This window comes from Chrysemys picta, chromosome 3, assembly GCF_011386835.1.
Source record: "Chrysemys picta bellii isolate R12L10 chromosome 3, ASM1138683v2, whole genome shotgun sequence".
Classification (NCBI taxonomy): Eukaryota; Metazoa; Chordata; order Testudines; family Emydidae; genus Chrysemys; species Chrysemys picta.
This window is the reverse complement of record NC_088793.1, coordinates 150,299,264-150,370,897: the sequence shown is the minus strand read 5'-3', so window position 1 is coordinate 150,370,897 and position 71,634 is coordinate 150,299,264. Positions and strand designations below refer to the sequence as shown.

Below are 71,634 nucleotides of genomic sequence, written 5' to 3'. Positions count from 1 at the left end.
GGCAGCTGCATATGCCTAAGGATGGCCCTGCAAGTAAACACTGTGAATGACAGAGCCAGGTTAAAGATTTACTTGGTGATGAGATTATCCAACAATTTCCTCCCCCCGCAAAAAGTAAAAACAATTACAAATATTTCTGAGGGAAGAGGGAAAAATAACATAGTTGAATGATCCATTTTAGGGGCTCTGCAGTTCAGCCAACAACTTCTCACCCTTCAGAAGTAGCATTTCCAATATCCTCTGCTTCTGGAAAAGCTGCTTCATTCAGGTACCCTGGAGGGAAGCAACCAGAGTATTGACATCAGCCCATAATGGATTCATCTAGTATATCTTTTCGTCTCTCCTGGGAATATTTCTAGTTTGATGGGGACATTGGCTCCCATACCCAAGAGAAGTCTTCAATTCTTCATAGAATCCTAAGACTAAGATAAGGTTCTTGGAACTATGGATTCAGCTTTGAGTCTCTTTCATAGATGCTCGCTAGCTCTTTATCAGATTTTGGATGCAGTTTGCAAAGTATTAGGAGGAAGCGACTGTCAGAGAGAGCGAGAGCGCTAATGGGAGAGTGTCTGATGTGCTGAGGCTTTGTCTTCACTGCATCCTAGCCTTATGCTCAATCCTGATGTTCCCCTTTAACACAGCACATATTCAGACATCTACATGCTGCTGTCAGTGCCACATGGTGAGGCAGCTGCCATGCTCTGAGCTACAGTGCAGAACCATGAGGGGTTTTTTTTAATTGTGTGTCACTCCCATAAGGTTAATGTGGTGAACATGTGCAGCCAGGAGTACACTCAACCGAGATATCATGGTCCCTTAAGACCACTAGATTGCCAGTCCTTTGCACTACCTTCCCATCTACTTGTGCTTCCTGCGCTGTGACCTCTGACCAAGTGGTTATATCCCTCTGCTTGATGTCACAATCCCACCCTGCCTGCAGTTTCTCCAGGCTTGGCCATCTCTAGTAATGGAAGCAGCAGAACAATGGCCCCTGATAAGACTATCATTGTGCATCCACCTGACTATAAGAACACCAGAAAGTTGGGGCAACTTTGAGCCAAAGTGAGCACAATCTATGACTTTAACAATACAAAGAATTGTGGGAAGGTATATCTAAAAAGCTGCAGGAAGAACATGGGATCAAGTGGACATGTACAGCATCGCAGGGAGAGGCTAAAAGGGCTGAAGGCGAACTAGTAGAAGTCCAAGGATAAGCATAAGAGAACCAGGGGTGCTCCAACAACCCGTTTCTTATATGATGAATTGGACTGTGTTCCGAGCACCCATGAGCACAGAGTATCATTTCAGTATGGACTCATCTGCGGAGCTGAGACAAGTGTGGATTAAGAACCTGGATGTCTGCAAAGACCCAACCCAGGCTGCTCTGGACAACCAGCAGGGAGAGGGAGAAGGAGAAGAAAGGTGGAAGAGGCTGGGGGAGAGGGGAGTGACACTAGTCACAGAGAAGAGCTCGTCCCCAATTCATAGGAACTGTTCCCCTTTATGACCCAGGCAGAGCATGGTGTGGTGGAGGTTTCCCAAACTGAAGAAGCAGGGGAGGACAGCAACTCAGGCTGGTAAGATGGAGGCTGCTATCACTGTTATTATGAAGGATATTACAAAATATTTGGTCGGGCTCTTGCCCTATAGCCCTAGCTGCTGGTTCAGCTCAGGGTGGAGGCAGCACCATTACAGCCCTCACTGCTATTCCCCATCTCCCAAGTGATCAGTTCAAAATGGCGGACAAGGGGAGGGGCAAAAAATTAAAGCGGCACTTTACAGCAGCTTTAATTAAAAATCATTAATGAGAAAGGTAACTATAACCCACATTCCAGCCAAAATATAAATGACCATGAAATTATGCTTGAAGGCACTCATTACCATTGCAAGCCACCAGCATGTTAAGACACCCTGCCACTAGCATAGTTTCAAGTGTAGACCTATCCGCACGTGCGTGACCTATCCCAAGTTAAAATCACAGTGAAGACAAGGCACTTTTATCGTGAGATAAAGTCACCTAGGTCAACTCCAGCCTGACTGCTAATAAAGTAAGCTAGCTAATGTTATGCGCAGAGACAGGCCTGAGCCAAAACACCGGTTCCTAAACCCCTTCCCTTCAAAGTTTGATTTGGATGAGTTAAAATCTGGATAATAACTTTTCACTCGACACCTATCTCTATGACAGGATGAACCAACCCCCAGATCCAACCCCCCGAAACACTGGACTATTTGAAATCCAGATCTGAATTTTGCAACTTGGGTTCACTTGTGGCACTTCTAAGGCAACTAGTCAGAGAGCTATCTGACCGGCAGCTTGAGTGACTCCCCTCCTCCCCACAACCCCTGCAGTCAAAAACAGTTGCCACCAGGAAAAATATAATTTTTACTGATGTTTTTTTCCTAAGCTTTACAAAAATAACAGTTCAGTGTTTTAATGGAAAAAGTTTTTGCATTGGAAAATGATGCAATGGAAGGACCAAGAAGATGTATGTGAGAAGTTTCCATTTGTTTTGCTAGAGATGAGAGAAGCAATATGTGTTTTGCAGGGTAGACGGTACCTCTAATGTGCTTCTCCCCTGCCCCTTCTGTGACTGCTTTGGAAGAAGTTAGAGCATAACTACCGCTGTAATCTTAGTAATGCAATGACAATAGATAAATATCATGTATGCAATATACCTTCTTTCCTCAATATAGAATAGCCTCCTTCAACTCACTAATTACTGTAGAGAAACTTGGGACACACACACCTCACTCCCTTCCAAGGAATATATTATTTACACCCAAATGGAAAGGGTGGTTGTTCTGTGGTGAGGGTAATTCACAGCATGTTGACAGCGCAATGTGCCTTTTGATCACTAGTTTAAACAAAGAAAAGCCTGGAAGTGGGAATACTGATATTTTGCACTGCAGTGGAGAATGTCTATGGTTAACACAGTGTTACCAGACACTTACACAAAGTTTTCAACTCACAGATGTAATAGATTTATGCAGGGTGCAGGCATTTTTGCAGAAGAGAGAGAAGATGCAAAGTTCTTGACTGCTTTGACTCTCTCTATCACCTTTCATCTAAGGATGGACAAGTGTTTTACGAACATTCATTAATGAAGCTTCAGAACACCCTTATAAGTAAGCATTATCAGTCCCATTTTAGAGTAATAGAGACACAGGCAGGTTTCCCAAGGTTAGACAGCGCTTCAGTGCCAGACCCAGGAGTAGAACACAGGAGTGACACCTCCCTCTCCCGCACAACCCCGATCTAACAACTAGCCAGCTCAAAAAAATGGGGCAAATTCATCCCTAGTGTAACTCCAGTGACTTCAGTGGAGTTGTCCAAGGGACTAAGTTCTGTCAGCCAAAAATATCGCTATCAAGCTTTTTAAACAAAGACCAGATTTGTATCTATTTGGAAGAAAAGCCATTTAAACCTGGAATAAAACTTAACTAAAAGATGGAATTACTGGAACTAGCTTCAAATTAGAGGAGGGTGAAAAATAGTTTTCCAATCCTATGTAAATTTTTGTGATATCAAAAAAATGTCCTGTCCTAATTCGGGATGAAAAGTCAATCTCAAAAATACTCACACACTGAAAATCTGGGGGGAAAATTAGTAGAGGCCAAATGAAACATTTCATTTCAATAATTTCAAAATGTGTACTTGTAATTTCATTTTTAAAAATAAACTATTTTAGCTTAAATTCAAAACAAAGTTATTTTGAACCAGAAAAATGGATTTTTTTTCATTTTGAAAACTTAGAAACAAAACACTTTGAAACTTTTATGAGTTGAAATATTTGTTGAAACTGATCATTTCCCATGAAAAGTTTTGATTTTGACAAATTGGCATTTTCTGATGGAAAAACACTTTGCCAAATTCCCAACTGGTTCTATTTGAAATGTGGTTTTACTGTGTTAACATCCACATGGAATGAAGAGCTCATAGAAAATATTGCTGTCAAGTTCTGTAATAATTAGGGAATGAATGTAGTTTGCTGGACCCATACCAAATAATTAGGCCAGACTGGAAACAGAATAAGACAGAAACTGAAATGGTCTCTTTTAATTGATTATTCCTAATCTGTTACAAGAAAAGCTTTCAGTCATAAAAAGCTCAAAAAGAGTAAGTGCTCCATCTTTAGATGACTCTTAAAACTTAAAAGAACAGTTGTATAACAGTATGAAAAGGCTAAGGAATCCGAAGGCAGGATATGTCAACTCTTCCATGAGAGACAAGGTAGATAAGATAATATCTTTTATTGCACCAACTGAAGAAGAGCCCTGGGTAAGCTCAAAAGCTCGTCTCTCCAAAAAATTCAGTCCAATAAAACGTATTATTTCATTCACCTTGTCTTTCTAATATCCTGGAGCCAGCCCAGCTACAACAAGACTGCATGCAACTCTTCCATGTGTCACCTTCAGCAGACGAGCTCCCTCTCCACCATTAAGAACTTGAGAAAGAAACTTTTATTATCTTTTCAAAATATCTAGGAAATTGAAGTCTAATTCACCCAGAAGACTATTCCTTTAAGAACGGCGAGTCTGAAAACTCATCTCACAGGAAGTTACACAGGGTTTTCATTCAAAGCGTCTATTTCTGAAGGAGGCTAAATGCGCAGAATGATGGTTGTGCACTGTGAAGAAGTTGGATTATACTTTGCACTGAAGTGATCCAAGCAAGCCCACTGTTAAAGAAACGCAATGGCTGAAAAGAAAATGTCAATGCTACTTAGTGATGGGGATGATTCAACCTTTACAGTAAGAGTGAGTGGTCCAGGAATAGTCTATGCTAGCACTTCACCTTTTGGGACACCAGTGCCAGTTCATTATACTAAGAAAGCCAGTGCCCACCATTCCCTATTTAATTGTGTATGCTTTGTCCCACATCCTCCAACCCTCAATCTTGTGATCAAACATCACTGAATGGAGGTGGGCAGCAACTGAGTACCACTAAACATCATTAGGGGCCTGACTCATGAGGAATAGTACTCAGTCATGAGGCCGGGAGTAAGGATGGTAGTGTGGGGTGCCCCAAACCCTGAAAGATCAGTCCCCAAACCCTAAAATATTAGTGTAAATATGCATACACTGTACTTGTAGCTCATGGAGTTAATGAGACTTCCTCTATTGTTCTTCATTGCTAGTTTGTGTTTTTTATTGGGCAGTTATAGATTTGGTCCAAAATATTGGGGATCCCTTCCAGGGTCCTGTCCTGTTAGGTGCTTAGTGTCCTCCAGCACTATTGACTTTAGTGGGAGTTGAGTGCATTCAATAGCTTAGAGAACTGGGTCCCTAAGTGAGAGGCATCTGATGCGGGAATGACTGAAGCACTGGTTCTGTCTCAGATCTGTAAACACTGACTGTTTCTGAGTGATTTAATGGTTGTCTTTTACCAATGTTGCACCAAATGCATTAAAGAGACAGACCAAAACATAGTGGAAAAAATGAGCTAATAACAATTCATCACTGCATCCCTAGCATTGAAATGGCAAGGATATTAGGTTAAAATTCAAGCATACAAGTTTCTGGCTGAACAATATGTTCCCAATGAACGCTGCTATTCATGAGTTATAGTTGCATAGCAGCAATATACAGTGAGGATCCAGCATAATACAGATACATATTTCTTTAAAATTAGAGAGATTTGGTACGGTGCCCTATAGGAGCTATAACCCAGGGAGTGGGGAACAAAGATGTTTTATGACCTCAGTCTGTCTTGGGCTGTTGCACAGAATCTTCATAACACTCAGCACTATGAACACTCTGTGATTCTGTCTCTGCCATGCTCCCTACAGTGGGGTTGTGAGAGGACAGCACAGGACTGCAAATAGCAACTCTACATTTCCCCTGCATAGAGGAGAATTTCTATATTCACCGCCAGAACAGGATAGAGGTACAAGGGCCAGAATGGCCCCTTTAACGTTTATTCAGGCAACTCAGAGATTAGTAATGTGGGAATGGGTTTGATCAATGTTCTTTAGAGTTTTGCATGCATGGAAAGTAAAATAATAAAATGAGATCTCCTTGGTATATTTTGAGAATAGTCTATGCACAATATGGTAGTATAAATGCTTTTTCCTCATCTGTTCAAATGTCCCCTCCTCCCTTTCAGTAATAAACCAATTCTGATTAAACTTTCTTTTCTGAGGAGTTTTAGAGGAGTTCCATCTTTTTGTAATGAATGCATTATTATTGTTTGCAGTTTTGTTGTAGTCGTGCTGGTCCCAGAATATTTGAGAGACAGGGTGGGTGAGGTAATATCTTTTACTGGACGAACTTCCGTTGGTGAAAGAGACCCTTTCAAGCTACACAGAGCTTCTCTCTTTCACTAACAGAAGTTGGTCCAGTAAAAGATATTACCTCACCCACCTTGTCTTTCTGCATTATTAGTGGCAGTGTACCATATAATTGGATCTTCAAATCAGATCAGAACAGCCCTGTGAGGCCAAGATATCCAAGATCTCAACTCTCTGTTAATGTCTCTTACATTACTGAGTCAATAACTTCTCTATGTGCTCTAACCTTCCCTAGTCTGGGCCCAACTACACAATGGGGTATTCTATGGAACTTAATGACCCACAATCTCTTAAACATCTGAGATATTTTCTTTTCAATAGTAGGCAATTTTAACGGTGGGAGATTAATCTTTACTCTATCTGTTTGAAGCTGGCACTAGTGCCACTGTGGCCAATATGTAGGTCAGAGAGATGCAAATACTTCTCTGAAGTCCCAGTTTTCAACTCTGGATCCCCTCTAGCTTTGCATGGGGCTTGTCTACTGAAGTGGCACAAACCCAAGCTGCGCAGTTCAGAGAAAACAGGACATCAGCTTTGTTAGATTCTCTTGCAAATAAGAGAGAGCTAGGAGCTAGAGCTGGTTGGAAAACAGGAGTTTTTTCCAGTGAGAATTTGTAAAAAAAAGTTTTTGTTGACAATCATTTTTAGCAAAATTAATATTTCAGCTTTTCATTTAAAAAATAATTAAAACTTTAGTTCAAAATCTGAATGTTTTTTGGTCTGGAGTTTTTGAAAACTCAAAATTTTCCATGGAAACCAGACACTTCTCACACACACTTTTTTTTGCTTTTGTTTAATCAACAATCCAATTTTCCAACAAAATGTTTGACGGGCCCTACCACTATCCCCATTTACTAGAAACAGAGCCAATTCCTCTCCTAGGCCTTGGCTACACTTGCAAGTTACAGCGCTGTAATGCCTCGCCCACCCACTCACTCCCCGTCCACACTGGCAGGGCACTTGCAGCGCTGTATCTCCCTGGGTACACCGCTGCAGGTACTCCACATCTCCGAGAGGAATAACAGCTGCAGCGGAGTGGCTACGACTCACAAGTGTGAGGCCTTGGCTACACTTGCAGATGTACAGCGCTGTGAGTTAAACCTGACTTCGTGCAGCTGAGTAGGGAAAGCGCTGCAGTCTGTCCACACTGACAGCTGCCCAGCGCACTCTCGTGGCCACATTTGTGGCAATTGCAGCGCTATTGAGAGCGGTGCATTATGGGCAGCTATCCCACAGAGCACCTTTTCCCATTCTGGCACCGTGGGTTGTGGGAAGGGGGCGTGGGTGCGGGGGATTCTGGGTCCTGTCCCAATGCCCCATGATGCATCACTTCGCATCCCAGAAGTCCCTTTGTTTCCATCCACCTTTGGTGCCATCTTTCAACGGTTTCTGTGCAGCGCGATCTTTCTGCGGGAAATGGAGTCCAAACTGCTGAGGCGTATGCTGATGAGTCTCGCCAGCACGTCATGTTTGGCTGTCGAACTATTCCTTAAGATCCAAAGTGACAGTGAGGGTGAGGGGTCCGACGATGCTATCGAGCCGCATAACGCGTACGACACGAAATTGCTTGTGGCATTCACGGACATGCTCAGCACCATGGAACGCCGCTTTTGGGCTCGGGAAACAAGCACCGAGTGATGGGATCACATCGTCATGAAAGTCTGGGATGACGAGCAGTGGCTGCAGAACTTTCGGATGAGAAAAGCCACTTTCATGGGACTGTGTGAGGAGCTCGCCCCAACCCTGCGGCGCAAGGACACAAGATTGAGAGCTGCCCTGCCAGTGGAGAAGCGGGTGGCTATTGCAATCTGGAAGCTGGCAACTCCAGACAGCTACCGGTCAGTCGCAAACGAGTTTGGAGTGGGAAAGTCGACCGCTGGAATCGTGTTGATGCAAGTTTGCAAGGCCATTAATCGCATCCTACTCAGAAGAACCGTGACTCTGGGTAACGTGCAGGAAATAGTGGATGGCTTTGCACAAATGGGGTTCCCTAACTGTGGAGGGGCAATAGATGGGATGCACATTCCTATTCTGGCACCACCCCACCTAGGATGCGAGTACATTAATCGGAAGGGGTATTTCTCTATGGTTCTCCAGGCGCTTGTGGATCACTGTGGGCGTTTCATTGACATTAACACAGGCTGGCCCGGAAAGGTGCATGACGCACGCATCTTTTGGAACACTTGGCTGTTCAGGAAAATGCAGGCCGGGACTTTTTTCCCAGAGCGGAAGATCACGGTAGGAGAAGTTGAAATGCCCATTGTGATCCTTGGAGATCCCGCTTACCCGTTAATGCCGTGGCTCATGAAACCCTACACAGGGAGCCTTGACAGCAGCAAGGAACGGTTCAACTACAGGCTGAGCCGGTGCCGAATGACTGTGGAGTGTGCCTTTGGCCGTTTAAAGGGCCGCTGGCGATCTCTGTATGGGAAGCTGGACTTGGCCGAAAACAGCATCCCCGCAGTTATATCCGCGTGCTGTGCCCTCCATAATATTTGTGAAGGGAAGGGTGAAAGCTTCAGTCAGGCATGGACCTCCAAGGTTCAACACCCGGAGGCTGAATTTGCACAGCCAGAGAGCAGGGCTATTACAGGGGCCCAGCGCGGGGCTGCAAGGATTAGGGATGCCTTGAGGGAGCAATTTGAGGCTGAAAACCAGCAGTGATATCTGGTGCCCTGCACGGGAGTGAAGTGCAGTCGTTCCAATCTTTAGGAATCAGTGTCTGCTTAGCAGACAAGCAGACTTGCAGTGCCTGTTTATTTCCTGAAGAATGTTTTTTACATCCTAAAGAATGTTTTCAAAGCCAAAGACTCCATTTATTGAAAAGAAAAAAAAATTATTTCTTGAAAAGAAACAAGGGGGTGGAGTGGGGAACAGTACACTCACAGATTCGCATATGTCCTGTCTGGTGTGCTGTGCAGTGAGTGCTGCACTTCAGGACAGCTATACTGCATGGTGATGGGGGTTGAGTGCAGAGGGTAAGGGTCATGGTTTTCAGGGCTGGGTGGTGAAGATGCTGGTGTTGGAGGCAGCGGGTGGCGTGAAGAACACGGAAGTTGGGGAAAGTGGGTTGGAGGTGACAGTGGGGCACAACGGAAAGAGTTTTGGGACAAGGGCTGTAGGGGGGGGTGGCGTTTGCGGTATTGCTCCTCTTTCTGCATGGCTACCAGCTCCTGGATAGCGTCTGCTTGGTGCTCCAGGATGCTTATGAGCCTATCAGTGCTTTGCTGCCGGTGCACGATGCTTTGGCGCCGGTGCGCTGCGTTTTCCTGGCAGATCCTGCTTTCTCTCTCCCTCCAGTCCTGTGCTTTCTCATTCTCTTTAATAGATTGCCGCATCACTTCTTGCAGCATGTCTTCTTTGCTTTTTCACGGTCTCTTCCTGAGTCTTTGCAGTCTCTGAGCAGGCGATAAGAGGGACGGCTGAGGTCTCAAGGTTGATGCAGCTGTATAGGCAAAATGCAACATTTAACATTGTTTATACCAGACAGAGTAATGATTCCCCCCGCACTTAAGGAGTAGAAAACATACAGGGTCTACACAATAGCATAATTTTCCCATCCGAAACAGAGCACACATATCCCATGGGAGCCTCAAAATGGTGAGTAAGGGGGACTGATTGTTTCAGGGCTGCACTGTCCTCTGGGTTTCTGTGCCTTGGGGAGAGCCAACAGCTTCAGGGGGCACCTACACTGAACATTGTCCCAACATTTTCCACAGGAGTTCGTCCTGGACGATATCTCGCTGCTGAGGGTGACCTGGGAAGCAAGGGAGGGTCTTCTACTGCAATGCGGCTTCCGCCCTGGCCCATATGCAGCTTGCCTGTGTGCAGCAATGGTCCCCCCACCCCTCACAGCACAGTGGTGCTGACATGTTAGCCTGGCTGGGACAAGGACCACAGTGGCTCTCCTGATAAACCTGCGCAAGCGCATTGCACACGTTCTGGATGAGACATTCGAGGAGATTACCGAGGCCGATTACCGCAATGTGATAAACCACATCAATGCACTATTCTGCATCTAGGCATGCATGCCTAACCCTCCTCTCCCAAAGAGCCCGCACCGAAAAAATTCCTTCCTCCCCCCAAAAAACCGCTTATCGGGAATGTGCTCTTCTGTTTGTCCTCCACCAAGTACCGGCTGCTGTGACTGGCTACCTTCCTCCTGGCTCGAGAAGAGCTCCTGGCTGCATGGCTCCAGGGATTCCGGGGTGTCTCCATTCGGCCCACCACCCTCACTCCCGTTTTCCTCCTCCTCCTCCTCCTCCCCCACCGGCTCTGAAGTGTCCATGGTGGTGCTCGGAGTGGAGGTGGGGTTAACCCCAAGTATCGCATCCAGCTCTTTATAGAATCGGCAGGTTGCGGGGGGAGCACCCGAGCGGCCGTTTGCGTCGCGGGCTTTGTGGTAGGCACTCTGCAGCTCCTTCACTTTAATCCTGCACTGCAGGGCGTCCCGGTCATGGCCCCTTTCCATCATGTCCTTTGATACCTTCCCAAAGGTATCGTAATTCCTACGGCTGGAGTGCAGCTGGGACTGTACAGCTTCCTCCCCCCAAACACTGATGAGGTCCAGCAACTCGCCATTGCTCCATGCTGGGGCTCGCTTGGCGCGTGGAGGCATGATCACCTGGAAAGATTCACTGATAGCACTCCACGCCACGCTGGGCTGAGCAAAGAGGAAGGGGATTTTTAAAATTCCCGGGGAATGTAAAGGGTGGGTCACATGGTTGGTTACCTGAGGCCAGGGCAGTAGAGTTTGAACTGATGACCAGAGTGGCTAGAACAGGCATTGTGGGATACTATCGAATAATTCTGGAGGCCATTCACAGCGCATTGGGCGGCCACACTGGCGCCACAGCACTGCAGCGGCAGCGCAATACTCGCTATTCCTCTCGGAGAGGTCGAGTACATGCAGCGCTGCAATCACGGAGATACAGCGCTGCAAATGCCTTGCCAGTGTGGACGGGGAGTGAGTTACAGCGGTGGGGGAGCCTTTACAGCGCTGTAACTCGCAAGTATAGCCAAGGCCTGAGTGTAAACGCTTGCAGCGCTGTACTAATCACCTTGTCAAGTGGCCAATCCTCTCCATTGTTGTGACTGGCTGCAGGAATGCGGAAGTGCCGGTTTCAAAGCTCGTACCACAGAGAAAAGCAAACAGTTTGCAGCTTGTTTTGAGTGAGTAAATGAATGAGCAGGGGGCCGGGAGTTCGGAACTTGCAAAATGGAAAGCTGACATGTTCCAAAAAGCACTCTCTCCCCCCCCCCCCCCCCACACTCCCTGTCACAATCCACCCTACCCCCCCGTTTTGAAAAGCACGTTTCAGCCACATGAATGCTGGGATAGCTGCCCATAATGCACTGCTCCCAACACAGCTGCAAATGTTGCAAGTTTGGCCACACCACTGCGCTGGCAGCTGTCAGTGTGGACAGACTGCAGCGCTTTCCCTACTCAGCTGTACGAAGACAGGTTTACCTCACAGCGCTGTACAGCTGCAAGCATAGCCAAGGCCCTAGTAGCCATTGTCTTAGGATCCCAATCCTACATAAGACGAATGAGCTCTCATTAGAGATTAATGCCACAATCCCCATTGAGATCTCGGCCCTGCAAATCCTTGCATGGTGCACAGCGGGGTTGTACCCTGGTATAGATGTGAATGGAGGAGATGTGTGGAAACATAAAACTAGAGAGTGCTACTCATAGTCCTCCAACTGCTTAAGAGGTCTGGCCCTGGCATGCTTGCCCCTTTACTTACAAGTGCCCAAGGTAAAAATCTGAGGAAGAAGGGAAAAAACCTCAAACCATTGAAACAGTCTCAGGTTTCTATGATTAAAAACTGCTCCTTGTGTTGACTTTGGCCTCGACTCCTGTTGGTCCTTGCAGTTAAAAATAAACTCCATCTACTTTGTGTTTACCTGCCCTTCTCCTCAACATTTCTGTGTAATTTGCAGGGCTTTGCAAAGTGACAGCAGGTAAAGCAAACAAGCATCCCCACTCCAGGCAGTTTCCTGCTCTGTTCCCCTGTGATCCTAAATAGAAAGTGTTTGCAGCAACAGTTCCTGTTTATTGTGGGGAATCAGACAAGCTCCTGACTGAGAGGGAATTTGCCCGATTCCGTTACACACCAGAATAAGTTCTCACATAACGCAAGTGACTACTTCATATGCAAACTTTATGTCATTGCCGAATTCTTCAGGACAAGATGGCTTTACGGTCTCCAGCATGCCCACCCTTGAGGATTTAATTGCCTGAATATTATTTCCTGACATTGTGCATGTCTCCACATTTTCGCAGGGGCTTTTTCCTCTGTTGAAATGATAGGCTCATTTCGGAAGCAGATTGTAGCTTTTCTCTGCTTTGTAGGAGAACAAAGTGTGAAATACAGCACGTTTTGGAAACTGGGCAGTAACATGGTATAAATGCTGTCTACCGTGATTCTGATACTTCTGGGACCAAGATCAATTTTAGCCCCTCAGGCCCATTGAGGCAGAATCCATTCATGAAACACATTTAGCTTTCATGTGACTTCATTTCAAACTCCATGAAGGTGGAGGTTCACAGAGCCCAGGCTCCACCCTGAGCCCAAATGTCTGCACCAAAATTTTACAGCCCTGTGAGCCCAAGTCACCCAACACAGGCCTGCCACAGGTGTTTAGTTGCAGTGTAGACATACCCTTACAGGCTGAAGGCTGCTGGTCATTCCCAGAACAGGTAGATCATGGGTATGCATTCTTTGGGTATCTCTTGGAGATAAAAATGAAAACTATGTAGAGCACTGGAGTGCTACTGACATCACTGTAGGCAATGTGAAGGTGGAAAGGAATGCAAGAGTCTTTTCCCTTTGTAGATCCCTTTTAAGTTCTTGGCTGGAAGCGGTGTGCACTGCCACAAACTTAACTGTCACTAGCTATGGTTTGTGAATATTTTTCTAAGCTTACCTTTAGTTTTAATCCCATAGGTTCCCAAAAATCATGCTGGGTGTGTCTCCATCTCTACTGTGATGAGGCAGAATTCACTGTTCTGTGATGTCAGAGCCACCATTAGGCCCCACTGTAGAAAGGAGGCAATCCATAAGGGTCAGGTAAGAAGCCCTTTTCTTTTTTTACTACATACCCTGATTCTGAATCTTTTAAATTATTGTTTAATGCCCTTTGGTTGAGTCATGAAGTTCACAAGTTCTGGTCTGACCAGCCTTATTACAGACTTTCCCAGTAGCAATAAAAAATAAATACCCCCCCCCCCCATGAAGAACTTAAGCTCCATGATCCTTATGCAGGCAAAACTCCCACTGAAGGGGAGGGAAGGGACTGAGGAGGGAAGATTGCAATGGGCGTTTTGCCTCCATGAAGAAACACAGAATTAGGCCCAGAGCAGATCATTGCTCAAATAAACCACAAAGATATTTTTTGCTTGTGGGTTTCTTTATAATATGATGATATGCTAAGTCAGTCATTTCTGTGGAAATTACTCTAGTCCATTATTCAGGACACAAATCAGCACTGAGCAGTAAGAAAACATGACACACAATGCTGCGGACAATAATGCTCTGACTCTTCACATATGTCTCCACAGCCTAGAGCAGCGAGTCTCCCAGCCTAGGTTGACAGACTTGGGCTAGCGGGACTTGTGCTTGTACTGTAAAAATAGCTCTGTAGACAGCGCTTTGAAGTTGTGGCTCAAGTTCAAGCTTGGGCCCTGAAGCCTAGGGTGGGGGCTGGGCTTCAGAGGCCAAGCTCCAGCCCAAGCCACAACTTCAAAGCTCTGTCCATGCAGGTATTTTTAGAGTGCGAGCACAAGCCCAAGTCTGTTAGCCCAAGCTGAGGCTAGCTGCTCTAGGCTGTGGAGACATATGTGAAGAGTCAGAGCTTTCAGTCACTACTGACCTGGGTTACGTTCAAACTGGCTGCTTCTGTTTCTGTTAGAAAGTTTGTCCACAGCATTATGTGTCACGTTTTCTTACTGCTCAGAGCTGATGTGTGTCCTGAATAATGGACTAGAGTAATTTCCACAGAAATGACTGACTACACATAGCCATAGGCACCCTGTATGACTGAGTTGGTGGTTTTAATCCAGTCTGCGGTGGACAAGTGTCCAAATTACAAAACTGACCCTAGTTTGTCCCCTTGTTGGCCATCTCAGCAGAGGATTAAAAGAGCCATGGAGTCTAAACTCCCCTCTTATCCTTTGAATTGATCCCTCTGTGATAAGGCACATTGTGTCAGAGAGAGAGAGAGGCTTGCACTGCTTGCCCATGGTCTACCTAGTCTCTGGATGACCAGAAGCCTTCATTCTCCCATGCTATCAGTCCAGCAGCTTTCACCAGCAGTAAACCACGTAGAAAATCTATTTTTGAAGTGTTTAAGAATTATATGCAAATTCAAGGTCAACTGCTTGAAACAAGTTCTGATGTGATGGGGTGGTTAGGAGGAGAGCATTAATAAGAAAATCTGTGGGTGTCAGATTGTTTCTGGATGCACATGTGTGGGATGCTGGTAAGGTTTGAGAGGGAACCACAAATTGTTTTGTAAATTCTGTGGGGGCAAAAGGAGGAAATGACTATTTTAGAAGCCAAACACATCACTAGTGGGGAGGAGAGAAATTAAATACCCACACTATAGAGACTTTTAGTGGCAAGAGGCAGAAATGGGAAGGGCTGCAAGAAGAAAAGACAACAAATAGTCCAAGAAGAACTGTAGCTGCAATTGGTGCCCTAGAATATTTTTGGTGCCCCATTCATATCAAGAAGGCAAGCTCCCAACCATAGGTTATTTCCAGTCTCCCTCACTAGAGCAAGGAACTTGCTTTCTAAATGGATAACCTCTACCTAGATCCCATGCTCCCAGCATGTAGTCTGGGGCACAGAATCTTCTGGCCCTTCCTCTTCCAGCTCTGGAGAGTAGCTCCAGGAATACATAAGTCTTCTGTGTTCAGCTGGTCCTTATTCCACTGCAGGGATCCTCTAGCTGGCTGACTTTCTCCTGCAATGGAACTCTTCTCAATCATGCCTCCACCACCCCAGATTGAGGTACATTAGGCATAGGCTGGATGGAGGCTACCCAAAGTCACTTTTGAAGGTGGCTTTTGTTAAAGAGAGCCTTCTGGAATGTCATAGTCATAGAGTTTAAGGCCAGGAGGGACTACCAGATCATCTAGTTCAGTGGTTCTCAACCGGGGGTACGCAAAGGTCTTCCAGGGTGTACTTCAACTCATCTATCAGGGGGTAGCCATCTTAGTCTGTATCCACAAAAACAAGGAGTCTGGTGGCACCTTAAAGACTAACAGATTTATTTGGACATAAGCTTTCATAGGTAAAATACACTTCTTCAGATGCATCTGGGGCCCAGAATTGCTGTCGGCAGGCCTGTTTACACTGCTCTATATACTGTACACTGAAATGTAAGTACGGTATTTATATTCCAGTTGATTTATTTTATAATTATAAAATGAAATTGAGAAAGTAAGCAATTTTTCAGTATTAGTGTGCTGTGACACTTTTGGATTTTTATGCCTGATTTTGTAAGCAAGTAGTTTTTAAGTGAAGTGAAAGCGGTACAGTAGTCTGGAAAGCTGAGAGCCATTGATCTAGTCAGATATCCTATATATCCTAGGCCACTAACTCCACCCAGCCACCCCCCACCCTAAACCCAACAACTGGAATTAGACCAAACTAGTTAATTTGGAATGGGGGCCTCAGCAGGGGTGATAGGCAACACACTCTTTCTAAAAGTGTGTGTGTGGGGGGTCATGAGACCCTGCCTCCTCTATGGCCTTGCCCCTCCTCCTCCCCCTGAGACCCCGCCCCCAGACTAAGTCGGAAGCCAGAGCCAGGTTGGGGAGCCTGGGCCCCTCCACCTGCCTGGAGGGAGGGCCTGAGAGAAGCCCCCAACCTGTGTCCCCTCCCTCTGGTCCCCCTGCTCCGGGCAGGTTGGCGGCTCCCCACAGCTGCCCGTGTGGCTCTTACCCCGACTTGGCTCCGGCTTCTGGCTTGGCCTGGGGGACGTAGAGCCACAGCCGGGCCATGGTAAGAGCTGCCCACGCAGCTGTAGGGAGCCGGGGACCCAGGGGGTGGGGACACAGATCGGGTGCTGCTCTCAGGCCCCCCCAACCCAGGCATGTGAAGGGTCTGCAGATCCCCATAGCTGCCTGGGCTCCCTGCGCCACTCTTACCCAGGCCAGGCTCTAGCTTCCAGGGTTCGGGGGAAGAGGAGGGGCAGGAGGCCGGGCCCGTGGCAAAAAGTGGACAGGCCAGGCCTCTCCACTTTCAAGAGAGACAGAGAGAAACCACTTAAAGGAAGCTTTACTGGGCTTGGTAAGTCTGAAAAGAATGGGAACTGCATTGCCTTTGTCTCATAGACTCAGAGCTTAATTTGTTCAGGGCGTTTGCCAGGGCTCAGCATCGGCATCTCTTTTCATGCTGGGGCTGTGCCCTGGCACCTTTTCTGTCAGCGGCATGCAAGACGTTCAGTGTATGCAAGACCGTGCCGTGCAGAGGATGCCATCTTTATTGCTTGATCCCTGGCACCTCTTACTCTACACTTTAAGAACTGAAGACTTTCCTGCTGAGCATCACTTGTATTTACTTCATTGTTCTTACATTTACCTACCAATGGTGAAGGGAACAGCAGTGAAACTAAGTTTAAATGCACAGAAGTCCCTTTCTCTTAACTGCATGGCAGAGCCTGCAAGTGAAGGCTTTGATTGGGCTTTTACTCCAGAGTCTGCTGTAAAATACGTAAAGAGTGACTTGTATCTGAGATCAGTTTAGCACAGCTTCTACAGGCTTGGCAAGATGGAGTCTTCCTTTTCGTTCACCTGGCAGAAATTGTGGACCTTGTATGGCATGTAGTCTATAGAAGTCTCTGGTGCAGTTAATGTGCAGGACACCCTCAGAGGGTCTAACTGTAGGAGACAAAACTCCCTTAATTAGTTATATTCCCTCCCCCAACTACAGTGTCAGATCACCAGCTGTCAATCTCATTTACTTCCAGTAGATCAAACCAAGAATATAGTGCAGAGAACAATCCTACATTGGCAGGGGACAGACAACACAAGGGTCTTTCTTAATTTCTAATTTATAGGATTCAACCAAAAGACAATTTGAGACTGAACAAGAAAATCCACATGAACTGAGTAACAAAAACTGTAAATGTGAGTGCATGGTTTTGTTTTGTAGTATTTTATTGATACGTCTAAAGGTATGCATCCGAAGAAGTGGGCTGTAGTCCACGAAAGCTTATGCTCTAATAAATTTGTTAGTCTCTAAGGTGCCACAAGTACTCCTGTTCTTTTTATGGTACATCAGTTCTGAGCTGCTGAAAATGTCTAGCACCACTAGGTTTTCTGTTATTTTTGGCATTAAAAAAGTCACCTACAACTCTGCTTCCTGCTGGGAATGGATAATGCAGATGAGATTTTCCTATACCCGTTAATCTGTTTTATTGATTCCATATTGGAAAGCCAATGTACAGATGTGGAACACATGAGGCTGCTGTCTATGAGAGAAAAGCATGTGAGTGGGATGGAAGGAACAAATAAAAAAAACAAAGACATTGCCAGGACCAAATCAATAATGACAAATATAAATGTAAGGCCCAGGACTGGAATAGCAGAGAGGGCCTCCAACCAGGAATGTCCTACAGGGAGGAAGAGCTCTGTCAGATGGGATGTGCTGTAGGTTAAATGATCCAGATCCTGTGACTTGCCAGAGTAAGAACAGAATAAACTGTACTCGCACATGTGCAAGTGAGCAAGGCTGGAAGCAGAGATGCCATCTGTGATGGGGGCAGAGCTGTCACATTTCTGTAATCTAACAGCAGCTGCCTTTGAAGCAAGACTGAATAATGTGGGTTATGAACAGTGGGGTATGGTCACTGCTAAAAAGGAGAGATTATGAGGGTTAGCGGTATAAATAGTAGTGCTGGAACAGTCCCAAATAAAATGACAGGTTGCTTTGCAAAATCTTCTCTGTAATGTGCCGCCGAGGACAGAGATGGACAGAAAGTCTTTTCCCAGCCCCGGAGCAGCTCAAGCCTTAGCTGGTTAAAATGCTTCCCCCAGCTTGAGTGCATCTATAAAACTTTACATATTAAATAAACGAGCTCTTCCTTGTCTGCCTCTCAGCCTGGCTGCTTGGTTTAAAGAAATGTGCTGAGTCACAGGGTGGGTCCTCACCCTGGTTTGGACAGGACCTACTCTTGACTATCCTTTAGTGCAGGGGTGGCCAACCTGTGGCTCCGGAGCCACGTGCGGCTCTTCAGAAGTTAATATGCAGCTCCTTGTATAGGCACCGACTCTGGGGCTGGAGCTACAGGCGCCAACTTTCCAATGGGCCAGGGGGTGCTCACTGCTCACCCCTGGCTCTGCCACAGGCCCTGCCCCCTCTCCACCTCTTCCCGCACCCTCCCATGAGCCTGCCGTGCCCTTGCTCCTTCCCCCCCAGAGCCTCTTGCATGCCACAAAACAGCTGATTGGGAGGTGCGGGGAGGGAGGGGGAGGCGCTGATTGGCAGGGCTGCTGGTGAGTGGGAGACGCTGGGAGCAGGTTGGGGGGAGCTGCTGGGGGGTTGCTGATGTATTACTGTGGCTCTTTAGCAATGTACATTGGTACATTCTGGCTCCTTCTCAGGCTCAGGTTGGCCACCCCTGGGTTAGTGAGTGGTTTGGATTCCCCTCCTTGCACTAGCCTGGACACCTTCTCCTCGAAGGGATTCAGTCTGAGGGAAGGCAAGAGTTGCTTCTCACTTTGAGCTCTCGCTGAGTAGGGCAGCTTTGTTTTCTACCTGGGATTTCCTAAGGGTCTTGCCTACAGATGTGATGAAATAGCAAAAGTATTGCTATGTTCCTTCCTGGGCAGGGCTGCATTTTACAGATGTAACCATCATACCCCTCCATGGGTTGTTAGCAGAAGGGTTCAAACCTTGGTCAGGTGGATTTGAACACACTAGCCTCTACAGCAGAGGTGGGCAAACTGCGGCCCGCAGGACCCTCTTGCCCGGCCCTTGAGTTCCCAGCCGGGGAGGCTAGCCCCCGGCCCCTCCCACCTCCCTCGCAGCCTCAGCTCGCTGTGCCACCAGTGCTCTGGGCGGCGGGGCTGCCGGCCTGCCCCAGTGCTCTAGACTGCACAGTGGCATGGCTGGTTCCGATTGGGCTGCCAGTCCTGGTGCTCTGAGCGGCATGGTAAGGGGGCCTGTCAGGGGGCGGGGGTGTGGATAGGGGTCAGGGCAGTCAGGGGACAGGGAGGGTTGGATAGTGGGTGGGGTCCCCAAAGGGGGCAGTCAGGGAACAAGGAGCAGTGGGGGTTGGATGGGTCAGAGGTTGTGAGGGGGGCAGCCAGAGGGTGGGAAGTGGAAGGGGGCAGATAGGGGGCGGGGGCCAGGCTGTTTGAGGAGGCACAGTCTTCCCTACCTGGCCCTCCATCCAGTTTCAGAACCCTGATGTGGCCTTCAGGCCAAAAAGTTTGCCCACGCAGCCACCCCTGAAATTTTAAAATTTTATTAAGATGATGTTAAAAAAAATTGTGAACAGAGTTTGAGCATAGAAGTTTCTGGTTATCAAGGAATAACATACAGATTCTCGAGGGTGCAAAGTTTGGTTTAAGATAAGGTGGCATGAGGAACACATAATCTGCAATATCCCTGATTGGGAGTAAAAGGTTGATGTATCAAAGTACAGACATTGAGATATGAGGGTCCTTCAGGCCAAAAAGTTTGCCCACCCAGCCACCCCTGCTCTACACTCTGACTAAAACCCTGTTTGCCAGGCTCATCAACCTCTCTATGTGGCCCAGCCACAGAGCGTGGTTTGCACAGGCAGCATTATCTGGTGAACAGCTTTCCAACAGTCTCCTCTTTCATTAGCTGCAGCTGGGCCTTGCCTCTCTGATTACTGGTAATGACCATCAGGAAGTAGTTGTTGATTTTGAAAACTCAGACTTTTTCTGCCTCTTTCTGAAAGGGAGGAAGCCCCTGTTACTTCTTTCTTAGACAAGCCAGCTTTCCTGATGGAGGGACACACACAGAGAAAGGGTTGTTTATGACATGGCAGCATGGGGAGAAGTGTAGAAACTGGAATACTGCAGCAATTTGAAGAAGCGAGAGCAAAGGAAGAACAGGTAAGTCTCAGCCACCCCCCATATCACATTGATAAGAAGAAAGGTTTCCAGAGTCAAAGAGGCTACTGTGGAAAGGGCACATCCCCCAGAGTCTGAGAATAGAGGAAAGAACGAAGCTCCCCTTTCAGGAGCACCTCTGTCATGGGTTACTATTAGGGTGACCAGATGTCCTGATTTTATAGGGACAGTCCTGATATTTGAGGCTTTTTCTTATGTAAAAGCCTATTCCCCCCTCTCCCCCCTCCCGTCCCAATTTTTCACACTTGCTGTCTGGTCACCCTAGTTACTACAGCCATGTCAGAAGGGAGAAGGCAGGAATCTCCTCTGCTTCTTGCTCTAATACACCCCTGAGAGTCCTCCTCCTCCTATCAAGACCCCACAGGCACTGAAGTCAAAAAATCTTTCCTTGCAAGAGTCAGTCATGCTGTATCAGAAGCGTTTCTCCTAATGTTGTGCAGCTCAGAGAGAAGGGATCCTGGGCCAGAATTGCCTCTAGATTGACTCTTGGTTTTGCAAAACTAGATCTCCTCAGCCCATTTCTAATTTGCATTTAAAATGAGGGGCCAGATCCTCAGCACCAGCCTTTTGGTGCTCAATGAAGTTTGGGAGTGCGGAAGATTGCACAAAGGTGGCTTTAACTCTAGCCAGTCTCCAGGTATAACACAGAGCCATTCCAGCCCTCAAGGAGCACTCCAGCCATACCCATTTCCCCCTGGACATGATCCTGCATGGGTTGGGGCAGTGGCACAGAGCTATGCGATCTGGGGATTACCCTGAGCAGGGAGGTGCCCTCTTGGAGGCAAATATGCATGCTTTAGGGCTGCTTGGCACTGCCATAGAGGGACTGAGACTCTGGCCCAGAAATGTTTTGGCTTCATCTTCTCCAGCATGAGAGCACAGTCACTGTGCAACTATCCCTTGTTTTGGAAAGTGAGTGCAAGTTTGTGGTGGCAGACACTAAGCTCCTGTTTGTGGTGAAGCAGCTTTTAATAACTGTTCTGGAGTCAATGCCAAATTGCACGTTATGTGGCTATTGGGTGGTTACAATCTGACTCTTGCCATGTTTCTTACAGTAAATAGCATCAGGTGCCATGTTCTTATGATGCTCTATATCAATTACTGTTACTGAGGCTGCACATTAACTGTTTCCATGCTCAGGCCCCACTTGGGCACAGCACTTAGACATGTGAATTGGCCTGGGTGTGATCTAGGGTCTGAGCCAGTGAGGTTCTGAGTGCCCTCTACTCCAAGCCCTTACTGAGTGCACTTATCGGAGAGACCCAGCCTGCCCTTGACATTCCAGGCAGTTGAATGGCCAGTCCACAGAGCTGTTTGTAAAACTGCTGTCAAAACCCATGCCCACACCAGTGGCAACAAAGGGGCAAAATACCAATCCAAGGGATCAATCTTGCGGGTTGCTGAGCCCCTCCCAGAGAGATGCTGAGTGCCTTCAACTCCCTTTGAAACTAATAGGAGCTAAAAATGCTCAGCACCTCTTAGCATCAAGCCCCAAGAGTTTAAATTTATCCAAGAACAAACAATGACTATCAAGCCCGTGTTTACTTTTGCTGCCTTTGTTGAGAACATTGAGTGGGAGTGATTCTGTTTGTCAGTGCATAGGCTTATTCTGTTTGTATCTGTGCTACAGTGTAACACCAAAAGCATCCACTGTCAGCTTGTAGTTGATCCAGATTGCTTTAAACATCAACTATTTTCTGTTTTTCAGGGGACTCATTGCAAAACCTTCCTAGGATGTGCAGGGACTGGCAATCTTCCATCAATCCTATTTGTTTGGGTGGCATTGATACAGAGTAATCCCAGAGTAAGTCTTGATCACTATGTGCACAGCTTTCTTTTAGATGGGATCTTAAGTAACATGTGGTGGTTTATGGGTTTGGGATGTGTAAGATTATACCCCTGGACCTGCAGAGATTGATTGTAAAACTGACCACTTGGCTATCAGAGAGTATTTTGATTTACTGGTAACACATTATATTTTAAAGACACATATAATTCCTTGTAAAATGTGACTGCAGAATTCTAAAGTCCTGTCTCAAAACATAGCAGCTTACAGTAGTGACAGTGCAGTGTGATAACTGCAGAGTACTGTAGTATTTCCTTTTATAAGGGATGTTTTATGCCTAAATTTAATCTCTTACCCGCCACCTCATTTCCTCAAGTGTTTGCAGAACATCATCTCCTAGTCAGTAAGAGACCAGAAGAGACAGAGTTTCAAGATCCTTACAGCCCTTCAGTTATTCTGCAAGCAAATTGCCATCATTCCTTTTCATGTCTCTTCTTTCTGAGTCACACACTTCTCTTATCATCAGCTCTTGATCTAACAATGCCATGTCCATGCCTTGACTGCTTATACAGTTTGATGTGCTTGTTGCCATGGGAAGTTTTGCTATAAATCAACACCTGAAAATATTGAAATTTGAAATTTTGTTTTATATCCTACTACAATCCGAGCTGCCTTCATGGTCTAGTAAATTTTACTAAGGTTTCATGGAGTCCATCAGGCTAAAGTGTTTACTAGTGCCTGTATGTCTATTAAAGCAAAAAACTATATTGGTTACACACACATGATGTGATGGCAATTTTTTTTTCTTAGAGCCATTGCATATCATTTGGATCCTTATCTGAAAGCATCTAGGGATCTAATATTTGTTAAGAATGCAGACACTGTAGTATCAATGACAGGCCAGTTCAGCTCTGAAGCTGCAGTTGTTAAAACAGTGAGAGGAAGTTCAAATTAATTAGCACAATATCCTTATGAATGTCCTCTTGATTTAATAATTAAGCTGCGGTTCTCAAGAAGGAAATGGAGAATGCACTGAATCTGATTTTATAAAAGATGTACTTTGGTTCTGCAGTGGCAGTTCTTCCAACCACAGTGAATTCCCAGAGGAGATACATGTTTTAAAATAATAATAAAAACAACCAAGAGGAAGGATCCTGCATTTTGATTTTTTTTGACCAACCTCCAGAAGTTACCAGTAAATTTAAACCAGATGATGTTGGTAAAACCAATCAGGCAGTTGGCACCGTACATAGTAATTTGCACTGAACATTGTATAAATGAGCTTGGACAAATTTGTAGCCTCTCCTGGAAATGTGTAGAAAAATATACCGCAGAGCACCCAATGTGGAATCCTGTGAGTGTCCAGAGAAATATGCTTCCTTGTCTTCTTTCCTTTCCCCACAGGACTGTTGCACTGTTAGATGGAAAGAGCCCACGCATCCCACCAAGGCTTAGTTTTGCACTATGGCTCAGTAAACCTGCCGGGGGGGGGGGGGGGGGGGGCGGGAAGGGGAGAAATAAGCTAGAACTTCCAGTTGTTTTTCCCTCCTCCCTCCCCCACATCCTTTTTTTCATGTTTGAATCAGCTTGGGACATTGAACAGCTCCTCTCCCACAAAATGAAAACAACTTTGATTTATCCACCTGTCTGCTAGTGTATGGGGAAAGCTAGTTAGATGAAATCCTATGAGTAGGATTTGCATTTCATTAATGCTTTCCTTCTAGGGATCTCAAAGCACTTTACCAGCAATGCAGAGTTAAGCCTCTTTATTGAGAAACAGAGGCACAGAGTGGGGGAATTACGTGCAAACGCACAATAGAATCATAGAAATGTAGGACTAGATGTGATCTTAATAGGTCATCTAGTCCAGTCCCCTGCACTCAAGGCAGGACTAAATGTTATTTAGACCATCCCTGACAGGTGTTTGTCTAACCTGTTCTTAAAAGCCTCCAAAGACGGAGATTCCATAACCTCCCTAGGTAATTTGTTCCCATGTTTAGCTATCCTGCCAGGAAGCTTTTCCTGATGTCTAACCTAAACCACTCATGCTGCAATTTTAGCCCATTACTTCTTGTCCTGTCCTCCGTGGATAAGAAGAACAGTTTATCCTCCTCTTTATAACAACCTTTTACATACTTGAAGACTATTATCTTGTCCCCACTCGGTCTTCTCTACTCCAGACTAAACAAACTCATGTTTTTCAATCTTTCCTCGTAGGTCATGTTTTCTAGACCTTTAATCATTTTTGTTGCTTGCCTCTGGAGTTTCTCCAATTTGTCCGTATCCTGCCCTAAGTGTGGTGTCCAGAACTGGACACAATACTCCAGATGAGGCTTTATCAATCCTGAGTAGAGTAAAATAGGGGTTCTCAAACTGGGGGGTCAGGACTCCGCAGGGGGTCACAAGATTCTTACATGGGGGGTTGCAAGCTGCCATCCTCCACCCCAAACCTCCCTTTGCCTCCAGCATTTATAATGATGATAAATATATAAAAAGTGTTTTTAATTTATAAGGAGGGGTCACACTCAGAGGCTTTCTATGTGAAAGGGGTCATCAGTACAAAAGTTTGAGAACCACTGGAGTAAAAGAATTACGTCTCGTGTCTTGCTTACAACATTCCTGCAAATACGTCCGAGAATGATGTTTGCTTTTTTTGCCACAGCGTTACATTTTTGACTTGTATTTAGTTTGTGATCCACATTAAGCTCCTGACACCAGATCCTTTTCTAGGCAGTCATTTCCCATTTTGTATTTATTCAATGGATTATTCCTTCCTAAGTGTAATACTTTTTTTCATTTGTCCATTTTGAATTTCATCCTACTTATTTCAGACCATTTCTCCAGTTTGTCAAGATCATTTTGAATTCTAATCCTGGCCTCCAAAGCACTTGCAACCCCTTCCAGCTTGGTATCATCTGCAAACTTTATAAGTGTCCTTTCTATGCCATTATCCAAATGATTTATGAAGATATTGAATAGAACTGGACCCAGGACAGATCCTTGCAGGACCACATTTGATATTGTCGTGGAAAGTCACCCACGCATTGATTTTAGTTCACAGACTCAAGCCTGAGGCCACTTTATTGTAATACATACCAATGCGTTGGGGTAGCAGTCCGAAAACTACCACCCCTAGCACAGCACGCAGGCTGCTTTTATTCCATCAAACCGCAAGCATAGTACAAATAATACGTCATTTATGCGAAAATAAGAGTTAGTCTGTCCCTTTTTTCCCGGCAGCTTCCTCATTATTTACGAGAATTGGGTGCCTATTGGGTGGGGGTGGGGTGCGGGGGCGTTTCTTGGTGGTTTCCAACATGGGTGGTACTTGGCACCAGTTGGAGTGTTGTTCTTGTCAAGGTACATATTGTTTTTTCCGGGGTTTTACGGTTAAGGACATAGGGGTTTATTACAGGACGCCCAAAGATGATATATGAATGGCTAGTTTGGCAGTTAGCTGGAACTTACGGGGGAAGTTGACCTTTACTAGAAGCAATTTCTTCATATAGGCGGTTATTATGTTTCATAAACAAGCGGTTATCATGTTCTCATAAACAAGCGGCTATCATGTTTTTCATAAACAAGCGGTTATTATGTTGCTAAAGCCTTTTGCATTGCTCCCTCCCCCTCCCTCCTCTGGTCATAGCCCATGGCTGTATTTGGCAGGGGCCTGTATAGCTTAGTTTTGTTCAGACCCTGGCCTGTACTGTTCTATGCAAATGCCGTCTGTATAGTCAGCTTCTGTCAGAGGGCCAGAATTTGGGCCTTCGGTGTTACTTTGGCTGCCATAAAGGCCACCCAGTTCTTTTTCCCCACAATATGGTCTTCCAGATAGAGTAGTTATCAATGATTCTCAGTCAGAGTACAGTTTTCCAGTTACGCACCCACCTTATACTAGGTTCATCTAAACTATATTTTCCTAATTTGTTTATGAGCAGGTCATGTGAGATAGTATTAAAAGCCTTACGAAAATCAAGATATCACATCTACTACTTCCCCCTATCCACAAGGATTGTTAGCCTGTCAAAGAAGGATATTGGGTTGGTTTGATGTGATTTGTTCTTGACAAATCCATGTTGACTGTTAGTTATCACTTTATTTTCTTCTTCATGCCTACAAATTGATTTTGTTTATTTGATTCATTATCTTTCCAGGTACGGAAGTTAAGCTGACTGATCTATAATTCCCTGGGTTTTCCATATTCCCCTTTTTTATAGATAAGTACTATATTTGCCCTTTTCCTGTCCTCTGGGATCTCTCCCATCCTCCACTAGTTCTCAAAGATAATCACTAATGGCTCAGAGATCTCTTCAGCCAGTTCCTTAAGTATTCTAGGATGTACTTCATTAGGCCCTGCTGACTTAAAGACATCTAACTTGTTCTATTCCTATTTTAGCCTCAGGGTATGTCTTCACTAGCAATGTTAAAGTGCTAAAGTTGCAGCCTTGTAAAGTGGCAATATAGACAAGGCCTTAGATCGTACCCCATTGATGTTCACTATCTCAGTTGTCCGATCGCTGCTAACCTTTTTGGTGATAATTGAAGCAAAAAAGGCATTCAACACTTCTGTCACTGCTGCATTTTCTGTTTTTTGGTCTTTCCCTCCTCATTGAGTAAAGGGTCTACCCTGTCCTTGGTTTTCCTCTTGCTTCTAATGTATTTGTCGATTTATTTATTTTTAATCTTTTATGTCCCTAGCTAGTTCAATCTCATTTTGTGCCTTGGCTTTTCTAATTTTATCCCTACATGCTTATGTTGGTTTTTATATTCTTCATTAGTAATCTGACCTCATTTCCACTTTTTGTGTCCCTCTTTTTTGAGTTTCAGATCATTTGGAGATCTCTTGGTTAAACCAGGGTGGCCTCTTACCATGATTCTGATTTTTCCGGATAGTTTGCGCATGTTCCTTTAGTAATGTCGCTTTTAAAAAACTGTCAACTTTTCTGAACACTGCCCCCCCCAGCCCCCCTTAGGGTATGTCTACACTATGAAATTAGGTCGATTTTATAGAAGTTGATTTTTTAGAATTCGATTTTATACAGTTTATTGCGTATGTCCACACTAAGCATTAAGTCAGCATAGTGCGTCCTCACTACTGTGGCTAGCATCGACTTACAGAGCAGTGCACTGTGGGTAGCTATCCCGCAGTGCACTGTGGGTAGCTATCCCGCAGTCTCTGCTGCCCATTGGAATTCTGGGTTAAGCTCCCAATGCCTGATGGGGCAAAAACTTTGTCGCGGGTGATTTTGGGTGCATGTCGTCAGATCCCCCTCCCTCCCTCTTTCCGTGAAAGCAACGGCAGACAATCATTTTGCACCTTTTTTCTGGGGTCCCGTCCACCAGACACGCTCAGCCCGCTGACTGCCTGGATGATCGGAACCCCAGGCAGGCAGCGGGCTGAGCGGGGCCAACGGGTAGAGCCCCAGACCGGCAGCGGGCCAAGCGGCTCAGCCCGCTGCCGGTCTGGGGCTCCGTCCGCCGGCTCCTGCCAGCCGGGGTCCCGCTCAGCCCCACTCAGCTGGCAGACCTCAGTGAGGTAGATCGGGGTGCCTGGACAGACATGGCTGTCCTCCTCTTAGATAACCGAATGGGAGTGACTCCAGGTCATTCTCTTCTTTAAGTTTCGTCTCATGGAGATTCAGTCCTGCCTGGAATATCATGCGAGCTGGAGGCTTCTGCCTCAGGCTGCTCTCCCAGCCGGCAGCACTGCACGGTCGCACCTACCCCTTGCTGCCATGGCTCATGAAGCCTGGACAGTAGTAAGGAGAAGTTCAACTTGTGGAATGACAAATCCAGAACGAAGGATTGCACTCTATGGGCCACGTTAAGATTATTTCAGAGTCCTGGATAGCATTTAGTCCCTATAAAAGGCTTCATGAAAATTTCCCCCTGCCCCTAACAAAAATGTTAATTTATCAGAGCAGCTGAAAGGGTAAGGAACCCGGGACTATAACTTAGAGAGAGCTTCCATATTATTTAACTCATAATTGATATTATTCAAAGTAAAATTTCACAGCACAGTCTATTCTAAGACTCAAAATGCAGGAGGGGAGTCAGAAAAAGGAACAGTGACCTGTTTCCGCCTGGTTTCGAATCGGGGACATTTCGCATGTTAGGTGAATGTGATAACCACTACACTATGGGGCTTCTCTTTTTTCCGCACAGACTTTGCCAAATGCACAGGAATGTTTTCTCTAGCTACAGAAGCTACCTAATGCAATGTCTATATCTATGGCCTTCCCGCTCACAAAGCGGTCATGCCCCCGCCCAAGGCTGACACAGTGTGGAGTGCATGTGACACAGTGACCTGGCTCGGGCAGAATCGCTAGCTAGGCATGATACTTTTGCTGTTAAGCAAACACAGCAATTCTTTCCTGGCCTCTACTACTGAATGCCTCCATGCATTACGCAGTGCCCTATCCGTGCAGGAGGACTGCATAAGCTTGGAAAACATGTCATCGTGAGTGCGTTTTTTTTTTCTACCTTCTAATGTGCGATAACCTCAGGGACGGAGATGACAGGGGGAGCGTAGAAACATTCTACGCTCTACGATTCTGGGGAGACTGCATGGTCACCTGTGCTGCTGAGTTCGCCACGCTGGCCAAACAGGAAATGAAATTCAAAAGTTCCTGGGGCTTTTCCTGTGTACCTGGCTAGTGCATCTGAGTTCAAAGTGCTGTCCAGAGCGGTCACAATGGAGTACTCTGGGATAGCTCCTGGAGGCCAATACCGTCGAATTGCGTCCACACTACCCCAAATTCGACCCGGCCATGTTGATTTCAGCGCTAATCCCCTCACCGGGGAGGAGTACAGAAATCGATTTTAAGAGCCCTTTAAGTCGACAAAAATGGCTTCGTCGTGTGGACGGGTGCAGGGTTAAATCGATCTAAAGCTGCTAAATTCGACCTAAACTCGTAGTGTAGATCAGGGCTTAGACTTGCCTCCCATGGCATCTTATCTACCAGTTGTCTGAGTTTGCTGAAGTCTGCCTTCTTGAAGTCCATTGTCTTTATTCTGCTATTCTCCCTCCTACTGTTCCTTAGAATTGTGAACTCTTATTTCATGATCACTTTTGCCCAAACTGCTTTCCACCTTCAAATTCTCAACCAGTTCATCCCTATTTGTCAGAATCAAATCTAAAACAGCATCTCCCTAGTTGCTTTATTCACCTTCTGTAATAAAAAATTGATTTCAATGTATTCCATTAACTCGTTGGATAATCTATGCCTTGTTGTATTATTTAAATACTTGCTAAAAACTCATTTCATCCCTATGGCTCCAAGCAGTGAGTTCATAATAACAAATTAAAGTAATTGTTCCTCCTCCTTTGCATTACGCAATGTGTTCTGTCTCCTCTGTGTTTGTATGCTTGACTGGAAGATCTTTGGGGCAGGTATTGTTTTGGTCTTTGCATTTTGAACAGCGCTGCGCACACTGTTGGTGCTAAACAAAACAAAACAAAAAAATAAGGCCAACATCCTCCTTGCAGAACCAGGAGTGGATCTCAACTCCAGTTTTTTGTCTTCCACACGTGTACTTTTATCTGAGGCCATGGCTAAACTAGAAAAATACGGTATGTTTTAAAACCTATTGGCTCTCACATCTTAACTTTGCATCTAATGTAGATAGGATAAATTGTGTTTTAAAAGAGTCAGCTGGTCTTGATCAACCCCCCTGGGTGCATAATTTTGTGTAAATCATGCTGGTTAAAATGTATTTGCTAAAACATCTTAAAGCATGATCTCTTTTCATAGTCTAGAGATGGCCTGAAAGGCATGTATGGAAAGCAAAATTTACTGCTGGGATCTGCCATCTAGATTTGAGACGTGAATTTTGTCCTAACTTGGCGAGGAAAGAGGAAACTTTAATTAAAAAAAAAAAAAAACTATGCAAAGCCCTGACTAAGGCTTTTTAAAGTATTTATTCCATTGTGGAAGTTCAAGTGTATTGTACAATATTGTTAAACCAGCTTCTAAAAGTCCTGTGTCTGCAGACATTGCTGGTATACAAAATTGCCTTGAATTTGTCCACAAAAAAAGAACAAATATTGATTTGTAGGCCCTTGTGCAGGGGTTTACATGAATGGTCTGATTTGCTTGTAATTTTTGTAGTACATTTTTAGAGCAAGTTTGAGAACGTCTTCCTCACATTCCTGGTCATTCAAACCCATTTGTTCAGGGTTTGACTTCTTGTCAGAGCAATGTTCACAAGAAACGGCTGTCATTGTCTTTTCTATAGCAGTGGACTAAATCACACACCTGCATAAATTGGAGCTGTTCCAGTAAAGTCAATGGAAATACTTTAGATTAACACTGGTGTGACTGAGAACAGAATTTGCTCCTTGGCTTATATATAATGTACATAGCAAATTTTGCTTTTAGATGTGTACATGGGGCAGCTACGGAAATCAATGGGTGTTTTGTCATTAGTGACATGGTGCGTTGTCACAAGTGATGGAAAAGCCACGTCACAATTATTAAAAATCAAAAATGATGAAATGCAAATACATTGATAGATCTGTAAAGCCAGACCCTCAGCTGCTACAGCTTAGCTTAGCTCCATGGAGCTGATTTGCACCAACTGAGGATCTGGCTCAATGAGTCTATTAACTTTATGCAAAGGCATCCATCATTTTAGCATAACTGAACAGAGGATTGGTATAAAGGGGTGTTTAGCTCTCTGGGGGAAGGTACAAGTCACCAAGTCATAACATGCTGCAATAAACTTCTGAAGCAGAAAGTGTTCAATAGGATAGGTTTTCCAAGACCTTAATCATCAGGCTAAAAGGGAGGGATAGTGGACAGTGATGCTGAATTCTCACATTGAAGAATCATGAAGTGGGTCCTCAGCTTCACTGTTACAAACAAATAAACCAAGAGCCATGTGGGATTGTTCCCTCTAGTGCTTTTCCAAGCAGCTTTTTTTAATGGTTTAATGAAAAATTACCTTCTTACCACTCCACGAGTCTTCTAATGCAAGAGATTGTCCTCTGGAAACTAGCCAGAGTGAAGGCACTGTGCTGAAGCCACAAACTGACTTTTTTGCTCTCTTGGATTTAGACTCCAATATTACCTGGTGTTACGAAGGCCAGGTTAGAAATGACCCATAAGGGAATGTTTCTACCATTTTTCTTTAAACGCTAATTGGACAAAATCTGTTGTGATGCACTTTGTAGATTGACATGAGTTTTCACAGTGAAAACACATTTGAAGGTTCTGTTTAGAATAATCTTCAAAAGCTGAAGTGCTACCCTTCCTTCTGGAAATCAGGATAACACAACATAAGCCTTTTGGATTTTTAGTCATACAATCTCCATACGTTTTAATATTTGCCCAGCAGTAATGGTCTATGTATTTCCTTGTGACTTAAGTAATCTGTGTGTGTGTTTTGGTTTTACCCTCCTTTTGTAAAAGATGCATTTGATACTGTGGTTAGAGAAAAGAAACGCATTTGAGGGCTCCTGGGTTCTGCTCTTGGCTCTGCTTCTGGTTTACTGCAAATCACTTCAACGTTTTCTGCCTCACCTTCCACTCCTTTCAAATGGGGATCATGAATGACCTGACCGGGAGGAGGGATTGACTTGTGAAGTGTTTTCAGCTCTCTGGATGAAAGATGTTACTGAAATGCCTAGTATTCATAGTCTGTTGTTCATGGCTTGTTGGAAAACAAAGTCTGCTCTTTTACCTAAAAAAATAAATACATAAAATTAAACATAAGCACCTTTACTACAGCAAGATAGACGACCCTGTACTAAGTGTGTGCTTCCAGCTTGCCATCATCTTTGACACTGTGTGTAGCTTTAAGTCATAGCCAGTTTTGCTCTTTGATATGTTGTTTCCTGTAGGTTTAGTGGAATAATTTCAGTTAGTATGTAAGCTATCTTTGTGACACTAAGATGCTGAATGTGCGGTAATAAGTAACGTCACTGGTTTTGAATATCCAATGTGCTCTTGATGAGAAATTAATAATTTGAAGGCACGTTTATAAAACATCATTTGATATGACAGGAACAAAATGTCATGAACCCCTCCACCCCCAGCAGCAGCAAACATTCCACCAGCATATTTTCCATTGGGGTTAACAGCATCATAATTGGGTGAGATGTTTTGGGTTTGGTCCAGTGTGTGTGCTGCTTTGAAGAAGTCTTAAGTATCAGATAATGTTTATGATGGGATTAAAAGATGGATATTTCAGTGATTTTTGTGATGACAAGACCAAAAGAACGCATGAAAAGGTTTTAATATGTCACATGTGAACATTGCACCTGATTCTCAGTGACTCCATTGCTGTTATCGGAGCAGGGCAAGCCACTTGGAGGGGAGTGTGGGGCAGGGCAAGCCATATTTGCATTCCCTGTATTCTGGGGCCCATGCAGAGGCCTGTCTGCACCCCAGTAAAAGTTAGAACTGCTTTAACTTAGGCTAGGTCTACACTGCCATTTTCAGCGCTAAAACTTTTGTCCAGGGGTATGAAACACACACACACACACACACACACACACACCCCCCCTCCCCCCGAGTGACAAAAGTTTTAGCACTGAAAAGCGCCAGTATAGACAGCAGTGCTCCCGGCAATAAAGCTACCGCCACTCGTTCAGGGTGGGTTTTTTTAAATCACCAGGAGAGCTCTCCCCCAGTGATAAAGCGTGTCTACACTGCCCATGTCACAGCGCGGACACGCTGTAACTTGGGCAGTGTAGACACCCTTACATTCTGCATCCTACAGCCCTATAATCCTGAGAAGCAGAGAGTAACTATAGTGGAGTGCTCTATTGCCCCACCCTCGATCTGTCCTTTGCATTGAAGGCTGGGAGTGGGGCCAACAGCATATAGACCTTATGCAGTTCTACACAGTCTAGGGAGGCCTTTTGTGGAGAGGGTATTCTGAGGGGGGTTGTTCTTCCCACTTGAAGGCCCCTTATGTTGCCTGCATGGCAAAAAGAGGCATTAATGTAACTGAGAATCAATCTCTTTATCTTCAGCACCAAATCTACCACATAGAAAGCAGCTAAATCATGTAGGACTGTCTCAAAAACAACAACAACAAAAGGATTATTTCTTTTTCTATATAGAGAAACTAAAACTCCAGGGGGAAAAAAAAATCCATTGATAGCCACCCATCGTAAAACCAAGATTAGAGTCCAAGCAAAGTTTGCTTTATGGTCACAGTTATTCTCGCTCTCTAAACAGGAAAGTTATCAGCCCACACAAACTGTTCCACAGAGAGTTTATAACCAGGTAATTAAGAACCACTGCTTTCAAGGTTTTGTCATGTATCACTCCCTGTTTGTTTTTATTGTGCAAGCTCAGTTCGTGCAATGATAAATTGTTTGCTCTATGGCCTTGCTGTGGTACATGGAAAACTTTCCATGACTGAATTGCTATAGAACAGAAATAGCCAGGCATTTTCCAAACAGCTTGGTGAAAACCCATTTTGGATCCTGACGAAAAGGGGATTGTTCAGAGGCTCATCAATGTCCCAACTACCGTACAACTTAGCTGTTTTGCACCACTTCAGATCTTTTTTTAAACATGTAACAGATCAAGGGGTATATTTTTCTAATACAGTGTAATACTGTTATACTAGGGAGAATGGCCTTTTGAAACTAAATGTTCTTTTGCTGCTTCTGAATATCCTGCTGTGTTGAAGTAACTGTCATTTTTTCCCCTTACTTTTCAGAAAACAAACTTATCTGGGCTGAGGGCAGCTGATACAGATCTGTGTATCATAGGGTCTGAGGTCCAGAATGTTAGATATTTAGGCATTGCTGCTCTCAGCATTGCAAACCCTAACTGATTTAGGAACCTGAATCTTATTTTCAAATGTCATTGACAGTTGATGGGATTTAAGCTCTTAAATCCCTAACTCCCTTTTGAAAGTGAGATTTAAGTTTCAAATCAGTTTGGCTTTGCAATGCCGAGAGCAGCAATGCCTAACTATCTTTTAAAAGCTAGCCCTAGAAAACGCAGTATTTAAATTGATACTCCTCATTTGAAGTGTATCCACTAGGCAGAATTCTCTCTTAAATATGCAAGGTGGGTCATGATGCCCACATTTTCCTCTTCCCCATGAGCATTCCTGACATTGAGGGGAGGAAATGTGTTGAGAACAAGGATGGGCTTATGGTTAAGCCACTGGACTGGGACTTGGGAGACTGGGGTTCATTTCCTAGCTCTGACACAAACTTTGTCTATGACCTACCCTCTTTGTGCCTCAGTTCCCTGGCTGAAAAATGGGATAATGATGCTTCCTTCCTCTGACCCTTTACACTGTAAGCTCTTGAGGAGGGGGGAAATGGCTGTCGTTCTATGTGTATGTACAGTACCTGACATACTGAAGTCTTGATCTGAGAGGAAGACTTTGTCCAGAGAATTTAAGTTTATAAGGAAAGAAAGTAAACTTCTGGATCCTGACTGTGTCTGCAAGTCAAGGGCCTCATACAAACTGATTTGCTACTGTGACAGGATCCAGATAAGAATGACAAGACTTTAGGTGGAGGGAGAAAGGATAGTTTGTGGTAAAGGATCAGGAATAGGAGAGTGACAGAATGCTAAGGTCTGGCAGGTGGGTCAGCACTCTGATCACTGTAGCCTCAATTAGTTTCCCAGTAACAGCTGATTAAATAACTAGCTAATCAGAAGGAGAGGCTGGGGAGATGAGCAACTAATTAGCCCTCAGCTGGCCTATCTGAGAAGAAGCCAGGAAGAAAATGTTAGAGGGAGCAGGACAGGACTAACTGAGCCTGGACTGAAGGCACTCCCTAGAGAGAGAGGCCTCCTCTCCTCCTAGGGCCCTAACAAGAATTGCTGAAAGAAGTAGAAGTTAAAACTGAGGTTGCACTGTACTGGTGTTGGAGGATGGGTTTAGAATAAAATACAGCCTGCCCACAAGGCAAAAGTGGGTCAGAGCAGTTTCTGGGGCATCAGAGGACAGGAACAGAGTGTGGACCCATCACAAGGAGTAAGGAGGACTTCTCAGATTCCTAACTCTTGTGTACTTAAATTCCATCCAAATTGAAACTTTTTCAGGGTCTCTTAGCACTAGCTTCACCATTCTGATATCAATAATTTAGAAGAATTAAAAAGACTGTCAGAAGGTGGAGGTCTGTAAGGAACACAAACTATGGCTCTGATGCTGTGGAGTGATGAGCACCATTGACTCCAGTGAGATCACATCATTAAGGCTTAAAAGGACAGTGAGTGGCAGCAATCCCATCCTGCTTTCTGATGTTCCCCTCCATTCTCCAGACAGCCGGGATTGCCCCTAAAGTTAAATGCTCCAGTGTCTCTGGTCTTTAAAAAAAAACCCTTTGTTATGTGGGAGTGAGGGTAATTACTGCACATTTCCTCCTTTGGGTCCTGTTGAAATTTCTCCAGTAGTATTCCTGCCTGTTTAATAATTATCCATGGTTTTGCAAATTGATTGTGAGCTGCAACATTAAATCCCACAGGAAATATGGTTTTGCACAATCTTTGCAGGCTTTTCTAGCAGCCTGAGCGATTAAAGGTTGAATGTGACTTTTTTTTCTAATGTAGACATAGTGTAAATGATTTCCAGAAAAGGGTTAATCTCAGAGGCTGAGCTTTAGTCAGAAACAGAACTTTAGGAAGACTAGAAGGTTCAGACTTTGGTAATGAGATAAGGAGCTGTACACTTATAAGGATCTGGTTTGAATCTGGTGGTGGATTCAGTATCTGCATAACTGGTCCCCTTGTTGGTAAGCTCAGCAGAGAGGACAAGGCTTGGACAGATGATGCCTTGGAGGCTAAACTTTCCCTTTCAAGTGACTCTTCCAATGCCAGGTTGAGGTGCATTGGCAGGGGGAAGTGTCTGAGAAGCTCATGTTTACCCATTCTGCAGTACATCTCCCACATACCTGTTCTCCTGCATGCTGTTCATCCATCGCACCACCAAGTCCAAAGACCTCTCCTCAGCCTCCTCCTGGCATTGGCCAAAGTGGCCATCTATCAGTCCAGGAGGAAGAAACTGAATGTGGTTTTTTGTTTTTTGCACTGATGGGGCCTGTGGCAGTGTATGCACATCCTGTCCCAAAAAGGGGGCGCAAGGGGTATGTGGACACCGCCATTAAGTCTGCTTGTCCATCTCTGACTTCACCACCCCAGAGTCTAAGGAACAGAGTAAAGGTAAAGCCCTGGTTCCCAGGGCAGCAGGGTGCAGCAGCCAGAGTCAATGGAGCAGCCCTTTGGCAGAGGGGCCTAGCAGCCAGAACCAAAGGGGTCACTATCAAAGGGAGGGATGAGGGGGCTGGCAGCTCAGGCAGGGGGGCCAAGGCCTAGTCAACTCCTCCAGGGCCCTAGCAGTGGCAGAGTGGTCCGCCACTGGCTCAGTGGGGAATCCCACCAAAACACACAGAGCTTACCTGGGTCAAAGATACCACTCCATTACCCTCCCTGGGTCACTTCCTACCATTGTCTCTGGTGTGGCAGTCCATGAGGCTTTGGGGTCTCCAGGCTCCACCGCACAGGTCACTTCCTGTAGCTCCATTGGTCACAGGGGTCCAAGCCTGTCCTTGGGTCCTCTGGTCTCCGCAGATAAGGGCCATAGCCAGTTCTCAGTGGGAGCGCCCAGCACAGGTCCTTCCCTTCCAACATCTAGCCCCAAATGACCTGGGCTTCCTCCCTTTGTACTGCAGCAGCATCTGGAGCATGCCCAGTCCAGCCTAGGGGGCAGGACTTCTGCTGTCCATAATGTGGGTTTAACCCTGTCGTGGCTAGTACGAGGTATGCACACCCCATCACAGGGCCTTTTCCCCATCTCTTGTTTGTTTGTGCACACATCAGGGCAGTTCCTCTGTGCTGCATCCACTTTCTCATAGTAGTGAGTGTTATCTGAGGTTCTCTGCTCAGTGCTCCCTTCTGGTTCCCTCATTTTGGTCCTGTGACCTGCACTTGTCCCTGCTGTTCTCTTTTGTCCCCCGTACTCTGTTAATGTCTGGGTTCTGTGGTCCTTCCCTCACCAATCTCAGTCATGAAATACACTGACACCATTCACCAGCACTTCACAGACATGCGCAAAGAAAAGCATCTGTACTCTGAAAACTGTAAAGAACATATTCAATGCAGTAATAATATAGCTCTGCCTTTGATCCCAGCATTAGAGCTGGATGGAAGTTGGCTACAGTCTCTGATGCTGATCTTTCATAAAGAGATGCCATTAGTATGGTTGCTTTCACTGCTAGCAAACATGCCAGTTTTGATTTCTAGAAATTCCATCTTGATATCAAATTCTATTCAGAATTTATCCATGGAAAGATGGGCTTTCTTATCAGAGAAACCTTGAGCCAACTACCGTGGGCAGTTTCCTTTCAGTGCAAACTTCTTTAGCAAGAGCTTTTGAACTGACAACTCAAAAATATTTTGTTATGATTGTTTCAAGATTTATCAGCTGTGACATCATGACACGTTGTTTTATAGCAGTGATGTCACTTCATTGGATAAAAACAACTCTCGCATCTTCCCACAAAAATATAGTTGTTTTTAATTTTATTACATACTTTTTTTTTATACATCATTAATAAAATGCTAGAATTCTGGGACCATGGCTCTGAACTCTGAGCCAGCCCAAACCTTCCTGATGTCATGTAAATTACTATTTGGTTCAGGTTTTCTGCACCTCTCATCAGACTCTGCAAAGTCTGTCTCACACCTCTGTCAGCAGTCACAATGTTAGAACTGCAACGTGTTGCCATTCATAAGTGTCCTTATGCTTCCGAGTGGGCTGGCAGAATCTCCAAGGCAGAGGGCTGGGGGAGGAGATGGGAGCCTCTGATTAAGGAATGAGGGAGTGCCACACCGGACTGACTCCAGATCAGAGTCCTGTTCCCAGGGAACAATTCCTTAAGTGAGGAGAGAGCCCCATTCTCAGTTCATGAGCAGCTGTCGCAATTAAATAAGGAGGGGGGGCGAGGAGTACTTAATTGATCTGGGAGTATTAATAAGCCTTATATATTGCTGTGCAGGCATGTGTCTACATTGCAGGCACCAGGCTTTTGGTTTGGGCTCCGTTTCTTTCTTAAAAATAAATAAATACTTTTAGTGCTCATGCAAGTGAGACTGAGAGCTAGGAAATATGCCTAACACTTCCATGCCGCTGTGACAAAATATCCAATCCTTACTTACACACTTGTGTTCCCTTGCCCTCCACACACACCCTAGTCAATTATGGGCCTATACACAGCTTTGCTGATGCACCTCAATGATAGTGTGCAGGAAGCCATACTGTTCCAGGCCTGGGCTGCCAGGCCAGCAGTGAAATGATATTTCTGACCTGGGGAGAATACCTGGTGTTTTGCAAAGGGCTTGGTGGAAAGGCTACTGGAAGGCAGGATTCCCTGCCATCCTTTTCCAGATAAGGAAAGAAAAGAAGCAGCTATCTTAGAAGTTTGTTTCCTTAATAGCCCTCCGTGGAATTCAATGTTTGTTAAAAGTAGATAGAAACCCAAATCCTTCCAACGTGGATTCTTAGTGTCTCAAACTTCTGAATATTTATCTGGGTTTTAAGTACCATTTCGAGTGGAAAGGAAGGAAAAAATCATTGTAAATTTGTTCCTTTGCCTTAGAACAAAGAAAAAGTGAAGTTCTGCTTTGTTACACTGGTACAAATCTGGACTAACTCCATTGAAGTTGAAAGGAGCTACCCAAGATTTCCATTGTACTGTCACTGTGGTGTGAATCTGTTTTCACCAGCACGTGCTGCTTTTAGGCTGGATCTTACAAACAGAAGAGAGACGCATGATAGACAAGCCCCTGAACTGTGAGTTTTCTCTGGCAGTGGGTATGCCTGAAGTTGATGCTACAGAAAGACTAGAAGCAGTAGTTTAACCTTTCCTCGCAGTGTTGGGTAACGGGTTAAATGAAAGAATGGTCCCCGCCAGGAAAAAGGGTCTAGTGGCAAAACAAGTCAATGAAGCTAAAGCACAGGGAGAGGAAATGTATATCTCTGTCAACCGAGATGTTAACAGTGAATTGCAAAGGAAATATACAAATGAAGTTAAACTAGATTTCTGTTCAGAATGCCCCCTCTAACCTGACTGCAAGGGGCATTCACAATGAAAATACCCTAAAGGTTAGTTTGGGGGGCAGGGGGGGAACCCTCTATCTCTTGAAGTTTTCTGGTTCTGTCTGTCTGTCTTCTCCTAATGGCATGCATTAGATAAAGTCCATAAAATACATCATTCCATGACATTAAATCCTGGGATTTCATGAGTGAACCAGGAAATACCAGGAGAAGCCTTTACTTTTTTCTGCACCCAATTAATCATTTTCCTGCACCTTGTGCAGTCAGCTATATCTGTGCAAAGCAAACCATTCTGATTTGGTAGCCTCTTATACCCACTTTCCTCTGCACCTGTATAGTCATTTACACTAGTACAGAGTGCATACAATAATGAACTAGGCCCTCTATGTGCAACTGAGAGCCATGCTACCAGAATCTTGTGCTGGCTGAGTCCACACTCTGTGCAAATGAAGAGGAGGAAAAATCCAAGGGGGACCCTTGGTGGGGGTGAGTAGCGAAGCAGGGTAATCATATTGGCTGAGACAGGAAGTTAGAGATGGAAGGGAAGAAGTGAAGGAGTTGGGGGTGGGGGAAGGGTGAAAAGATTTGAGATACGGGACATTTTTTAAGTAATCAGGGTTTTTTAGAGGCTGCTAATGATTAAGTGTCTAATTTAATATTAAAGTTATTTTCTTTGCCCTTTTCCTGTATGGAGAGAATTGCCTCAAATTCACCAAGATGCTCATAACATTCCTCTCCCAACTGCATCTGGGAACTTGCAGCCCCCAAAACCACATATTATTTAAAAATTGTCCCTAAAAATATTTTCTTAATGGGACCCCTGTGTGTAATCAAAATCAGGGCAGCCATTCTCTTATGACTTCACATGAACATGGCAGCATTTTTGATACCTACAGGAGAGGGTGACCATTAATCTCTGTAAGAGGCTGTGGGAGTTGTGGGCGGGGGCAGCTAGTTTAAAGGACTTCTTTTCCTTGGACAGGTTGAACAAATGTGCATCCAGGATCTCATCCTGAGAGATGCTGAATACCTGCAGCTCCCACGCAAGTCAACCAGGGTTAGGTACTGGGTACTACACAGAACGAGACCCTCCATTTGGAAAGTCTTGAATTGTATATTTTGAAGAAAAATGCAGCTTCTGAGCTATTGTAAAGACAGTGGAAAACTACCAGCTTACACCAGAACAATACTGCAGTTCCAAGCAGGTGCCGGGTTGGGTGGGGTGGGGGTGAGGGAAATGAAAGTTTAACCTTGAATGAAATTATATCTAAGGATGTTGTTGATACTCTGCAGCAAAACTGATGTCTTTTATGCAGTTAAAAACAGATGGTCAGGAAGCTTTCTCCTTTGGAAAAGTTTTTTGCCTGGAGCTATTATTTTCTTTTGCATACAAGGGGAATAACCTTGTTTTTCCCAAAGATGAGAAAGTCACAAGAAATATTTTGAGACATTTTATAGTGGGCTTAATTTTCAGAGCTGCAGCCATGGGGTCACACGCTCCAGTGCTGTTACAATTAACCTCTTCTCTACTGCCAGAATACACATGAATCTTGACAGCAAGGTTTTACAATAATGGCCACAACTGGGTTGCATGCGTCCCTTTATGCTGCTCCAGTGACCGGATACCAGCCAGATCATTACAACAGGGAATATATCCAGTATAAGGGGGTTCCCTGGCCCTTTGTAGGGCTAGTAGAATAGTTGTACGCCACCTTGGTTGTGCCAAGACCAGCCCAGAGGAGGGAAGGGGGACATTGAAGGAGGGAGGTATAATAGTTAATGCTAACAAACATTGTGGAAGGGATATTAAACCTCATACTTCAGGACTTAAGCCAATCTCTATTAGAGATCAGAATGAGACTTAATGTGCGGAGCAGATTAACCCATAGCTGCCTATTGCAGATTTCTTACACCTTCCTCTGACCATCTAGCATTGGCCACTGTAGAGACAGGATACTAGACTAGATGGACCTTAGATCTGATCCAATATGGCAATTCAGTATAGCAGTTCTTGTGCTCTACTAAGTGGAGTATGACTGCATCATAAGAGACAAACTGGGCAAGGAAGGAGCGCAGAAGAGAAATTACTGCATTACAAATTAGTCGTTACTTGTTTATGTGCTCAATCAGACACAATACACTGCTAAATGCCGAAGACTATTTATGCTTTTTTTTTTTTTTTTAAAGTCTCTTCCTTGAGGTCAGAGGGCCAAAGCAGAGTTTTGGCTGATGCCAGTTTACTCCAAATTCAGACCGGTCTTAATGAGAGCAGAACTTGGCCCATAAACTCTGCTGAATTTGCTTAGTTGATTTTTCAGTGGGATATACATCTCTACCCTGATATAGCATGAATTCGGATATAACGCAGTAAAGCAGTGCTCCAGGGGGCGGGGATGTGCACTCTGGTGGATCAAAGCAAGTTTGATATAACATGGTTTCACCTATAACGCGGTAAGATTTTTTTGGCTCCCAAGGATGGCGTTATATCAAGGTAGAGGTGTATCTTGTGGCAATGTGTGAGTATGCATACATGTCTTGCAGCAAATGCACCTTTTTCACATTCAAACTCTTAGCAAAATGATGTGTCTTTTTTTGCTAACAGGACAACATTGAAATAACATCCCACTGGCGTTGTGAAAGGGACAATTGAACTAAGTAAGAATTACGCCAACTTCTGTTCATTGATCATCCACTGATTCAATACACTCAGCAGTCTTGCTAAGTGAAGAAACATTTCTGTGAAGAGGCTAATTTATTTAGAGAGTTTGTGACCGGATTTTTGCTTACTTAATTTAAATTTTTATCAATCCAGCTCAAAGGGGACACACTAATGGAGACAAAACATTAAAACTCTGAATTCATAATGGAAGTTATCCCATCAAAACATTTGTTAGGAACATGCATCTGAAATCCCTTTCACTGATGGACCAAGATCAGAGAAGACATTCAGGACTCCAGTTTCACTTCAAACTAGGAACTATCTTTTCTGAAATTAAAACAAAAAATACTTGTTTTTCTTTGAAATGAAATTAGGTCAAACACTAGAAACACTCTGAAAAGTGGAAAGTTATTATTATATTTTTACCCATTTTTAATTTAGTTGCCATTTCACACTGCATACAAACAGAAGACTTCTTCCTACCCCCAAATCCTGCAGTGCCTAGCTGTGCCCATGCAACTACCAGCAACTAGTGTTTTGATGATGATGCATGAAGAACAATCCAGCTTGCTCTCCTACATCACTTTGAAAAGCCAGGACAGTAAACCAAGTAAATCTGCTGCTCTGGAGCTGTGCAGGCATACTCAGTTAGGCAAATGGAATTTGTGATTATATTAATGCCTCCTTGCGTGAAGGTCAAGTTGACTGTTCAGTTCATTGTTTGTTAATCAAGTTTGCAATTGGTGATCTGGTTAGACCAACAGGTGCTTTTAGATAAGAACGGTCATACTAGGTCAGATCAATGGCCCATCTAGCCCAGTATCCTGTCTTCCGACAGTGGGTAGTGTCAGATGATTCAAAGAGAATGTACAGAACAGGGCAACTAACAAGTGGTCCATCCCTTGTCGTCCAGTCCCATCATTTGGCTCTCAGAGGCTTAGGGACACTCAGATCATGAGTTGCATCCCTGACCATCTTGGCTAATAGCCATTAATGGACCTTTCCTGCATGAACTTATCTAATTCTTTTTTGACCCCATCCCCTGGTAACGAGTTCCACAGGTTGACCCTGCATTGTGCGAAGAAGTACTTTCTTAGGTTTGTTTTAAACCTTCATTTGGTGACCCTGGTCCTTTTGTTATGTGAATGGGTAAATAATGGGTTATTTTTTTTTCAACACTATTCATGATTTTATAGACCTCTATCATATTTCATTCCCCTCCCAAGTCATCTCTCTTCCAAGCTGAACAGTCCCAATTTTTTAAAATCTCTCTTCAAATAGAAGCTATTCCATACCCTTAACCATTTCTGTTTCCTATCTCTGTACCTTTTCCATTTCTAACCTACCTTTTTGCCAGAAGCATCTGTGGTCACTCTTTCTCTCCCCCCGCCCCCATCTATGTGTGGCCAGCAGAATATGACCTTTTCCCTCAGATAGGTTAGACTATTGCAATGCACCCTATGTAGGGTTACTCCTTAAATTGATTTGGAAGCTTAGATGGGGCAAAATGCAATTGGCCCTTTAACTAGGGTATCCCACTCTGATCTGCCTATCTATTGGTTTACAGATGGAGCTTGAGATGTTGGTTTTGGCACCGGCCTACCTCAGAGACTGTCTCTTTCCCATGCCTTTCTGCCACAGATGCAGTCAGTGAAGGTACTTGAGCTGGAGTTGGAGCCTCCTGAGTTTAAAAGAGTAGGTACTTTCTGCAGAGCACTCTGCATGAGGACCCTTGACTCTCGAGTTCACTTCCCACCTTGGTCTGAAATAGCCATCATCTGCTGCCCTGGCATGTAGAGCTGGTGAGGGTAGGGAGAGAATAGATTGTGCTGTATGATGGGGGACTTCTATGGTTTGTTGCTTTGATTGGATTGATTATTTTTGTATGGAATATCTCTTTAATGCTTTTAAAAAATATTTTAATTGGCAGTAGGGCCTGTAGGGCAGTGGGGAGAGGCACTTTGTTTTGATTTCTAAATATAAATAACAACTTTTTTAACTGCCAGAGTTTGACTGTCACGCTGTATGTCTATCAGTAACTCCGTCCACAAAGAGAAATGCCTTTTTTCTTCCAACCCAAGAAATCCTAGGGGAGTGAGTCTCCTGTGGAATACATGTCCAGCCCTTGGATCACAACAGACCACAGAGTATTGCAATGTAAAACATTAAGCTTGTGACTGAGTTAAATGTTACATTGACTGATTAATAAAATAATTTTTCCCAAGAATTATTTTTCCTTTGGTAATTACTGTTGGCTGGTAAGAAAGAAAAAAAAAATCAGAGTATGGATACAAAAGACCAATTCTCAGAGGACTTAATGTAATTGTCACATTACAGATGGCTGTGTGTTCTTTTATAGTTAACTCTTTGCTTGGCTGCTTTCTTCAAAGCTGCGTACACTTAAGATGTATTCTTTGATATTTGAATGTAAGGAAATGGAAAATTAAAAATAAAAATATAGGAAATTCCCATTAGAGAACTCTGGTAAGTGCTGGGAGCACCTTTAATTGTTTTATTTCATGTTACTATCTTAAAATATTGTGTCTACAATTGGAGTTGGTATTTTATTTAGTTATTTAGTTTTAATTTGGGACCATCTTTACTTCCATCCATGTTAATGTTTTGGGCCTGAAGGTGGTTGACCTCTGTGAAAGTGCACAGTGGAAGGAGGGGAAGCAAGAAGCCTGCCCTGCACATGCATCCCACCACAATGGCCACTCATGGTTCCTGCTCCCTCCTGAGCACAGGGACTGCTCCTTGCTGGTGCTCCTGGGGCACAAGCCATCCTGAAGGAGGGACATAGCCCTAACCCACTCTCCACTGGCCACACTGGACGGCTCTCCTGTTAAAGTTGTTCCAGTTTGTATATATAATTAAATAGCTGTTGGATCAGAGTCTTGAATGTGGGTTTCCCACAATGACTGTTTAATGATTTACAGATGGAATAGCTTCAACAGGAGAATGGAGAGAGCTCCCCCCTCGAATACTCTCTAACCCAGTGGTGAGGCCACTGTCCTGAAATATGGGAAACCCAAGTTCAAATGCCTTCTCCGCATCAGACAGAGAGGGGAAACTGAAGTGAGGTCTCTCACATTCCAGGTAAGTGCTCTAACCATTGAGCTAAAAGTAATAAAGGGAGGTCACTGCCACCCAGAAGAATCCATTCAGGGTCAATTCATTTGACCCAATATGGATTTATTTCAATTTGCTAGATTATTATTTTTTTGTAACTTTTAGATTTGATTTGGGTCAAACTGAGCTTTTTAAAACTTTTTTTTTTGTCAGAACGGCCGGCGAATCGAAAAATCAGTTATTTCTCCAGTTCTGGGTAATAACTACCCTTCATTCAGAATAAATGTAAAAAGGCAATTATGTTCCTTTATAGAATGGATAGCTGAAACATTAGGAGCCACCACACAAAACACAGGCCACATTCAAGGCTATTGAGGAATCTTGGCTATGTGGGTGCAGGTTTTGTCTGGGGGCTGAATACAAATGCTGGGGGTGGGAAATTGTTGTTTTATAGGGATGTGTGAGTGAGGCAGCACCACAGAAGGAAGCTCAGGGACAGCCAGAGAAGCACTTGTAGCATGATGCTGAGAAACCATTGACAAAGAGAGCTTTTGAGTGGAATGCTGGCTGGAAAGAGGCTTGCAACTGTGAGCAAAAAAACCCGTCTCCTGCTGTATGAATCCTACTGTGTTCCGAGAAGCAGGACTTTGTGTATGTTATTTGTAAATAAACAGGATTGCATCAAAGAAATGCCTGACTCCAACAACAATTTCTCTTCCTACTGGAAACAACTTGCAAAACCTTGATTATTGGCTAACCACTTGTGTTGAAAGGGATAACAGGTGCAACACAGGCACACTTCACTTGTGAACCAGTTTGCTCTAAGAGGCATTATGCTTCCCAGGGCTCCCTTTCAGGCGGATTGTTCTGCATCGTCCCCAAAATAAGGCTGTGGTGAAAAGCCACAACAGAGCTTGTGAGACTGTTGGATCACTACCTGTCTGTAGGTCGTGAACAGTTAGGTATCTGCATTCATTTAAAAGCAATCCTTTGCATCCCATGACACATCACTTTTACTTTGCACTGTCCGTTCCAGAAACAGGGAGTGTCTGAAGTTTGAGTGACACACAGCAAACAATTTATTTCCAGTCCTTCTCTGCATTTAGTTCAATTTCTCTGGTAAGTCCCTGATAGATTGTTAATCTTTTTGAGGGGTGGAAAAGCTACATGTTTCTCTGGAGAACCTTGTGAGTTGCAGCATATGTTTGAAGTTAAGTGGAGTTGTTTTACAGGAAATTTGCTTCCTGCATTCTATATATTTGCATACTTACCAAACAACGACAAAAAAATGAACAGTCCATGTTAGTCATGTTGTTCATTCCTTACTGGGATACAATACTACGAGTGTGTGTGTATGAGCTTGGCGACTGGCAGTCTTTAGTCTGCAAATTGATATCCTATAAAATGAGCTCTCTCAATCTTTGATCTTGTTGTGTTGGGGGCATTCAAACAATGTCACTGGGTTTTACCTCTTGTGCTTTCAGGAATTCCTATGACCTTAATGTTTTTCTTCCTCCTCAGCTGTTCAGATCTTCTTGTTTGTCACACATTTGTTTCATCTGTGACTTTACATCCCTGGGTATGTCTACCCTGAAGAGAAGGGGGTGGGGGGAAAAACCCAACCCAAAAAACAAAAACCTGCAGCAGTTGGTCTTAGAGCCCAGGTCAACTGACTTGGGCTCACAGGGCTTGGGCTTATGGGGCTTACAAAAGCAGTGTAGACATTGCCACTCAAGTGGAAGCCCGGGCTGTGAAACCAGGTGAGTTGGGTGGGTCTCAGAGTTTAGCCTCCAGACCAAGTGAGAACATCTACACTGCTATTTTTAGCCCTATAGTCCAAGCCACGCAAGCCCAAGTCAGTTGACCTAGGCCCTGTTTTTTTTGCAGTGTAGACGTAGTAGTCCGTCTCATTCAAGTGTAGGATCTTTAAGGCAGATGCTCTCCATTCCACATCTCTCAAAACTGTTAAAAATTGAGTGTATGTTGTTTGCCTTGATTTTTTTCCCCCTCAAGACTTTCTAATCTTGGTCCAGATCCTGAACTGATATAAATTGGTGCATCTCTGGGCTCTGACTCTCTGACTTAAATGGAGTTGTGCCAATTTATACACGCTCAGAATCTGGCCTCTTGTGTTTTAATCCTGTACTGAGGTTCATGGCAATGTTCAAGAGCCCCACAGAGATGGTAGCTAGCTTCTTTGGAGTCTCTTGCTTTCCTTTGATACACTTTGAACAATACTTTTTCTCTTACCCACTGAATCATCTCCACCTGTCCACCAAAGGTCAGGAAGAGAGACAACAGCTATCAATCACTGAACCAAAATGTCAATGCAAAAAGTTTTTGGTTTAATTTTGGAGCCAGGGTATGTATGAGCCCTTCTCTGCCATACTCTCCCAGTGGCTTTCCCTGTCCTGTGCTAACAGATGCATGTTCATTTCCACAAGCTGCTTTGGTGGTCTTGCAAACTAGGGGTGGTCTGATTTACATAACTCTTTAGTGCAGTCAAGACAGCAGCATTCCTGTGTGTTTTGTCATCAACTCTCTTAAGTGTATTGTAGTTAGATGGAATGAGCTCGGTTGTGAACTGACCCAGAAAGTCAGCTGTCCCTCTTAATATTTTCCCTAACTGGGGAAAGGGAATCTAATACAAATCCTACTGGTGACACAAATCTCAAGAGTTCTGCACTTTTCTCTCATTCTGCAAAAAGCAACAGAGGGTCCTGTGGCACCTTAGGGTACGTCTACACTACGAAATTAGTTCGAATTTATAGAAGCCGGTTTTATTGAAATCGGTTGTATACAGCCGATTGTGTGTGTCCACACAATAAAATGCTCTAGGTGCTCTAGTCGGCGGACCGCGTCCACAGTACAAGGCTAGCGTCGACTTCCAGAGCATTGCACTATGGGTAGCTATCCCACAGCTATCCCACAGTTCCCGCAGTCTCCGCCGCCCCTTTGAATTCTGGGTTGAGATCCCAATGCGGGCGGTTCTGGGTACATGTCGTCAGGCCCCTCCCTCCCCCGTCACAGCAACGGCAGACAATAGATTCGCGCCTCTTTACCTGGGTTACCTGGGTTACCTGTGCAGACAACATGGAGCCCGCTCAGCTCAGCTCACCGTCACCATATGTCCTCTGGGTGCCGGCAGACGTGGGACTGCATTGCTACACAGCAGCAGCTGCTAACTGCCTTTTGGCGGTAGACGGTGCAGTAGACTGGTAGCCTTCATCAGCGATCTGGGTGCTGGCAGCCGTGGGGCTTGCCTTTTGGCAGTAAATGGTGTATTATGACTGTTAGCCGTCCTATTACAAGTCGGGTCATCGCACGTTAGCAGAGTCTTTCCTGAGCAGCCAATTGTGCAATAGGCCTGAAGACCATCGTCATACACCGCCCCGTATTTGCTGCCAAGCACCCAGAAAGATGCCGAGGGCTATCAGTCACGCTGCACCGTCGTCTTAAGATGTAAAAAATAGATTTGCTCTGTATTCATTTGCTTCCCCCTCCCTCCGTCAAATCAACGGCCTGCTAAACCCAGGGTTTTCAGTTTAATCTTTGGGGGGGACCATTCTGTGTGACAGTTGTTTGTGTCTCTCCCTGATGCACAGCCACCGTTCTTGATTTTAATTCCCTGTACCTGTACGCCATGTCGTCACTCGGCCCGCCCTCCCTCCTTCCCCTAGTCCGTCAGATACTACGTTTGCGCCACAGCTCAGAGAGCCGAGAAGCGGTTCGCGCCTTTTCTTTGAATTCTGGGTTGAGATCCCAATGCCCGGATGATGCAAAACAGTGTCGCGGGCAGTTCTGGGTACATGTCGTCAGGCCCCTCCCCCCTCGTCACAGCAACGGCAGACAATAGATTCGCGCCTTTTTACCTGGGTTACCTGTGCAGACAACATACCACGGCAAGCATGGAGCCCGCTCAGCTCAGCTGAGCTCACCGTCACCATATGTCCTCTGGGTGCCGGCAGACGTGGGACTGCATTGCTACACAGCAGCAGCTGCTAACTGCCTTTTGGCGGTAGACGGTGTAGCATGAGTGATAGTCGTGGGGCTGGCAGCCGTAGGGCTGCATTGCACCAGCCCCTTGCAGGCGATGGTATATTATGATTGGTACCCATCGTCGTCATACTGGTATGGCTGTCAATCATGGCCACCTGGGCAGACATGCTACTGTTTTGATGATGATGGTTACCAGTCGTAATATACTATTTTCTGCCAATTGCCCAGTATTGTCTGCTAAGCACCCAGAAGAGGCCGAGGGCGATGCTGGGTGCTGGCGGACGTGGGGCTGGCAGACGTGGGGCTGCATTGCTACACAGCAGCAGCCCCTTGCCTTTTTGCAGATGATGGTATTTTATGACTGGTATCCGTCATCGTCGTACTGGAGAGGCTATCACTCATGTTGCACCGTCGGCTGCCACCTTAAGATGTAAAAAATAGATTTGTTCTGTATTCATTTGCTTCCCCTTCCTCCGTGAAATCAATGGCCTGCTAAGCCCAGGGTTTCCAGTTTAATCTTTGGGGGGACCATTCTGTGTGACAGTTGTTTGTGTTTCTCCCTGTTCCTGTACCTGTACGCCATGTCGTCACTCGGCCCTCCCTCCCTCCTTCTCCTGGTCCATCAGATACTACTTTCGCGCCTTTTTTCAGACCAGGCGCCATAGCTAGCACTGGGATCATGGAGCCCGCTCAGATCACCGCGGCAATTATGAGCACTATGAACACCACGCGCATTGTCCTGGAGTATATGCAGAGCCAGGACATGCCAAGGCGAAACCCGGACCAGGCGAGGAGGCGATTGCAGCGCGGCGACGAGAGTGATGAGGAAATTGACATGGACATAGACCTCTCACAAGGCACAGGCCCCAGCAATGTGGAAATCATGGTGTCACTGGGGCAGGTTGATGCCGTGGAACGCCGATTCTGGGCCCGGGAAACAAGCACAGACTGGTGGGACCGCATCGTGCTGCAGGTATGGGACGATTCCCAGTGGCTGCGAAACTTTCGCATGCGTAAGGCCACTTTCATGGAACTTTGTGACTTGCTTTCCCCTGCCCTGAAACGCCAGGATACCAAGATGAGAGCAGCCCTCACAGTTGAGAAGCGAGTGGCGATAGCCCTGTGGAAGCTTGCAACGCCAGACAGCTACCGGTCAGTCGGGAATCAATTTGGAGTGGGCAAATCTACGGTGGGGGCTGCTGTGATCCAATTTGCCAGGGCAATGAAAGACCTGGTGATAGCAAGGGTAGTGACTCTGGGCAACGTGCAGTCAATAGTGGATGGTTTTGCTGAAATGGGATTCCCAAACTGTGGTGGGGCCATAGACGGAACCCATATCCCTATCTTGTCACCGGAGCACCAAGCCACCGACTACATAAACCGCAAGGGGTACTTTTCAATGCTGCTGCAAGCCCTGGTGGATCACAAGGGACGTTTCACCAACATCAACGTGGGATGGCCGGGAAAGGTACATGATGCTCGCGTCTTCAGGAACTCTGCTCTGTTTCGAAAGCTGGAGGAAGGGACTTTCTTCCCGGACCAGAAAGTGACCATTGGGGATGTTGAAATGCCTATCGTGATCCTTGGGGACCCAGCCTACCCCTTAATGCCATGGCTCATGAAGCCGTACACAGGCAGCCTGGACAGGAGTCAGGACCTGTTCAACTACAGGCTGAGCAAGTGCCGAATGGTGGTGGAATGTGCTTTTGGACGTTTAAAAGCACGCTGGCGCAGCTTACTGACTCGCTCAGACCTCAGCGAAAAGAATATCCCCATTGTTATTGCTACTTGCTGTGCGCTCCACAATATCTGTGAGAGTAAGGGGGAGACCTTTATGGCGGGGTGGGAGGTTGAGGCAACTTGCCTGGCCGCTGATTACGCGCAGCCAGACACCAGGGCGGTTAGAGGAGCACAGCAGGGCGCGGTGCGCATCAGAGAAGCTTTGAAAACGAGTTTTGTGACTGGCCAGGCTACTGTGTGAAACTTCTGTTTGTTTCTCCTTGATGAACCCTCCAAACCCCCCCCCCCGACCCGGTTCACTCTACTTCCCTGTAAACCAACCACCCCACCCCACCCTCCCCTCCCGCTTGCAGAGGCAATAAAGTCATTTTTTTTTAACATTCATGCATTCTTTATTAGTTCCTTACAGAGGTAGGGGGATAATTGCCAAGGTAGCCTGGGATGGGTGGGGGAGGAGGGATGGAAAAGGACACACTGCATTTTAAAACTTTAACACTTATTGAAGGCCAGCCTTCTGATGCTTGGGCGATCATCTGGGGTGGAGTGACTGGGTGGACGGAGGCCCCCCCACCGTGTTCTTGGGCGTCTGGGTGAGGAGGCTATGGAACTTGGGGAGGAGGGCTGTTGGTTACACAGGGGCTGTAGCGGCGGTCTCTGCTCCTGCTGCCTTTCCTGCAACTCAACCATACGCTCGAGCATATCAGTTTGATGCTCCAGCAGACGGAGCATTGCCTCTTGCCGTCTGTCTGCAAGCTGACGCCACCTATCGTCTTCAGCCCGCCACTTGCTCTGTTCTTCCCGCGATTCAGCCCGCCACCTCTCCTCTCGTTCATATTGGGCTTTTCTCATCTCCGACATTGACTGCCTCCACGCATTCTGCTGTGCTCTATCAGCCTGGGCGGACATCTGCAGCTCCGTGAACATCTCGTCCCTCGTCCTACGTTTTCTCTTTCTAATGTTCACGAGCCTCTGCGAAGGAGAAACATTTGCAGCTGGTGGAGGAGAAGGGAGAGGTGGTTAAAAAAGACACATTTTAGAGAACAATGGGTACACTCTTTCATTACAAGGTCGCATATTTCGGCTTGCAGGCAGCCATCGTAGGCCACAGTGTTTTGGCTTTTTTAACCTTCTTAACATGCGGGAAAGGTTGCAAACAGCAGCGCATTTCCCATATCAAGGATGAATTGGGTTGTCCATTTAAAATGGGGTTTCAATGTAAAAGGAGGGGGCTGCGGTTTCCCGGTTAACATGCGGCACAAACACAAGTAAACCACCCCCCCCCCACACACACACACGATTCTCTGGGCTGATCACTTCACCCCTCCCCCCTCCGCGTGGTTAACAGCGGGGAACATTTCTGGTCAGAAGAGCAGGAACGGGCGCCTCTGAATGTCCCCTTAATAAAATCACCCCATTTCAACCAGGAGAGCTTTCTGGAGATGTCCCTGGAGGATTTCCGCTCCATCCCCATACACGTTAACAGACTTTTCCAGTAGATGTACTGGCCGCGATTGCCAGGGCAAAGTAATCATTAAACACGCTTGCTTTTTTTTTGTAATGTTTACAAATAGTTACAAAGTTACACTCACCAGAGGTCTCCTGTGTGCCCTGAGGGTCTTGGGTGAGTTCGGGGGTTACTGGTTCCAGGTCCAGGGTCACAAACATATCCTGGCTGTTGGGGAAACCGGTTTCTCCGCTTCCTTGCTGCTGTGAGCTACCTACAGTACCTCCATCCTCATCTTCCTCGTTCCCCGAACCGTCTTCCCTGTGTGTTTCTCCAGTGAGAGAGTCATAGCACACGGTTGGGGTAGTGGTGGCTGCACCCCCTAGGATCGCATGCAGCTCCGCGTAGTAGCGGCAAGTTTGCGGCTCTGCCCCGGACCTTCCGTTTGCTTCTCTGGCTTTGTGGTAAGCTTGCCGTAGCTCCTTAATTTTTACGCGGCACTGCTGTGTGTCCCTGTTATGGCCTCGGTCCTTCATGGCCTTGGAGATCTTTTCTAATACTTTTCCATTTCTTTTACTGCAACGGAGTTCAGCTATCACTGCTTCATCTCCCCATATGGCGAGCAGATCTCGTACCTCCCGTTCGGTCCATGCTGGAGCTCTTTTGCGATCCTGGGAGGACTCCATCACGGTTACCTGTGCTGATGAGCTCTGCGGGGTCACCTGTGCTCTCCACGCTGAGCAAACAGGAAATGAAATTCAAACCTTCGCGGGTCTTTTCCTGTCTACCTGGTCAGTGCATCTGAGTTGAGAGTGCTGTCCAGAGCGGTCACAATGAAGCACTGTGGGATAGCTCCCGGAGGCCAATAACGTCGAATTCTGTCCACACTACCCCAATTCCGACCCGCAAAGACCGGTTTTATCGCTAATCCCCTCGTCAGAGGTGGTGTAAAGAAACCGGTTTAAAGGACCCTTTAAGTCGAAAGAAAGGGCTTCGTTGTGTGGACGTGTCCAGGCTTAATTCGGTTTAACGCTGCTAAAGTCGACCTAAACCCGTAGTGTAGACCAGGCCTTAGAGACTAACAGAAGTACTGGGAGCATAAGCTTTCGTGGGTAAGAACCTCACTTCTTCAGATGCAAGTAATGGAAATCTCCAGAGGCAGGTATATATCAGTGTGGAGATAACGAGGTTAGTTCAATCAGGGAGGGTGAGGTGCTCTGCTAGCAGTTGAGGTGTGAACACCAAGGGAGGAGAAACTGTTTCTGTTTCTCTCATTCTGTATCATTGCTGTGCCTGCTGATTGCTGCAATAATTGGAATTGTCCCAACAGTGCTTTTATCTAGGGGATAAAAAAGGTATATTTCCCTCTTCTGTAGCTGGACTAGCCACTTGTTTGTTTGCAAAAATGATTACCTCTTGGCAGTTTTAACTTGTTTGCTTTTTTCCCCTCCTAACTTACATGCAACCACAAGAATCTCTCCTATTATGAACCACTAAATGTTAATGACCCATTACAGAGCGAGTCATGCACTTTTGTAATCCTTAAATCTTGTGAAATAATTTTAATCAGGATGTGTGCTAATCACACATTCAGTGTTGACTTTACAAAGTGGCACAGAATACTACATACATCTCTTAAGGGCAGGCCCACAATGGAGCAGAAAAAGCAAAACAGGTGCTCAGAAGCGCTATCCAATCCCAGATTAGCTGCATATGGGGTGGTTTAGTAGGTTTCTGCTGGTTCTTGGATTCAGTGTCTAGCGCTCTTCTCTTTGGACCAAACTCTCCTCTGACTTTTATGTTTGTGCAACTCCATCAAAGTCAGTGCGGTAGCATTCGTATAACTGAGTCTATGTCTACACTACAAGTGCTACAGTGGCACAGCTGTAGTATAGACACTTGATAAAGCAATAGAAGGGATTTTTCCTTTGCTGTAGTAAATCCAGCCCCTCAAGAGGTGGTAGCTAGGTCGACAGAAGAATTCTTCTGCCAGCCTCCCACTATCTATACCGGGGCTAAGATTGGCTTAATTATGTCTCTCTCAGGGTGTGAATTGTTCACATCCATGAACAGTGTAGCCGGGTTAATATATATTTTAGGTGTAGACCAGGCCTGAGAGAATTTGGCCCCGTTGTCTGATAGCTTCATGAGTTCAGCACGGTTTTCCTCCTAGTTTTTGTAAAATGTTACCACTCCAAAGCAAAATAAAATAATATTTTATTTCTAGACACCACCCTCACCCTGTAAGTGCCCAGGGCACTGAACAATATTACAGTAAAGACATTAAAAGGATAAAACATCCCCAAAAGCAAGACTCCCAAAGTGGAAAGTCTCTCTTTGGGAAGGCTGCAGCAGCACAAAATGACCATAACCTCCCTTCCACTGGGAAAGTCAGTGCATCTGTGTCTTTCTTTATAAGAAAAGTTATGCCCAGGTTTTTTTGTAGTCTCTGTTTAGTGGGAGAAATCCATTTGCCCATGGTGAGGAAAAGAAGGTGTGAGAGGATGGTCCGAGAGGGAAAAGCCCAGTATATTGGGAGCTACATTTCCAAGGCTGGCCTGGTGTCTCTGGCTCTTGTTGATTGATTTTTATTCCTTCCTTGCCATATTTGTAGATTTAGAATGTTCCACAAACCCATTTCTCCCTATGCAGAGATGGGAGTCATGACAGCCATTCACCATCCTCTACAATGCACTTCCTAGGTTATGTTTGTATTTGGATCTTTGGAACAGCGCAAGAAGCTGAGATCTTGATAATTTCTTTTCCTTTTCTTCCGAAATGGTTGGTAATTCAATAGCATTTCCCATTCCCTGTTTACACAGATGATTTACTTCTTAAAAGACTATTTATTTTATTGTTTGGAACATTTCACGAGACACATAATTGTTTATTAAGTAAAGGTCTGGGGCACAATTTACCAATTTACATGCTGTACTAAATACAAACAGCTTATTTTCATTCAGTTATTCCTCTCTCCAACTTTCTGAAAGTCTCATCAAATGATACCATGGGAGAAGAACATTCTCTGGATTCCTTAAATATTCGTTGTATCCTAGCATTACACAACCATAATGGCAGAAATTCTTTGAGTAACTGTAATACCACTGTGATTGACCATCCTTCATAGAAAATGGAAGGAACTGGCAGAAATAGTTAGTCTACACTTTTCCTCTCTAGGTGCTTTTTAATATTCAGCTTTTCATTTTTACCCAGTGAAACTCAATGATATTTCATAGAGCCCTTATCTACCAATTTATATAATCTCAGTAATCCATGACCAGTTCCTTTTTCCTATAGAGACAACTGGTTAAAGTGCTTGCTTTGGTCTGCTCGTGTGTGTGCTTGAGGCTCAGGTAGGAAAATTCATTGCTAACTACTGGGACCTTTACTTCATTTTTCTCACTTTTGAGCCTATATATTTTGAACTGTTGTTATGATTGCATCCTTGCAAAATTCTATGCACCCATTTAATCCAAACAAAAGTTTGGTTGGTTGGTTTTTCTTGACAGGCGAGTAAAATAGTCCCTGTCTCAAAGACCTGACACAGGTAATATCTTTTCATTTTGTATTTGTATTGTGCCTAGCACAATGGGGCCTTGATCCAAAGCTGGGGCTCCTTGGTGCTACCACAATACAAATAATAAATTATTTTGTTCACTATCCTTATCCACCTTAATGTGGTCGTGTCAATGTGTGAGTGAATAGATTTGATGCCAGAAAAAATTGGGAACCATTGGAATGGAACAAAACCAAGAGCGCTCTTGCAATATAGTAGCTATCTAAATTTCAGATCCATGCACATAACGTTAACTCTGGAGCTGAGTTGCATTTCTCTGTCATCTGTGAATTTTGCAGACAGACTAACTTGTTTATGGGAAGATTTTGTTTTTCATACACTTCATCTCAGGTGACAGAATAACCAAGTTCCCCAGTACTTGGTTGCAGACATTGATGCTACTAATTTGGTTTCCCACGTGAGCTTTAACTACATGGTTCGCATGAAACTAAGCTTTGAAACCAATCATCCAAAGGGTTGCAAAACCTTACTGTAGGAGCCAAATATTTCCAGCTGTTGTTGTCTTCTATTTATTTCCCACAGCATCTTGGCTTGGGTCTGCTAGTGATCTTTCTTCCTCAATGGCATGAGATATTAGCAGAGTCATTGTTTATGCTGCACAGAAGGATATTCCTCAAGCCTTACTTCATTAACAATTTTAAAAGCTTGTTAATCTGATTTAGCTTTAAAGATTGGAAACTTTTTTCATGTGAAATAAGGGACAGGCTTTCTGTAGATTGTGATAATGAGGTCAATTGAATACCAGGAGGCAATCTCTGTTATAAACTTGGAGATGTCATCCAGTCTTCAGTTGCTTTACAGTGTTAAGAGACGAGAGAGATTATTCAATATATTGCATATGTTTTAAAGTAACTTTACATCTGTTTCCTCCAGTGCATAGAGTTGTTTAATGTTCAGAGTCTTCAAAAGAAAACAACCACAAAGAGATCTGATGATAGTGGATGATCAGAGTGGCCACTAAACTACTGAGAATAAGCTTTCGTGGACTAAAGCCCACTTCTTCGGATGCATATGAAGTGGGCTGTAGTCCACGAAAGCTTATGCTCTAATAAATTTGTTAGTCTCTAAGGTGCCACAAGTACTCCTGTTCTTTTTGCGGATACAGACTAACACGGCTGCTACTCTGAAACCTAAACTACTGAGAGCATTTTGATGTAATCTCTACCCAATCAGTGGTGTGAATAGTTTAAAACAACCCTGGATGTCTTGGGATCAGCTATTTGCTATCACGAATCTTTGAAACTGGTGCCGATGAAGTACATATGAAAAGCAATCATATAAAGTTTAATTGTATGAGGTTCTTGTAGATCAACCTAAAGTATTTTCTTAAACAGATGCTATCAGGTTAAAAAAGTAGCTCTCCAGGGTAATGTACATGATCAACTTCTGAGTGTGAAAACAAAATACTGCTGCTATTTAAGCTCGCTGGCCTAGAGAGATCTCCCAGGGCCTGGATTCCCAGCCTGGTCTTGACCTCTTCAGTGCCATTGACTATACTACTCCTGACAAATTACGCCTGGGACTGTTTCCCTCTCTCCTTCAACAAACACCATTTGGCCTACCTGCTAGAGTTGATTAGCTGACTGAAACAGGTAAGTAGGGGAAGAGGATGATTTTTCCAGTTGTGCGCTCGCGCGCTCGCTCTCTCACACACACACACACACACACACACACACACACACACACACACGTCAACCTAGATGTAGCTGAATGAAATCTAAGCCTCAAAGGTTTTTGAGGAGGTAGTTTGTTTGTTTGTTTAATTTATTTATATTATTCTTCTATCTTCATTTAAAAGCTATGTATTTTTGTGAAGTAACAGTGCCAACTAGTGGTCAGATAATATATTCACCTTGTGAAAAACCTGAGTATTTTGGGGGGGAAAGCCAAGCCTTGTTGTTAATAAAAACTTGGGTTAAACATAATGTAAGTCCCATGATAGCACAGTCAGCTTGATTTTATTTAATTAATTTGTTTATTGATAGGTAAAAGACTTTATTGAAATTTCTGGGCATTTACAATAAAATATTTGTTATATTGTTGTGACGTATAATGGGCCAGTTATTAAAAATTAACAATATTCTATATTGACCATATATTGTGTTATAATTTTCCTTTCCCCGCTATTCAAATTATTTAAACAACCATAATTTGATTATATGTATATTTAAACATTGACAATAAATTTTTAAAATCTTTATTGTGAAGGTTATCATTTTCAGGGGAAGATAAGAAGTATGAAAACTTAAAGGAAGGAGGAGGCTGTAATTCGGTTATGTCCTCTCTGTATGCCCTTCTCGATTACTATGTCCATATCAAAGCATTTCAATGACTTCAGTATTTCTATTGTGGTGTTTTTCTGTGCAAGGTACACTATTACTTTTATCCTTTTGGGGGTGTGAGAGAGGGTAGGGGGAAGTTTGGCATTTTTCTCACAACATTTGTTAACTCTTTCATTACTGAAGAGTTCGCTAACAGTTTTTTCCAGGAGCCAGAGTAAAAACTGTTGCCTGGGTCCACGGATTTAGGATTGTGCTCATTTTCCCTCCCTCTCCTTCCCACCCCCTAAAGAGCAAGAATAAAAGTAGCTTCCTTATTCTCAGCTCAAATCTTTTTTAATAGACCAACTCCCAATACCCATGTTTTTAAGTCTTGTTCAGATTCTATCCCTAGTGCTTTTTATTTCTTTTAGGAGGGATTTCCAAAATGTTTTTACCATCCAGCATTCCCGTGTCATGTGTATAAAAGAGGATCTGGCTGTGTTGCATTTTATACAAATATCTGGGCGATGTGTATTTTGATTATACAGAAATGGAGAAACATACATTCTGTGAACCAGACAGTACAGCTCAACAATCTTTTGTTCAGTATCAGCAGGATAGCCGTGTTAGTCTGTATCCACAAAAACAACAAGGCATCTTAAAGACTAACAGATTTTTTTGGGCATAAGCTTTTGTGGGTAAAAACCCACTTCTTCAGATGCATGGAGTGAAGTGCATCTGAAGAAGTGGGTTTTCGCTCACAAAAGCTTATGCCCAAAAAAATCTGTTAGTCTTTAAGGTGCCACCAAACTAACCTTTTGTTGTTTTTCATATTTGCAGTCTTACCCTATAACTTAATAGTTTTATGCAGTTTGTCTTTTAAAAAGATAGTCATGAAATTATACATTCTAGACACAATCTTGATTGCTGAAACTTCAAACCTTTGTATAATGTTTTCTAATGCAGGTAGTTTTGTTTCTTTTCTGGAAGCTTAAGTAAAATAAGCAATCTGTGAAATATAAGTTTATATTTTTCTTTTAATATATTGCTTACATCTGCTTTGTTTTAAGATTTCCCAACCTTTCTTCCACTTATTATAGTGGTATTTGCCCTTACATTTTAATAAGTCCTTATTTAGCCTAGGTATGAAAGCGCTATTTTTTTGATATTATTGAGATCTGCTTTTTGTTGTTGTTGGTTGAGTGCCTTGCATATGTCTAATTAATAATTGCACTTGTAAGTAACGTGATGTTTCACAGGGTACAGAATTTTGGAATGTGAGTCTAACATACATTTAATTGCATAATTACATAATTGGGTTTGCCAGTTTCTATTCTCTCTGTATGCACAATGGCTTTTCTCTACTGGGGGTCAATTCCAGTACTGGTCTGATTTGTGCCATGCTATAGTATCTCTTGAAATCTGTCTCCCATCTCAACTAGATGTTACAGCCACTCTGTTTTGATTCTTCCAATTTGACCATAGGAATCTTTGAATAATTTTTAAAAATTTCTTGAAAGTTGGCGCCAAGGGAATCATAAGGAAAGGACAGAGGACCTGGGCAGGACATTCATTAAGTACTACTAATTGATGTCAATGGTAATAATCTATTCGGCGTTATTGTTGCTGTCAGTCCCAATACAAGATCAAACAGATATGCTAAATTATTTAGCTGAGACAGTCTGAGTACCTTCCCCAGATCTAAAGAAGAGCTCGGGTGTAGCCTGAAAGTTTGTCTCTCTCGCTAACAGAAGTTGGACCAATAAAAGATATTACCTCACTCAAGTCTCTCTAATGGCAATAATGTCCTCCTGTCTTGGTCATTGTAAATAGCTTTCATTAATGGCTCAATATTTAATTTAAACTGCTCCCCCACCAGAGGTGATACGTTAATGCCAAAGTATCTAATTTTATGATGTTACTTTCAGTAGGCATTTATCATCTTGTAAGTATCTTGGAGCTGAGCTATAGTATCTGATTTCAGAGTAGTTTGGTCAGGAATCAATGTACAGACTAAACACTTCAATTATTTATTGTAATAATGGCTATATTTGATGTAGATCTTGTATAAAAAGCATAAATTGTCAACATAAAATGAAACTTTTTCTATTTCCAAAACACATATTACCTGATTTTTTTTCAGTGTCCCTGATCTTTTGTGATAATGGTTCAATAATTCAAAACAAATAACAAAAGTGATAAGGGACATGCTTGTCTTGTTGCTCTGCAAAATGGTATCAGCTCAGTTTTTTTGTAACGCTTCCCCAGATACATGCAGTAGGATTTTTATAGATTACTTTGATCCACTTCTGAATGTGTTCTCAACATTCTGAATAGAAATGGGTGTTCTTCTGAGTTGAGAGCCATTTCTGCATCCATGGTTAGAATGTAGGTCTTGTTATTAGTGCTCCTGGAGTGCTTACCACATTGTAGAAGTTTTCTTGTACTACTTAAGGGGCATCTTCCTTTTATAAAGCCAGTCTGATTTTGGTTAATCAATTTAGGCATATTGTCACTAATCTGGATGCCAGTATTTTAGTCAGAACCTTACTATCTATATTTATTAAAGAGAGAGGCCTATAAGATGTTGGATCTGATAAATCCTTATTTGGTTTAGCTGGCAAACCTACAGCTGCCTGATAAGCTGTCCCATAAGTACTCTGTTGCCTCAAACTGAAGTGCACTCACTAATGAGGGAGTTGCCTATGTTTTAAATACTTCACAGAATTCAGAGATGTATCCATCCTGTCCAGGACTGCTCCCCGATTTCAATAATGAAATCGCTATTCTAGTCCTTCTTGTAATGATGGGCCACCTAGTAGCTCTTTCATTATGAGTGAGTCTGGACAGTTTAAGATCCTGCAGTACAGTGTTCTGTGTTTATATATCAGCTAATTGTATATCTCCTGAAAATAATTAGTTAGTATCTTGTAAATTCTTTTGTTTTGTTTTGTGTTGTTTTTTTGAGTAGCCCATGGCTGTTCTGGGTCTTCTATTAGAAATCAGTCTGGTTAGTAACCTGCCTGACTTGTGCCCCCATTTGATTCATAGATTCCAAGGCCAGAAGGGACCATTATGATCATCTAGTCTGACCTCTCGTCTAACACAGGCCATAGAACTTCCCCAAAATAATTCCTAGAGCAGATCTTTTAGAAGAACATTTAATCTTGATTTAAAAATTAATGGAGAATCCATCACAACCCTTGGTACAACCTTTCTTTGGCAAATAACAGAAAAGCCCGGCTAGCTCTCCTATCAGTGGCTCTAATGCTATTTTCACATTCTTAATCTCTTGGAGCAAGTCTGCATTATTAGTCATGTTGTATTGCTTCTGCAAACCATAAGTTAGTTCCTCTAAGGCTGCCTGTTTTTTGCCTTTGGTCCCTCCCTGACCCACCCAAATAACCATTGTATGAGATAATCCTTTGCTACTGTTTTAAAGGTCTCTCACCTAGTTCCCTGGGATATATCCTATAAGGGATTGTTCTTAATATAATCATCAATATGGTTTTCCATTTTATTCACAAAATATTTGTCTTCGAGCAATATATTACCAAATCGCCAGCTCTTCTCTCTTCATCCTGAATTGGACTATAGTTTCATGACTATAAGTGCACAGTCAGTGATATGTATTATTTAAATTCCTACATTAAGGATTTTGTGTAGAAGACTCTTGATTTTAAAATCTATTTTTGTTGTATTACTGTAGCAACTATTCTACTATACGTTTTGGCAGATTGGGTTAAAAAGTGAAGTCCCTCCCAATAGAGTGTAGCAAACCTCCAAATAGCCATCATGTCCTGTTCTGTATTTGCCGATTCCAGTATTTTAAGCTTTTTTTTTTTTAAACCTAGAGCTTCTTGCCTCTCTGGTAGCCCATCCTACAGCAGACTGCCACTGTTACCCATGAGTTCTGGGCCTCTGTAATCATTCAAAAAATAATATTGAAGAAAAAGGTATTCTTCTCTTTTGGGGCATATCTCATATAGTATAACAGACTGGCACATCCCTGCAACAAACCACGCAGCCCTCTAAATCTCTTTTGATCCTTCTACATTGCCCTGCTACTTGTTTACTTATTAGTATACACACACGCCTCTTATGGGAACTGAAAGACGTTCCGTACACATGGGATGCCCATTCCCTTTTAAGTTGGATTTTTGTTTTGTTTTAGGTTTCCCGAAGCATTGTCATTGATATCTTCTCCTTTCTTAAAAAAAAAAAAAGAAAATCAGTTAGCATCTTCTATGTTTTATTGGGTGGTTTAGTGCCCTAAGGTGTATCTACACTGCTTTCTGGAGTGAACCTCCCAGACTCGTGCTAGTGCTCTAAAAACACCTATATAGACAGTCCTTTGTGGTTCTGGCTTGGGCTGGAGCTTTGACTCTGAAGCCTACGGAGGAGGTTGGACTTCAGAGCCCGAGCTCCAGCCTGAGTCACAACTTCAAACCACTGTCTATACAGCTGTTTTGAGAGCGCTAGTGTGCCCGGCTAGCCCACGTCTGTCGACCCAGGCTAGGAGACTCGCTCCAAAGTGCTGTGTCGACACAACCCAAATGTTCCAGGAGCACCAGATTGTTCCTGGTTCTCTCTCTCTCTCTCTTTTTTTTTTTTTACCCATTTCTTAGAATATTTATATTGTCTTTACCATGTGATATGTTCCACATCTTCCCCCATCCACAGCCCCCAGATATTTGAATCTATAAAGTATTTATCAGCTTCCCTACAGTTATATTCAATATCATCTCTGATTATAACCGTAAACCATTGTAAACATTCTGATTTTCACTTTCTCCTTATACTTTGTACTATATTTTCTGATATCCTTTATTAATAGACTTTAATGTTAACTTATGTACCATGATTTGTTGAAAACTATTGCTTAGAAATATCTTCATAGACTTAACAAAAAATGATTGTTTAAACTTCTGCTGAGGCAGCATTTGTCTTACAACACATAATCATTCTATTTTCATTCCTCTTCCCTGATACTTAGTTAGCTCTCAGCTGAGGTACACTTAACGTGAATCTCATCAATCTACTTTTTGATACGTCTGGGTTTCCCCCAGCATGTAGAAAGTGTGGCTTGACTTGTCTGATTTTTTTTTAAGCAGTACTGGGAATATCTGTGCAAATCAAAGTTTCTTTTTCCTGAAGAGCTGCTTGTGAACTTGTGCAGTTCAGCCCTTCTCTTCTGTACACCTATAAAGTAATCTTGACATGAGAATACTTTGGTTGTTCTCCACTCTTATTTCTTTCAACTTTCTGACTGTGTCCAAAGCATAGTCAATCTCCTTCTGCCACATTGACAGTGCATTCAGGGAGGGAGAGTGGGAAGGAAGCACTGCCTTTCACTATATCAGTGTTAGCAGCTCTGCTGATCTCTTTGTGAGCCACAAGATTTCAGGTGGGGTTGTAGTGAAGCTCACAATGATGCAAGCGGCTCTGTTACCCGGGTTTTTTTAACCCAAAGCTCTTGGTAACTTTTACTCTGTGCGAGGTGGAGTTAGGAAATAAATCAGGGGAGACACGGCTGTCCGACCGATAGATGGCTGGCACAAACAGGACAACACGAGTGCTTTCACTTAAAGCTCAACTTTACTTAGTCTCAAGCACTTACACACGTCCGCAACAGGTTAGTAAAACACCCCCAACCCTTGATAATTACCAAAGCTGAGGGTGGCTCTTGAGTGACACAGCAGCAGGCTTCTGGTGGCCAAATTTTCCATCTGCCAGTGGGGACCACAAGATGTATCCAGAGGGAGAGTCCAAACAAGTCCCAAAAGAGTCCAACTACCTCAAACTTTTTCCCCTTATTTATACATTAGAAATAGAATGACATGTCCCTTAAAGAAAACTTGTTAAGTAAGCAGTTTCAGTGGTCAAGCAAGAGGTTCCTTCTGATTATTGATTAACTAGGTGTGGGTTTTTCCAGAGTTTGCAGCCTTGAGGTCCCAATAGACATTTCTGGGGCACATCCTGCTTTCCTAAAATGTATGTATTAGCAACTTCAACACAATTTTTATTAGGAAGGACGCAGGGTCAAGCTACCCTTTCTGTGGCATTCAAAACCCCCTCCCTTCCTGCCTTGGTCAAGCTGAAACTGCTGACTAGGCTGCTTTTAGCAATAATCCATAGTGGTTTTAGGCACTTTATTGGTTTGCCAAAATCTCCCTGTACAGCTCCAGTCTAATGGCAAATTTCAGACCTGCCTGAGAGAAAGCCCCCTCTGATTGGCTGCTTTCCCTATTGTCTGGCCTCCTGGGGAAGAGCAGCCAACCAGAGTTACTGCAGTAAATCAGGCAGCGCTCTATCCCTCCCCTCAGGAGCTGACACTATTGTCACAGGAGGGGATGGGGAAGAGGGAGCAGAAAAAGCCTTGTGAGGGATAGCTCAGTGGTTTGAGCATTGGCCTGCTAAACCCAGGGTTATGAGTTCAGTCCTTGAGGAGGCCACTTAGGGATCGGGGGCAAAATCAGTACTTGGTCCTGCTAGTGAAGGCAGGGGGCTGGACTCGATGACCTTGCAAGGTCCCTTCCAGTTCTAGGAGATAGGATATCTCCATTCATTTTTTTTACTCAGGACATCTGCACTTTTCCTCCCAAGACCAACAGCTATGGCTGTTCTGTTCCTCCTCCCCTGTCCCTGCAACCAATGTTCCCAGTCTTTGGTGATTTTTGCCGGTTAGGCTGCTTTTTGAAGGCTTCAGCAAGAAAATATCTGGAATTGGCAACAGGTGACTTGGGGCTGAAAATTGGTGCCTCTGCCAAAATTAGGGCAATTTTTAAGGCTTGTCTGCAGCGTGGCAACAAAGTGGCTGTGTGTTAGAGTACTCTGTGTGCCCCTCCCTAATGTGCTGCTGCTCTGTAGCTTCCCTGTTTAGACCCTGCTGGTGTACCATAAGGGTACCAAGTTCACATTAGCATAACAGGTCCCTTTACAGCACACCAGCAGGCTCTATAGGGGACAGTTACAGTGCAGCACCACCTTAGAGTGCAGCCTGGCCTGCACCATGTCTGACGGAGTGGAGCAGAGAGCAGAAGTGAGTAGTGCGTTGTCTCTGTAGTGATGGCGAGAGGTGGGGCGGCAAAGCCAGAAACAGCAAATGAGCTCCTGGAGCACATGGTGGGTATCGCACTCCCCCCACCCCCGTGGGATCCTGGACTGACTCATTAAGAGATTTCATCATGTGATCTAGGGATAACCCCTTCCTATGGGCCACATTCTGCTGATATGAGGGGGCTCAGACTCCATATGCCACTTGGTGCCTGGCAAGAGATAGTGGGGTGACAGTTGGGGCACCCTGTTGAGAGTTGGCTTTGGGGAGCGCCCAGAGCTGCCTGAGCTGCCTGTTGGGAGAGAATGTGGGAGCTGCTGAAGTACAGGTGGGGACCACTGCCTGGGGGTTGGTGTGGGGCAGGGTGGCCCTGCTGGGGAAGAGGGGGACAAGGGTGGGTACTGGGGGTTGAGGAACATTTGTGGGGGGGCTGCTGGGGAGTGATTTTGGGAAGGACAAGGAACTCCCCTCACCCAGTGCCAGGGATTGAACAGAAGCACAAATCCGTTGGCCCCTTTCCCTTCCTCCCACTGCAGCCCCCTGCCTGGAGCCTTCGCCTGGACAAGGAAGACCATGAGCTGTAAGTAGTTGTGATTTAAATGGCTGTTCTGTCAAGTTACATTTGCCTCCAAACTTACATTTCATAAAAGAAAGATGTTTATAAAACCTGAGGTGGATAGAAATATTCCTGTTGTTTTTATTTTTACATTTCCAATATCGGTATTTTACTTTACACCACTGGTTCTGAAACTTGTTCCGCCGCTTGTGCAGGAAAAGCCCCTGGCGGGCCGGGCCAGTTTGTTTACCTGCCACGTCCGCAGATTGGGCTGATCGTGGCTCCCAGTGGCCACAGTTTGCCGCTCCTGGCCAATGGGAGCTGCTGGAAGCAGCGCAGGCCGAAGGACGTACTGGCCGCCGCTTCCAGCAGCTCCCATTGGCCTGGAGCAGTGAACCGCGGCCACTGGGAGCTGTGATCGGCCGAACCTGCGGACGCAGCAGGTAAACAAACCGGCCTGGCCCGCCAGGGGCTTTCCCTGCACAAGAGGCAGAACAAGTTTGGGAACCACTGATTTACACAAATGAACACCCTCCTGCTGGATAGTGTCTAGAACGCAAAGATTGTCAAATGGTGAAAATGTGGGCTTTTTGAACCAATCGGTCATTTGGCTACTTTGGTGGCTATTTTTCATATGCAATCAGCCAAACTCCAGCCTTCAGGTTGGCAACGCTGCCTACAATCCCATCCCTGCAAGCTTTGGAAAGAGAGGTGAAGAGCCCCTGGAGCTGCAGGAGCAGAGGTGAGGCTGTGGGAGCAGAACTGATGTGGCAAGCGGGAGGATAGGCAGATATGAGGGTGAGATCTCCTGCAGTGGGGGCCAAAATCACCTTAACACATTTGGGAGCATTGGCAACGCAAATGGCCACATGCATACACTGGGATGAACAGGGGGAATTCAAACATCAAAAGATAAGATTATTTTGTGTTTTGGTTCCTTTTTTTTTTTTTTTTTTTACTTTCATGAGTTTTCAGCCTTTGGCAATACTGCTATGTATACACCAGTGTTGAGGCAGATGGGCCTCTCACCCAGCCTGCTTTTGACGCTGTACCCAGAGTGGGTGGGAGGCGCTCATCAGCTTCTCTGCTCCTGCCCCCCTGCCTTATTCTTACCAGCTCTCTGCTCTTCAGGGATAGGGCAGTAGGGGAAATAGGGTCTAGTTGGGGGCTTCATTGTAAATCTTGCAGGTAATGAGGGAAGGGGAGAGTGGGAGGTTACCAAATCCACTTCCTCACTCTGCCATGACAGTCACGTTGCCAGTCAGTTTGATATATTAGTAAATGCATGAATATGCATGGGCAGGCAGCATCGTCTAGTGGATAAGGCACTGGGCTGGAACTCTGAAAACAGGGGTTCTATTCCCAGCTATACCACCGATGTGCTATGTGGCCTTAGACAAGTCTCTTCCCCTTCGTGCCTCAGTTTCCACTCCCAACTATTGTCTATTTAGACTGTAAATTCTCTTACTGTGTGTTTCTGTACAGCACCTAGCACAATGGGGGACTGATTTCATTTGGGAACTCTACATGCTACTGTAACCTATTGTGGTTTTATCAACATATTAAAGTTTGATCCATCCTGGGCAGATACTTCTGCACAGATGGTTCAATAGCTGTTGGATTGCTCAGTCGCCAAGAATTCAAAATATCTCTGGCGTTTTAAAAGTATGTTCAGAGATTACATTAGTGATGAGTCGCCGAGGCTGGAAGTTCCAACTGTTGCCCAAGAAAAGCACTTGGATGCACAATGGGCTACTATGCAGTCGAAGCAAACCTGGGGGTAAGGGCAGATTGAAGTAGGGTCCTTGGGATCCAGGCCTCAAGGTTAGAGGGGCCCTGGAGTGAGCACTGAGTCAGAGACTGATTATCAGACAGCAGAGATTGCAGCAGGCTGTTTGGCTGCTGGGGTAGAATGAGTGGGTTGATTCACATGGAAGGAAGATTGAGGATTTGGTAAAGGGGGGGGGGGGAGATAATTAAGTACAAAATATGGTTGGTTCAAGAGCAAAAGGTTCAAAAACTGTGCTAAGCCACCAGATACCACAATCCAAATAAGACCTTCCCTCCCAGAGGCTGTTTGGAAGTTTGGCTTACCGGCAAGGCAGAAATCAAACACTTTCGTTGACCTTATCAGGGGTAGTATTTTCATCAGGATAAACTGTTCTTGAACAATTTCTCCAGTGTATAACCACAAACAGGCCTCTCCTGAACATCAGGCATTCCAGGCTTTCTTCACGTATTCACTTTTTGAACAAACCCATTTTATCTGGCCAACACAAGAAAAATCCCTGGTTCTTTATGCCCCTTCTGCAAACAGGTACATTTTGCTGCATGTGCCTTTCCCCAGATAAATAATGTAAAGAAGACAGTCTCAAACACCAATCTCTGTAGCAGTCCCACTTCCCTGCTATAGGATCTGTAGTCATTCATCACTGCTCCCTCTCACTTTGGTTATTAACCCAGCTCTTTCTCCATTTTAAGATTTCACCATCAAAAGCATGATGCAATTAACCTCTAATACATTTATATAGTGCTATGTCAAAAGGCTTCCTGGTGTCTAATAAAAGTGAGTCGTCTTTGGTCACCTCTGCAAAACTAGTGTCATTTGTTATATACAAGTTCTCCCTTGGAAGACAGGTAATAGGATACAGAGCTTTTAACCTCTAACATGCTGGTTTGAATCTAGCCTTCTTCAGTTGCTACAATCTGATGGCTGTTTGATAACCTAGCCACCAGTCCAACAGGAACTAGCACGTCTCTTTGTTAGCAATCTCAACACAGAGACCAAGGAATGAATAGGTAACTGGAGACTGAAGATAGATGAATTCAGGCTAGAAATAAGGTGCACAATTTTTAACAGCAAGCATAACCTTTGGAACATCTTACCTATGGATGCAGTGGATCCTCTCTCACCTGAAGTCTTTAAATCAAAATTTGATGTCTTTCTAAAAGACGTGCCCTAACTTAACAGATGGAGAGGTTACTTACCTTACAGTAACTTGAGTTCTTCAATATGTTTTGTTCCTGAGGTGCTCTACTGTAGGATGTGCATGGTCCCATGTGCTCTTGACTAGAGATTGCTAAGTAGTATTCACGGGCCTGCACAGAACAGCACCTCATGTTCTGAACAAGGGCATATAGGAAGGTGCAAGTCTGCCGCCCCTCAGTTCCCTCTCAGCCATGAAGCTTAACTGCACAGCAAAGTAGTAAGTAACATCTCCTTCTTCTTTGAGTATACATCTCAATGGGTGCTCCACTGTAGGAGACCCACAAGCAGTAACTCAATGAAGAGGTGGGTGCTGAGGAGATAAGACCTTCTTACAGTTCGAAGGACTACATTACCAAAGGCGATGTAATCTCTGGAAGCAGGTAAGATAGCATAGCATTTGGCAAAGGTAGGGATAGAAAACAAAGTAGCAAACCTACAGATCTCTGCTATGGGAACATCTTTTAGCAGAGCTATAGATGTGGACTGAGCACTAGTAGAATGTGCTGTCACTTATTGAAGGGGGTGTATCCTGCATTCTTATAACAAGTCCTGATACAACCCAAAACCCACCTGACACAGTCTTTGTGTGGAAATCAGTTGGCCCTTCATACTATCTGTGATTGATACAAATAGTCTAGGAGAGGCATGGAATGGTTTAGTCCGGTCCAGGTAGAAGGCAAGGGCCCTCCTGACATCCAAAGAATGAAGGCTTGATTCTTCTCTGGAGGCATGGATGTTTTGGATAAAAAACTGGTTAGTGAATTTTGTGGTTAATGTTATGTTCCAAGGAGACCTTTGAGAAAAAATGAGGATAGGTACATATTATAGCCTTGTCTTTGTAGAAAGTGGTGTAAGATGTGGGTCCACCATAAGTGCTCCCAGCTCCTCCATTTGCCTTGCGGAGGTGATGGCAATTAGAAAAGAAATTTTGAGGGAGAGATGGAAGAGGGAGGTGGTCACCATTGGTTTGAAGGGGGGTTTCCTTTGGATGTTCTAAACCAGGTTACAGTCTTATGGGGGGTGGGGGTGGCATTGCCGAATAGAAGGAAACAGGTTGTATTGTCTGGAAGATGTTGCAGAAGATGGAGTCCTTGAGCTCCCATTCATGAACCAAAAGATATAATCTGTGATAGTGCCAGGAAAAAAGAGAACCCATTATTGGGTTAAAAGCATGTCACCCCTTTGGTCTCATCAAGAGGGTGCATTCTTTGAAGGGGCAGAGGACTAAAACAATTGAGGAAGCTTTTGAGGACATCTTCCGGGGGATAGAGAAGCTCTTGTCAGAGTACAGAATACAGCTGAAAAGCCCAACTGTCCCCTGATCCATGCCCCTAGGAAAGTTCCCCTTCTCTTAAGGCAATGGCTAAAATAGGTGCTGGATAGGCTCGTTGGTCTGGGAATAAGAGCAAGTGGAAGAACCAACAGAGTACACTCATTGGACATTGTATTTAGGGGGGTGGGGGAAAGCTTCCTTTATGTATAGGCCCAAAAGAAATTAATATGTAAAAAGAGAACATTTTCCACTACCTAGAAATGGAGACATTTTTGGGAAGATAGTTGATGCAAAATATAGTGGCTCAGCAGGGCCAAAATAGTTAAGGTTGCAACATGACTTCTGTTTAAAGGTTGACTTTTCTAAGTCCTCTAAAATTGACATGCTTAGTTGGATTCCTTTGAAATTCAATGTGCCTCAGAAGGGTGCAGGGTAGGGCTAGTGACCCAATTTGGGGTGACTTGATGGAGAAGTTGGAAAGATATAAGCCCAGAAAAAACAGATTTTTTTCAAAGAGTTTCTAGATTTTTTTATTTTATTTTAGTGAAGAACTATTGATGTGATGTGGATCAAAATGGTCTAAATCTGTCAAGTTTTACCCAAGACAGTCCATGGTACCCAATAAATCTTTGGGGGACCCACATTGAGAATGGTATTTGTAGAAAATGTACATTTTACAGTGTTTATGCGCCAATACAGAAAAATGGCCAGAAAGTCTCCATTCTCACCATTTTATATGCTTTAAAGCTTGACTATTGTAAATGCTCTAAAATCCAAATGGTTAATTGGATTACTTTGAAATGTAGCATGCCTTGTGTAGATGTGGGGATAGTGTTAGTGAGCTACATTTTGGGTGATTTGACCAAGGGGTTCCTGAGTTACAGGCCTCCACCCCAAACTATTAACCTGAGAGGTACCAAAGACTGGATGAATCAGACTGATGGTTGTGAATTCACTCTTCTAGTAACATAACTAAGGATAAGTTAATCACAAACTCCCATCTAAAACAAAAGGAGTTTTGGACATAATTGTTGGAAGTTGTTAAAATTTGTGAGTCATGGATAGCAATTTTATTTGGGGGAGGGGGAAATGTAATCAAAGTTTTGGGGGAGAGTGGCCACCTCAGGTGCCAGACTGTGTGTGTGTGGGGGGGGTGCCACTAGGACCCAGAGTGTAGAAAATTGTGTCTGCTGCTGGTGCATATATATTCTCTCTGCTCTAGATGCACAGAGATGGTGGAGTGCTGTGCTGGAGGAAGGAGGGCACAAGAGACATAACAGGCAGGCAGGAGAAAAGTTGAGAGGAAATAACAGAAAGCAGCAGGAGCTGCAGGGAGAGAGAGGAGGAGGAGGAGCCTCTTATGTACCTCTCTAGCACCCCAAGGAGCCTGGATTGATTAACACCAGCTTCTCAGGGAGCTTACTGTTTCCTGCTGCTTCCCTGAACTCACTTGAGGAGAACAGGCAGTCAACTGAAGTAGTAGGAGCCAGTTAGGCCCTTAAGACGCTGATATCTTCCCTCACTCAGGTCCTGCTACCAGCCTGCTTATTTGTCCCCTTCAATTGAGTGTTGAGAGCCACTATAGCTGGCACAGAACAGCAGTCATGAGTGAAAGAAGAAAACGCCCCTCTGGGGCAGCATTCAGAAAAAGAAAGAAAGCAAAGGAAGCTTTTCTATCTAAGCAGGAAGGAGCTCTCCTGAGATACATAGACACAAATGTTCACTGTGAGCCTTCCGGCCCCAGTGAGGATGTGAGTGATGAGGAGATGCCT

At 44.5% G+C, this 71,634-nt stretch overlaps 1 protein-coding gene and 2 long non-coding RNA genes across 4 annotated transcripts; 2 read left to right on the top strand and 1 right to left on the bottom strand.

Moving 5' to 3' along the window:
- The first annotated feature begins 20,097 nt into the window (after nucleotides 1-20,097).
- LOC101932096 (uncharacterized) lies at nucleotides 20,098-45,605 on the top strand. 2 transcript variants are annotated; one of them, XR_010599839.1, is made up of 4 exons: nucleotides 20,098-20,394; nucleotides 22,121-22,216; nucleotides 44,834-44,993; nucleotides 45,421-45,605. It is a non-coding gene; the product is annotated as an uncharacterized LOC101932096 (long non-coding RNA). The 2 variants fall into 2 exon arrangements; XR_002889816.3 differs by lacking the exons at nucleotides 44,834-44,993; nucleotides 45,421-45,605 and adding an exon at nucleotides 43,462-44,283 and having other exon boundaries at nucleotides 20,114-20,394.
- On the top strand, nucleotides 38,784-41,399 carry LOC135982465 (uncharacterized). Its single transcript, XR_010599840.1, has 2 exons — nucleotides 38,784-38,971; nucleotides 40,218-41,399. It is a non-coding gene; the product is annotated as an uncharacterized LOC135982465 (long non-coding RNA).
- A 5,143-nt stretch (nucleotides 45,606-50,748) lies between the features above and the next one.
- On the bottom strand, nucleotides 50,749-53,395 carry LOC135982464 (uncharacterized). Its single transcript, XM_065589266.1, has 2 exons — nucleotides 52,295-53,395; nucleotides 50,749-51,697 (listed from the first exon to the last, which is right to left on the bottom strand). The coding sequence occupies exons 1-2, from the start codon at nucleotides 52,833-52,835 to the stop codon at nucleotides 51,195-51,197; spliced, it is 1,044 nt and encodes a 347-aa protein (XP_065445338.1). The 5' UTR covers nucleotides 52,836-53,395; the 3' UTR covers nucleotides 50,749-51,194.
- Between the last annotated feature and the right edge of the window lie 18,239 nt (nucleotides 53,396-71,634).

Bases quoted from the DNA above. Each gene is read 5' to 3' on its own strand.
- LOC135982464 (XM_065589266.1), bottom strand. From the start codon at position 52,835: ATGGAGTCCTCCCAGGATCGCAAAAGAGCTCCAGCATGGACCGAACGG. The intron at 51,698-52,294 runs GTGAGTGTAACT...CTCCTCCACCAG, and splicing joins GGGCACACAGGAGACCTCTG to CTGCAAATGTTTCTCCTTCG.